We start from the raw sequence: 72089 nt of genomic DNA, 5'->3' as shown, positions 1-72089 counted from the left end.
AGATGAATAGCCGTGCCGTGACAGGGTGCGTGAGCATATTCTTCACTGAGAGGATAAGATGAAGCCATTGACAAGGATGATGCCTCCAGACGATTAGCCGTGCCGTGACAGGGCATTGGATCATTTTCCCGAGAGATGACCGAAAGTAGCCATTGACAGTGGTGATGTATCACATAAAGCCAGCCATGGAAAGGAGTAAGACTGATTGGATAAAGATAGCAGGAAAGCAGAGGTTCAGAGGAACGAAAAGCATCTCCATTCGCTTATCTGAAATTCCTACCAATGATTTACATAAGTATTTCTATCTCTATCTTATTATATTAAATTCAAAAACACCATTATCACTTTATATCTGCCTGACTGAGATTTACAAGGTGACCATAGCTTGCTTCATACCAACAATCTCCGTGGGATTCGACCCTTACTCACGTAAGGTATTACTTGGACGACCCAGTGCACTTGCTGGTTAGTTGTATCGAAGTTGTGACAATTATGAATTAAGATCAGAGCACCAAGCTTTGGAGCCATTACCAGGATTTGTTCGAGCCTGGAGATCACAATTTTGTGCACCAATCATGTTGCCCTATTGATGAGCAGATAATTTATACCCTTTTTGGCATTGTTTTTATATAGTTTTTAGTATGTTTTAGTTACTTTTTATTATATTTTTATTAGTTTTTATTCAAAAATCACATTTCTTTATTTTACTATGAGTTTGTGTGTCTTTCTATAATTTCAGGTATTTTCTAACTAAAATTGAGGGATCTGAGCAAAAATTTGATTCAGAGGTTGAAAAAGGACTGCAGATGCTGTTGGATTCTGATCCTCCTGCACTCGAAATGGATTTTCTCGAGCTACAGAAGTCCAATTGGCGGGATCTCAATTGCGTTGGAAATTAGGCATCCTAGGCTTTCCAGCAATATATAATAGTCCATACTTTGCGTAAGATTTGATGGCCCAAACTAGCATCCAAAGTCAGCCTAAAACTTTCTGGTGTAAAACGCCAGAACTGGCACCTTTTTCGGCGATAAACGCCCATTCTGGCACCTAGGGTGGCATTTAACGCCAACTTTGGGCATATGAACGTGAAAGCTTAAAAGCTCAGCCTAGGCATGCACCAAGTGAGTCCTGGAAGTGGAATTCTGCACTATCTGCACTTAGCTACTCATTTTCTATAAACCTAAGTTACTAGTCTAGTATAAAAACTACTTTTAGAGATTCATTTTGTAACTTATGACATTTTTTACATTTCATATTGTACCTTTGATGGCATGAGTCTCTAAACCCCAGAGGTGGGGTGAGGAGCTCTACTATGTTTCAATGGATTAATGCAATTACTACTTTTTTCTATTCAATCACGCTTGATTCTATTCTAAGATACTCACTCATACTTCAATATGGAGAATATGATGATCCGTGACACTCATCATTATCCTCAACCCTATGAACGTGTGCCTGACAACCAGTCCATTCTATCTGAGCTCAACGTAGTCCTTGGACGATAGCTTGAGTGCGTATCTCTTGGGTTTCTAATCAACGGACCGAGTCCGGAGGTTAGAACCTTCGTGGTATAGGCTAGAATCATTGGCAGTATTCCTGGGATCCAGAAAGTCTAAACCTTGTCTGTGGTATTCCGAGTAGGATCTGGAAGGGGATGACTGTGACGAGCTTCAAACTCGCGAATGTTGGGAGCAGTGACAGTGTGCAAAAGGATAATGGTCCTATTCCGACGCTAGTGAGAATCGACAGATGATTAGCCGTGCGGTGACAGCGCTTGGTATTTTTCATCCGAGAAGATCATACATCCTGCTATGGAAGGAGGCCATGCGTGTTTGGAGAAGAAGACAGTAGAAAAGCAGAGATTCAGATGATAGAGCATCTCCGGAACCTCAGCTTGTTTCTCATTACTGAATCACAAGTACTGTTTATTTTATGTTATTTATTTTTCATAAATATAACCACTCTTATCATTAATCTCTTGACTAAGATTTACAAAATAACCATAGCTTGCTTCAAGCCAACAATCTCCGTGGGATCGACCCTTACTCACGTAAGGTATTACTTGGACGACCCAGTGCACTTGCTGGTTAGTTGTGCGGAGTTGTGAAAAGTGTAATCACAATTTCGTACACCAAGTTTTTGGCGCCGTTGCTGGGGATTGTTCGAGTTTGGACAACTGACGGTTTATTTTGTTGCTTAGATTAGGAAAATTTGCCTTTTTGGTTTATAGTCACTAACATTGAGTCTTCTGTTATAGTTTTGGGTTAAAATTTTAAAATTCTTATTTTATTTTTCTAAACTATTTTAAAAAATTTTAAAAAAAACCAGTAACTCATAATTTAGTCTTCTGTTTGAGTTTAGTTTCATATTTTAAGTTTGGTGTCAATTGCATGATTTTATTTTTCTTTGAATTTTTGAATTATATGTTCTTAGTTCTTTATTGATATTCAAATTGTTCTTGATAATTTTCCTTATTTGATCTTTAAAATTTCTTGTTTGGTGATTGTTGCTGTCTATCTTATACATTTTCGAATTATTAGTGTCCAAAATATAAAAATTTTTTAAGTTTGGTGTCCTTTGTGTTTCTAATTTCTTAAAAATTTTTAAAATTTGTTCTTGGTGTTCATCTTGACATTCAAAGTTTTCTTATTAGTTTTCTTTGTTTTGATCTAAAAATTCTAAGTTTGGTGTCATTTTATTGTTTTTCTTTTTCCTCATTAAATTCAAAAATATCTTTTCTCTTTATTTAATTGAATTTTCGAAAACTTCATTTAAAAAATTCAGATTTTTATTTTCAAATTTTTATTTTATCTCATCTTAGTTTTAAAATTTTAAAATTCAAAATATTTTTCAGAAATCATATCCAAAGTTTTTCAAATTTTTTTACTAATTGATTACTTTATTTTTCGAATTTCTTTTTCTTTTTTTTTAGTTTTCGAAATCTATATTTTATTTTCCAATTATTTTATTTTACCTTACTTTTTTTTATTTATTCGGCTATTTTTAATTAAATAAAATAAAAATAAAAATATATTTTATTTGCAATTCACATCAATTTCCTTTTCTCCATCATGGAGCTAAGTGGAAATGAATAGTCTAGAAGGACTCTGGGGTCATATGCTAACCCCATTACTGCTGCATACGGGAGTAGTATCTGTATACCCCCATCAGAGCAAGCAGTTTTGAGCTAAATTCTCAGCTCATTATCATGGTGCAGCAAAATTGCTAATATTCCGGTCTTCCACAAGAAGAACTACTGAGTTTTTGGCACAGTTCTTACAAATTACTGACACAGTACGTGATAAAAAAGTAGATCAGGATGTCTACAGATTATTACTGTTTTCATTTGCTGTAAAAGATCAAGCTAAGAGGTGGTTAAATAACCATCCCACAGCAAGCATAAGAACATGGAAATAGTTATCAGACAAATTCCTGAATCAATATTACCCTCCAAAAAGGATGACACAGCTAAGGCTGGACATCCAAGGCTTTAAACAAGAGGATGATGAATCCCTTTATAATGCCTGGGAGAGGTACAGAGGGATGCTAAGGAAATGCCCCTTTGAAATGTTTTCAGAGTGGGTGCAGTTAGACATCTTTTACTATGGGCTTACAGAAAAAGCTCAAATATCTCTAGATCACTCAGCTGGTGGATCTATACATATGAGAAAGACAATTGAAGAGGCTCAAGAGCTCATTGATACAGTTGCTAGAAATCAGCATCTGTACTTGAGTAGTGAGTCCTCCTTAAAAGAAGAGGCTAAAGCAGTATCCACTGAACTTAGTCCTCCAGAACAAGTTGCTGAACTCAATCAGCAATTACTTATCATAACAAAACAATTCGCAGAATTCAAAGAGATGCTCCAAGACACTAAAAATGCTAACCAAAGTATGGAAGCACAATTGGATCAGACAAGACAGCAGCAATCTGAACAGATAACAGAAGAATGCCAAGCTATTCAATTAAGGAGTGGAAAAACACTGAATGTATCAATCGAAGGTAGCAGGAAGCAAAGAAAGGAACAACTGACAAAGGATAACCAAACCACTGCCCAAAATCCCTTTGAGGACAGTAAGAGCCCAGAGAGGAATGATTCTAGTGTTCAAACGCCAGAAAAGGGTGAAAAAGTGGCGTTAAACGCCCAAGGGACAGCTAATTCTGGCGTCTAGACCCCAGAAAAGGGTGGCAATCTGGCGTTAAATGCCCATGCAACCCCTAATTCTGGCGTTCAAATGCCACAAAGGGGTCAGACACTTGCAAGTGCTGATAACAACCCCCTTAAGCAGGCTTCTCCAACCACTTCTATAGGAAATAAACCTGCAGCAACCAAGGTTAAAGAATATAAAGCCAAGATGCCTTATCCTCAGAAACTCCGCCAAGCGGAACAGGATAAGCAATTTGCACGCTTTGCAGACTACCTCAGGACTCTTGAAATAAAGATTCCGTTTGCAGAGGCACTTGAGCAAATACCCTCTTATGATAAGTTCATGAAAGAGATCTTAAGCCATAAGAAGGATTGAGAGAAACTGAAAAAGTTTTCCTCACTGAAGAATGCAGTGCAGTCATTCTGAAAAGCTTACCAGAGAAGCTTAAAGATCCTGGAAGTATTATGATACCATGCTCATTAGAGGATGCTTGTACCAAGACAGCTCTGTGTGACCCTGGGGCAAGTATCAACCTAATACCTGTATCCACTATCAAAAAGCTTGGTTTGACTGATGAAGTTAAACAAACCCGGATATGCCTCCAACTTGCTGATGGCTCCATCGAAATCCCATCAGGCATAATTGAGGACATGATTGTCAAGGTTGGGCCATTTGCCTTTCCTACTGACTTTGTAGTGCTGGAAATGGAGGAGCACAAGAGTGCAACTCTCATTCTAGGAAGACCTTTCCTAGCAACTGGACGAACCCTCATTGACATCCAAAGAGGAGAGATAACTCTGAGAGTCAATGAGGATGAGTTTAAGTTGAATGCTGTCAAAGTTATGCAGCATCCAGACACACCAAAAGACTGCCTGAGCACAGATGTTATTGACTCCTTGGTGGAAGAGGTCAATATGACTGAGAGTCTTGAATCAGAGCTAGAGGACATTTTTAAGGATGTTCAGCCTGATCTGGAGGAACCAGAGAGAACAGAAGAACCTCTGAAAACTCCTCAGGAAGAGGATAAGCCTCCTAACTCCGAGCTAAAACCACTACCACCATCCCTAAAATATGCATTTCTGGGAGAAGGTGACACTTTTCCGGTTATCATAAGCTCTGCTTTAAGTCCACAGGAAGAGAAAGCACTCATTCAAGTGCTAAGGACACACAAGACAGCTCTTGGTTGGTCCATAAGTGATCTTAAGGGCATTAGCCCAGCAAGATGCATGCACAAGATACTATTGGAGGATGATGTTAAGCCAGTGGACAGAGGTGGCTAAATGCAGCCATGAAGGAGGTGGTGCAGAAAGAGGTCACTAAGTTACTGGAGGCTGGGATTATTTATCCTATTTCTGATAGCCCTTGGGTGAGCCCTATCTAAGTTGTCTCCAAGAAGGGAGGCATGACAGTGGTTCATAATGAAAAGAATGAACTGGTTCCTACAAGAACAGTTACAGGGTGGCGTATGTGTATTAACTACAGAAGGATCAATACAGCCACCAGGAAGGATCATTTTCCTTTACCATTCATAGACCAGATGCTAGAGAGACTAGTAGGTCATGAATACTACTGCTTTTTGGATGGCTATTCAGGTTATAACCAAATTGTAGTAGACCCTCAAGACCAAGAGAAAATAGCATTCTGATGAGCGGATAATTTATACGCTTTTTGGCATTGTTTTTAGTATGTTTTTAGTAGAATTTAGTTACTTTTAGGGATGTTTTCATTAGTTTTTATGTTAAATTCACATTTCTGGACTTTACAATGAGTTTGTGTGTTTTTCTGTGATTTCAGGTATTTTCTGGCTGAAATTGAGGGACTTGAGCAAAAATCAGATTCAGAGGTTGAAGAAGGACTGCTGATGCTGTTGGATTCTGACCTCCCTGCACTCAAAGTGGATTTTCTGGAGCTACAGAACTTAACATGGCGCGCGTCCACTTGCGTTGGAAAGTAGACATCCAGGGCTTTCCAGCAATATATAATAGTCCATACTTTGGCCGAGTTTAGACGACGTAAAAGGGCGTTGAACGGCAGTTCTATGCTGCTGTCTGGAGTTAAACGCCAGAAACACGTCACAAGCCAGAGTTGAACGCCAGAAATATGTTACAAACTGGCGTTCAACTCCAAGATTGACCTCTACACGTGTAACATTCAAGCTCAGCCCAAGCACACACCAAGTGGGCCCCGGAAGTGGATTTATGCATCAATTACTTACTTCTGTAAACCCTAGTAACTAGTTTATTATAAATAGGACTTTTTACTATTGTATTAGACATCTTTGATCAGTTTTATGCTATCTTAGACATTCATGGAGGCTGGCCATTCGGCCATGCCTGAACCATTATCACTTATGTATTTTCATACGGTAGAGTTTCTGCACTCCATAAATTAAGGTGTGGAGCTCTGCTGTTCCTCAAAGATTAATGCAAAGTACTACTGTTTTTCTATTCAATTCAACTTATTCCGCTTCTAAGATATTCATTCGGACTTCAACCTGAATGTGATGAACGTGACAATCGTCATCATTCCCCCACGAACGCGTGCCTGACAACCACTTCCGTTCCACCTTAGATTGAATGAGTATCTCTTGGATCTCTTAATCAGAAAATTCGTGGTATAAGCTAGATTGATGGCGGCATTCATGAGAGTCCGGAAAGTCTAAACCATGTCTGTGGTATTTCGAGTAGGACTCTGGGATTGAATGACTGTGACGAACTTCAAACTCGCGAGTGCTGGGCGTAGTGACAGACGCAAAAGGAGGGTGAATCCTATTCCAGTATGATCGAGAACCTCAGATGATTAGCCATGCTGTGACAGAGCATTTGGACCATTTTTACAAGAGGATGGGATGCAGCCATTGACAAGGGTGATGCCTCCAGACGATTAGCCATGCAGTGACAGCGCATCGGACCATTTTCCAGAGAGGATAAAAAGTAGCCATTGACAACGGTGATGTCCTTACATAAAGCCAGCCATGGAAAGGAGTAAGACTGATTGGATGAAGACAGCAGGAAAGCAGAGGTTCAGAGGAACGAATGCATCTCTATATGCTTATCTGAAATTCTAACCAATGAATTACATAAGTATTTCTATCCTTATTTTCTATTTATTATTAATATTCGAAAACTCCATAACTATTTGATATCCGCCTGACTGAGATTTACAAGGTGACCATAGCTTGCTTCATACCAACAATCTCCGTGGGATCGACCCTTACTCACGTAAGGTTTATTACTTGGACGACCTAGTGCACTTGCTGGTTAGTTGTATCGAAGTTGTGAATGAAAAATGATTTATTAAGACGTGCGTACAGAGTTTCTAGCGCCGTTGCCTGAGATCACAATTTCGTGCATCAAGTTTTTGGCGCCGTTGCCGGGGATTGTTCGAGTTTGAACAACTGACGGTTCATCTTGTTGCTCAGATTAGGTAATTTCCTTTTTGTTTTATTTTAAAAAATTTTTCAAAAACCTTTCAGAAATTTCTCATCTGTTTTCGAAAAAAAAAATAAATCTTTTCAAAAATATATTTTTCTTCAGAATTTTTAAGAATGAATTCTAGAGTTTCATGAAGCATGTTGAAGCCTGGCTGGCTGTAAAGCCATGTCTAATTCTTTTACATAAGGGCTTCCAACCATCAGCATAGAGGCAAGTTAATTGGAATGTCAGCCGTGGCATGTCTGAGTTACATACTAAAGCTTGGCTGGCTATTAAGCCATGCCTAACCCTCGGATTGGAGCTTTAGACTAAAAATACAAGATTCCTGGAATTCATATTAAAAAAATTTTGAAATCCTTATTTTCTTTTTCCTATATGTTTTTCCGAAAAAAATATACAAAAATCCAAAAAAATAAAAAATCATAAAAATAAAAAATATTTCATGTTTCTTGTTTGAGTCTTGAGTCAAGTTGAAAGTTTGGTGTCAATTGCATATTCATCTTGCATTTTTCGAAAAATTCATGCATTCATAGTGTTCTTCATGATCTTCTAGTTGTTCTTGGTAAGTCTTCTTGTTTGATCTTGATGTTTTCATGTTTTGTGTCTTTTCTTGTTTTTCATATGCATTCTTGCATTCATAGTGTCTATACATGAAAAATTTTTAAGTTTGGTGTCTTGCATGTTTTCTTTGCATTAAAATTTTTCAAAAATAAGTTCTTGATGTTCATCTTGATATTCAAAGTCTTCTTGGTGTTCATCTTGACATTCATAGCATTCTTGCATGCATTCATTGTCTCGATCTAAAAATTTTTTTGCATTGCATCATTTTCATGTTTTTCTCTCTCATCATAAAAATTCAAAAAAATAAAAAAAAAATATCTTCCCCTTTTTCTCTCTTAAAATTTCGAAAATTATATTTGACTTTTTCAAAAATTTTTAAAATCTAGTTGTTTTTATGAGTCAAATGAAATTTTCAATTTAAAAATCTTATCTTTTTCAAAATCTTTTTCAAAAATCAAATCTTTTTCATTTTTCTTATCTATTTTCAAAAATTTCAAAAAAATATTTTTTAAAAATATTTTTCTTAATTTTACAACATATTTTCGAAAATAACATCATCAATTAATGTTTTGATTCAAAAATTTCAAGTTTGTTACTTGCTTGTTAAGAAAGATTCAAACTTTGAGTTCTAGAATCATATCTTGTGATTTCTTGTGAATCAAGTCATTAATTGTGATTTTAAAAATCAAATCTTTTTCAAAACTAATTTCAATCATATCTTTTCAAAAATATCTCTTTATCTTATCTTTTTCAAAATTTGATTTTAAAATATCCTTTCTAACTTCTTATCTTCTTATCTTTTCAAAATTGATTTTCAAATTTGTTTCAACTAACTAACTAACTTTTTGTTTGTTTCTTATCTTTTTCAAAACTACCTAACTAACTCTCTCTCTCTAATTTTCGAAAATATCTTCCCTCTTTTTCAAAATTTCTTTTTAATTAACTAATTATTTTAATTTTTGATTTTAATTCTCGAAAATTACTAACCTTTTTCAAAAACTATTTTCGAAAATCACTAACTCTTTTTCAAAAATTATTTTCGAAAATTCTCTCTCTCTCTCTTATCTCCTTCTATTTATTTATTCATCTACTAACACTTCATCTCACCCAAATTCGAACCCCCTCTTCCATCTGTGTTCGAATTTTTTCTTCTTCTTTTCTTCTACTCACACAGGGACCTCTATACTGTGGTAAAAAGGACCCCTATTATTATTATTTTTCTGTCCCTCTTTTTCATATGAGAAGGAGCAAAGACAAGAACATTCTTGTTGAAGCAGATCCAGAACCTGAAAGGACTCTGAAGAGGAAACTAAGAGAAGCTAAATTACAACAATCCAGCAAGCACCTTTCAGAAATTTTCGAACAGGAAGAGGAGATGGCAGTCGAAAATAATAATAATACAAGGAGGATGCTTGGTGACTTTACTGCACCTAATTCCAATTTACATGGAAGAAGCATCTCCATTCCTGCCATTGGAGCAAACAATTTTGAGCTGATACCTCAATTAGTTTCTCTGATGCAGCAGAACTGCAAGTTTCATGGACTTCCATCTGAAGATACTTTTCAGTTCTTAACTAAATTCTTGCAGATCTGTGATACTGTTAAGACTAATGGAGTAGATCCTGAAGTCTACAGGCTCATGCTTTTCCCTTTTGCTGTGAGAGACAGAGCTAGAATATGGTTGGACTCTCAACCCAAAGATAGCCTAAACTCTTGGGATAAGCTGGTCAAGGCTTTCTTAGCCAAGTTCTTTCCTCCTCAAAAACTGAGTAAGCTTAGAGTGGATGTTCAGACCTTCAGACAGAAAGAAGGTGAATCCCTCTATGAAGCTTGGGAGAGATACAAAGAACTGACCAAAAAGTGTCCTTCTGACATGCTTTCAGAATGGACCATCCTGGATATATTCTATGATGGTCTATTTGAATTTGCTAAAATGTCATTGGATACTTCTGCAGGTGAATCCATTCACCTAAAGAAAACGCCTGCAGAAGCTCAAGAACTCATTGACATGGTTACTAATAACCAGTTCATGTACACTTCTGAGAGGAATCCTGTGAGTAATGGGACGCCTATGAAGAAGGGAGTTCTTGAAATTGATACTCTGAATGCCATATTGGCTCAAAATAAAATATTGACTCAGCAAGTCAAATTGATTTCTCAGAGTCTGAATGGAATGCAAGTTGCATCCAACAGTACTCAAGAGGCATCTTCTAAAGAAGAAGCTTATGATCCTGAAAACCCTGCAATAGCAGAGGTGAATTACATGGGTGAACCTTATGGAAACACCTATAACCCCTCATGGAGAAATCACCCAATTCTCTCATGGAAGGATCAACAAAAGCCTCAACAAGGCTTTAATAATGGTGGAAGAAATAGGTTTAACAATAGTAAACCTTTTCCATCATCCACTCAGCAATAGACAGAGAACTCTGAACAAAATACCTCTAATTTAGCAAACTTAGTCTCTGATCTATCTAAGGCCACTGTAAGTTTCATGAATGAAACAACGTCCTCCATTAGAAATTTAGAGGCACAAGTGGGCCAGCTGAGTAAAAGGATCACTGAAATCCCTCCTAGTACTCTCCCAAGCAATACAGAAGAAAATCCAAAAGGAGAGTGCAAGGCCATTAACATAGTCAACACGGCCGAACCTGGAGAGGAAGGGGAGGACGTAAATCCCAGTGAGGAAGACCTCCTGGGACGTCCAGTGATCAATAAGGAGTTTCCCTTTGAGGAACCAAAGGAATCTGAGACTCATCTAGAGACCATAGAGATTCCATTGAACCTCCTTATGCCTTTCATGAGCTCTGACGAGTATTCATCTTCTGAAGAGAATGAGGATCTTAATGAAGAGCAAGTTACCAAGTACCTTGGTGCAATCATGAAGTTGAATGCCAAATTATTTGGTATTGAGACTTGGGAAGATGAACCTCCCTTGTTCACCAATGAACTAAGTGATCTGGATCAACTGACATTGCCTCAGAAGAAAAGGATCCTGGAAAGTTCGTAATACCTTGTACCATAGGCAACATGATCTTTGAAAAGGCTCTGTGTGACCTTGGTTTAGGGATAAACCTCATGCCCCTCTCTGTAATAGAGAAACTGTGAATCTTTGGGGTGCAAGCTACTAAAATCTCATTAGAGATGGCAGACAATTCAAGAAAACAGGCTTATGGACAAGTAGAGGACGTGTTAGTAAAGGTTGAAGTCCATCATCCTTGGAAGACCTTTCCTAGCCACAGCAAGAGCTGTGATTGATGTTGACAGAGGTAAATTAGTCCTTCAATTGATGAGGACTCCCTTGTGTTTACAACTCAAGGTTACCCTTCTGTAAACATGGAAAAGAGGCACAGTAAGCTTCTCTCAAAACAGAGTCAACCAGAGCCCCCACAGTCAAACTCTAAGTTTGGTGTTGGGAGGCCACAACCAAACTCTAAGTTTGGTGTTGAACTCCCATATCCAAACTCTAAGTTTGGTGTTGGGAAGTCTCAACAATGCTCTAAATATCTGTGAGGCTCCATGAGAGCCCACTGTTAAGCTATTGACATTAAAGAAGCGCTTGTTGGGAGGCAACCCAATTTTTATTTATCTAATTTTATTTTTCTTGTTCTTTCATATTTTATTAGGTTCATGATCATTTGGAATCACAAAATAAATATAAAAATTGAAAACGGAATCAAAAACAGCAGAAGAAAAATCACACCCTGGAGGAAGACCTTACTGGCGTTTAAACGCCAGTAAGAAGCATCTGGCTGGCGTTCAACGCCAGAACAGAGCATGGTTCTGGCGCTGAACGCCCAAAATGGGCAGCATCTGGGCGTTTAAACTCCAGAATTACACCCTGGAGAAGAGCTGGCGCTGAACGCCCAGAACAAGCATGGTTTTGGCGTTCAACGCCAGAAATGGGCAACAAATGGGCGTTCAACGCCCAGAACAAGAACCAATCTGGCGCTGAACGCCCAGAGTTGTGTGCAAGGGTATTTTGCATGCCTAATTTGGTGCAAGGTTGTAAGTCCTTGAACACCTCAGGATCTGTGGACCCCACAGGATCCCCATCTACCTCCACTCACTTCTTCTCACCCCTCTTTCACACAATCCCATAAACACTCTTCCCCAAAACTCCTCACCAATCACCTCAATCTCTCTTCCCTATAACCACTTCACCACTCACATCCATCCACTCTTCCCCATAAACCTACCTCATAAACCCCACCTACCTTTAAAATTCAAAATCAATTTCCCACCCAAAACCCACCCTTATGGCCGAATACACCCCTCCCCCCTCTCCTCCATATTTTCTTCTTCTTCTTCTTCATCTATTCTTTCTTCTCTTGCTCGAGGGCAAGCAATATTCTAAGTTTGGTGTGGTAAAAACATAAGCTTTTTGTTTTTCCATTACCATTGATGGCACCCAAGACCGGAGAATCCTCTAGAAAAGGGAAAAGGAAGACAAAAGCTTCCACCTCCGAGTCATGGGAGATGGAAAGATTCATCTCCAAAGCTCATCAAGACCACTTCTATGACGTTGTGGTCAAGAAGAAGGTGATCCCCGAGGTCCCTTCCAAGCTCAAGAAGAATGAGTATCCGGAGATCCGACATGAAATCCAAAGAAGAGGTTGGGAAGTTCTAACAAACCCCATCCAACAAGTCGGCATCCTAATGGTTCAAGAGTTCTATGCCAATGCATGGATCACTAGGAACCATGATCAAAGTGAGAATGATAAACCACTATTTTATAATTTATATTGTGTTTAATTGTGTGGTTTTGTCATGATCCTTACCCACTTATTCATCAATTTAGCATGCATTTAGATTTCCTTCCTAAATTCAGTACATGTTTGAAAATTGCTTCCTAGAGACTTTAATTATTTAATTTTAATTCTCCTTTATTCCATTCGATGCCGTGATCTGTGTGTCAAGTGTTTCAGGCTTTATAGGGCATGAATGAGATGGAGATTGGAGAGGAAGCTAGCAAAAATGGAAGGAACACAAGAATTTGAGGAGATAACCAGCGAGAAGTGACGCGGTCGCATGGCTCACGCGACCGCACGAAGGAGCACAAATCGCAGTGACGCGGCCACATGGCTTGCGTGGCCGCGCGAATTGGAAAGCGCAAGTGACGCGGTAGCGTAGATGACGCGGACACGTGGAGAGGAAAAAGCGCAAGCGACGCGTCCGCATGGATGACGCGATCGCGTGACATGTGCGATCTGCATAATCTGCAGGATTCGCTGGGGGCAATTTTGGACCTTATTTCGGCCCGGTTCTCGGCCCGGAACAGCAGACTAGAGTCAGAGAATATGCAGAAACAATAGACATTCATTCAGAGACAGTTTTAGATCTAGGTTTCACTCTCTTAGGTTTTTCTCTCTAGGTATTTAGGATTCTAATTTTGAATTGATCTGAGCATTGGAACATTGAGAAGAGTTATTTCCCTCATCAAGGCTTCATCATTCTAGTTTTGTTTTCTTAACTTGGTTTTATTCTTCCATGTTCTTTGTTTTGTTCAATTTTGTCATTCAGGTACTTTTATGATTATTTAATGCAAGGTTTATTTCTTTTTTTATTCAATTTCAATTCCAATAATCATGTCTTCTTTTAATTCCCTTTCATGTGCTATGGATTCTTTATTTACAATGCGTGAGTAGTTTCCTTACTTGATGGGGAGTTGATTAAAAGGAACTCTTGAGTTGGAAGGATTGAAAGAAAATTAGTAATTGGGTTAAATGTTGGATTGCTATCCTGTCACCGACGCCAATCCCTTTGAACTAAGTAGGTTGCAACTTGTGAACAGATCTGGCATTCTAACTTGTTTGACTTTCCCTTACCTAGTAAAGGATAACCAAACAGAATAACCATTAATTATAAATTAATCTTACAATCACACCATCAATGATAGAGATTCTAACCAATCAATTCCCAGTCAAGGCTTTTATTTATATTATTTAAAATTCCTCAATTTAAATTCCAATTTACTTAGCTCAACTTCTTGGAACATCTGATTAATAAAACAGCACACTTTTCTGCAACTCGTTGGGAGACGACCTGGGACTTAAAACTCCCAGTAATTTTAATTTAAACTCTCTGTGACATATTTCTAAATTGATAGGCAGATTTTCGGTGAGTTAAGAACTATACATGCAACGTAACCATTTTAATAAATTTTTAATTCACCAGCTTCTGCTTCCCATCAATTTTTGGCGCCGTTGCCAGGGGGTTGCAATAGAGTGCTAATTTTATTAATTAGAATTTATTTTTTTGCATTTTATTTAATTTTGCTACTATGAGCTGCATGTTTCTTCCGCCAAATGACGCGTTCACTTCCTGATCCGCGCTTGCTAATATTCGATCCTGAAATTGAAAGGACTATTTCACGAATAAGGCGAGAACAGCGTAGGTTAGCCCGCTCTGAGGGCGGATCTGAAGGTGAATCTGAGGAAGAAACCAGTCCCCGTTCTACTAATTCGGTTGTTTTACGTGCAGAAAACATGGCAGCTAGAAGAGTTACCATTCAGGAGGAAGGAGCTCCTGATTTTACAATGCAACCGTTTCAAGCGCATCATCTAGCGGTAGCTACGGATTTTGAAATAAAGACCGCACTGTTAAATTTGATGCCCAAGTTTCATGGCCTACCTGCTCAAGAGCCTATCAAGCACTTGAGAGATTTCCAGGCAGCCTGTTCTACTGTCAGGCGTGATGGCACTGATGAAACTTCAATTCTGCTGAAAGCTTTTCCGTTCTCTCTTGAGGGAAAAGCAAGAGAGTGGTACTACACTCAACCTATAGCAAATGTGTCCAACTAAGATACACTCAGAAAGGAGTTTCTGGAGAAATTCTTCCCATCTGAAGTTACTGATAAACTGAGGAAGGATATATCTACAATTGTTCAGGAAGACAATGAGACTTTCTTTGAATACTGGGAGCGCTTCAATAATCTTCTGGAAGCATGCCCCCACCACATGATTGACAAGATCGTGCTACTCAGCTATATCACACAAGGTATGAGGCCCCAAGATAAGACCACATTGGAAAGTGCCAGCAATGTCTATGAAGAAGTACAAAACCACTAATGAAGCTTGGCAATTGATCAGTGATTTAGATGAATCTACTCGGAACCACAGACAGAAACAAGGCCGTTCAAAAGCCGTTGCAGAAGTATCTTCTGGCAGAGAGACTGCTGCTCTAACTCAAAGCATCTGTGAGATGACCAACCTGCTGAAGCAAATGCAGTTGAATCAACAAGCTCAGCAAACTCAACCGCAGCAAAACCAACAACTACTCCCACAAAGAATTTGCGGAATTTGTGCTGATTACAGCCATTACACTGATGAATGCCCGCAGCTCCAACAAGAAGACAACATGGTGGCATCCACTCATAACTTTTATGACCGCCCCAACCAAGGGTACAATCAAAGTGGAAATAATAACCATGGATGGCAGGACAATTCAAACCAGAATTGGAGGGACAACAATAACAGGAGAGGCAGAGATAATCAGGGAAGTCAGAGGTGGAATAATAACAACAACAGACAACAAAATCAACCTTACCGAGCACCTCACCTGAGGTAAAACCAAGGACCACCGAACAATCAGCAGCAAACCTCTCAATTTACTCATTCTTCGGTATCTTCTAATGAAGATTTATTACAAGCTTTTGAGAAAAGACAACTGGGCATGGAAAGTACCATCGTGAACACTATTAACACCAGTCTGAATGGTCTCACCTCTACTCTGCAAGCTTTTATGACACAGCTTGGTTCAACACAAAATTCCAGCAACCAACCTTCAAGCACCACTGGAATCCCCTCTCAACCATTACCCAATCCAAAGGGAGACATTAATGCCATCACCCTGAGGTCCGGAACCACACTGCAGGAGAGGAATCAAGAGGAACCAAGCTCACCAGAATACACCTCAGCTAAAGAGGTGGTAGAAGTCGAAGATGTTGAAAAGGAAGAGGATATACAGGACATAGCTGAAGAAGAGATAGCTCAACCACAGGAAGAAGCACCAAAAGGTGCAGGCACCACGGAACCCACTGTTCCCATTCCATTTCCACAGCTTGCAAGGAAGCCCAGGAAGCAGCTAGAACCTGATCCTAAAATGGTAGAAATATTCAAAAAGGTTGAGGTAACTGTTCCCCTTTTTGATGTTATTCAGCAGGTACCTAAATATGAAAAGTTTCTAAAAGACTTATGTATCCATAAAGACAAGATTAATGAATTAGAAACTATTCCTTTAGGTAGTTCTATATCTGCTTTAATAGGAGGATTACCTGAAAAATGTAGTGATCCAGGTCCTTGCATAGTTAGTTGTACTATTGGTGGCATAGTAATTTATGATTGCATGTGTGATTTAGGAGCATGTGTCAGTATAATGCCTTTGTCCATATATGATGTTTTGAGGCTCCCTCCCTTAAAAAGGTCGGCAGCTCGTTTTGTGTTAGTAGATAAAAGCATTATTACAGTGGCTGGAGTTGCTGAAGATGTTTTGGTGAATATTAAAGGGCTCACATTTCCCACAGATTTTTATATCTTGGAGATGCCCCATAATGATTCAGATAAGCCATCATCAATCCTACTTTGAAGACGATTCCTGAAGACATCAAAATTCAAATTGGATGCTTTTTCAGGAACATACTCCTTTGAAATAGATGGCCGCATAGTGATCTTCAATCTGAATGGAGTTATTAACAACCCCCCAGAAGATCGTTCTATCTTCCAGTGTGATGTCATAGACGAAAGTGTGGCTGAAGTTCAAAAAGAAGAGTTTTAAGAGAGGCACACTGGACAAGGTCCGAGTGTGGGGACCCTCTTAACTAACAGTGAGGGCACTTCGCCATTTTCACGAGCTCCAGATAATCCAGAGTCTACCCATGATCAAAAGTTAGAATTGAAACCTCTTCCTCCACACCTCAAATATGCTTATCTCGAGGACGAGCAGAAGCTTCCGGTTATTATTGTAAGAGAACTAACTTCTCAACAAGAAGAGCAGCTACTTGATGTGCTAAGGAAGCATAAGAAGGAAATTGGGTGGAGTTTGGCAGACATAGTGGGAATCAACCCTCAAGTATGCGAGCACAGAATATTTTTAGAAGAGGGAGCAAGACCTGTCCGTCAACCCCAGAGAAGATTAAATCCCACCATCTTGGAAGTTGTCAAGAAGGAGGTGACCAGACTATTGGAGGCCGGTATCATATATCCCATTTCAGACAGTGAATGGGTAAGCCCAGTACAAGTGGTGCCCAAGAAGTCCGGAGTCACTACCATGAAGAATGAGCATGGAGAGCTCATAGTAACTAGAGTTCAGAATGCTTGGAGAGTCTGCATTGATTACAGGCGTCTCAACCAAGCTACCCGTAAGGATCACTACCCACTTCCATTCATTGATCAAATGCTGGATCGCCTATCAGGTAAATCACATTACTGCTTTCTAGATGGTTACACAAGTTATTTCCAGATTCATATAGCTCATGGGGATCAGGAAAAGACTACTTTTACATGTCCTTTTGGGACCTATGCTTATAAGAGAATGCCCTTTGGCTTGTGCAATGCACCAGCTACTTTTCAAAGGTGCATGATGAGTCTTTTCTCTGATCTTATTGAGGACTGTATGGAAGTTTTTATGGACGATTTTAGCATTTATGGTGATTCTTTTAGCCTTTGCTTAGATGGGTTATCTAGAGTATTAGATAGATGTGTTAATACAAACCTTGTATTGAATTTCGAAAAATGCCACTTTATGGTAAAACAAGGGATTGTATTAGGACATGTGGTATCTAATAATGGCATTTCTGTAGACCTAGCAAAGGTGAATGTTATTTCTAGTTTACCTTACCCCTCTTCTGTGAGGGAAGTCCGTTCATTTCTTGGCCATGCAAGTTTCTACAGGAGATTTATTAAGGACTTTAGTAAGGTGGCACTTCCCTTATCCAGATTACTACAGAAGGATATTGAGTTCGAGTTCAGTGAGGATTGCAAACAAGCATTTGATAAGCAGAAGACTGCTCTAACGCAAGCCCCAATTGTGAGAGGACTAGACTGGAACCAACCATTTGAAATCATGTGCGATGCTTCCAACCATGCAGTAGGAGCAGCGCTGGCTCACCGTGAAGGTAAGGACCCTTTTGTTATTGCCTATGCGTCCAAGACTTTAGACACTACCCAGTCCAATTATACTACTACTGAAAAAGAGCTACTTACTATTGTTTTTACTCTGGATAAATTCCGGGCTTATTTACTTGGTACTAGAGTAGTAGTGTATTCGGACCATGCAGCTCTAAAGTATCTATTAGCTAAAAAGGAATCCAAACCAAGACTTATACGTTGGATACTGCTGTTACAAGAATTTAATTTAGAAATAAAGGATAGGAGTGGTAATCAAAATTTAGTAGCAGACCACTTGAGTCGCCTTGAACATATTAAGGATGATTCTACTCCTATAGATGATAATTTTCCTTTTGATAACCTACAAGCAGTATCTGAGGTAGTCCCATGGTATGCACCTGTTGCTAATTATTTAGTTAGCCGTACATTTCCTCCACATTTTTCTAAACATCAAAGAGACAAGCTGAAAAGTGAGTCTAAATATTATATATGGGATGACCCATATTTATGGAGATGTGGCGCTGACCAGATAATTAGATGTTGTGTGCCTCAATCAGAATTCCAGTCCATTTTAGAGGCATGTCACTCATCTGAGAGTGGAGGACATTTTGGCCCTCAACGAACAGCTAGAAAGATCTTATACTGTGGATTCTGGTGGCCTACTCTTTTTAGAGACGCTGCTGAGTTTTGTAAATCTTGTCACCCATGCTAGAAATTTGGTAACATATCTAAGAGGGATGAGATGCCTCAACAATATATGCTTTTCTGTGAAATTTTTGATGTTTGTGGCATTGACTTCATGGGTCCATTTCCAAATTCTAGTGGATATTTTTATATATTGTTAGCTGTGGATTATGTTTCCAAATGGGTGGAAGCAATCCCTACCCGCACTGATGATGTTAATACTGTTGTTTCCTTTGTGAAAAACCATATTATATGCCGCTTTGGATCACCACGAGCGATCGTGAGCGATCAAGGCACCCATTTTTGTAACAGGAGACTAACAGGATTGATGAAGAAGCATGGGATAATCCATAAAGTTGCAACAGCTTACCATCCCCAAACTAATGGGCAAGCCGAGGTGTCGAACAAAGAAATTAAGCGTATCTTGCAAAAGATAGTGAAGCCTCATAGAAAAGACTGGAGCACCAGGCTACAAGTTGCACTGTGGGCATATAGAACAGCATACAAGACACCCATTGGAATGAGTCCCTTCCGCTTGGTTTATGGAAAAGCTTGTCATCTCCCAGTTGAAATAGAACACAGAGCCTTCTGGGCAGTTAAGGAGTGCAACATGGGAATTGAGAATGCTGGAGTTGAAAGAAAGTTGCAACTGTAGGAACTGGAGAACCTTCGCCTGGAAGCTTATGAGAACTCCAGAATATACAAGGAAAAGATGAAAGCTGTGCATGATGAAAACATCAAGAAGAGAGAGTTCCAACCTGGAGATTTTGTCCTCCTTTACAAATCTCGACTAAGGCTCATGCCCGGTAAGTTGAGATCAAAATGGGAAGGTCCATACAGAGTAGAGAAGGCTGAACCGTACGGAGTCTATCACCTAAGCCATCCTTCAAGCTCTGAACTTATTAAGGTTAATGGACAACGCCTGAAGCTATACCATGGTGAGAAGGTGCAGAAAAATAAGGAGCTTGAGATCTTCCACTTGGAAGACCCCCACATCGCAGCAGATTGAGCTATTGGAGCGTCCAACTTACGAACGTAAAAGCAAAGTGCTTGGTGGGAGACAACCCATCGCGGTATGATCGTTATTTTCTTCACTTTTAGTTTTTCTTCTTTAATAACTCTTCTCTTTATTAGTGCTTTCGTGCTCTTTCAATTACATGTCTTTATCTTTCGTTAAAAAAAAATAAAAATAAAAATTTTTGCCGCGCGACGCGATCGCACCAGCGACGCGTCCGCGTGGCAGGGGGAATACATCCATTCATAAGAAGGCTCTCATATATTCACAATTTTAGGAGTAGATGTAGTTTTTAGAGAGAGAGGTTCTCTCCTCTCTCTTAGATTAGGATTTAGGATTTCTCTTAGTTATAGGAGTGACTCTCAATCCCAGGTTCTTTATTTTTATTTATTTTCTCACTTTTGTTTATGACTCTCTATGTTTAGATTGATTTTCTATTTAATATATTTTGAGGTATTTCAGACTTATGATTGCTCCTTTTTATTATATAAATAATTTGGATTTTTCTCTTTTGGCTTTGGTTGAGTCATTGGTAACTCTTGAGTTATCAAACTCATTGTTGGTTGAAAATTGGAATTCTTCAAGAATTACTTCTAGATCCAATAACTCTAACTTTCCCCAAGGAAAGACTGGGACTTGAGGATTCGAATTAATTTGTCCACTCAACTTACCTTCATAGTTAGAGGTTAATAAGGTGGGGAAAGAATCCAATTCTCATTACAATTGATAAGGATAACTGGGATAGGACCTCCAGTTCTTCATACTTTGCCAAGAGTTTATTTTATTATTATTATTTTATTTTATTTGTCATATAACATATTCCCACCTTACTTCCTAAACCCCAATTTACAAACTCATAACCAATAATAAGAACATACCTCCCTGCAATTCCTTGAGAAGACGACCCGAGGTTTAAATACTCGGTTATCAATTTTAAAGGGGTTTGTTACTTGTGACAACCAAAACGTTTGTACGAAGGGATTTTTGTCGGTTTAGAGACTATATCTACAACGCGACTGTTTTTATGACATTCTTTACTGGCAAAAAAATCCCAACATCAAAATGGCGCAAATTACCACTATATCTTCATATAATGTTTTTTTTTTCTTTTTCTTTTCAAATTTTTATTTTTCTTCTTCTTCTTTTCTTTTCTTTACATGGTGTTAGAAACCTTTTGAACACCAATAATAACTTTAGAAAAATAAAATATGCAATGAATGAAAGTATGCAAATAAATTAAATAAAATAAAATGAAAGTGAAAAACCACGCGAACGCGTGCCTTCCGCGGCCGCGTCGCATGCGCCTCACAGCTCAACCTCAGTTGCCAAATTATCTTATCTTTCTTTCCTCCAAATCCTAATTTTTCTTTTCCCTCCTTATTTCTTCTTTCCCCCTTCCCCTTTCTATCTCACCTTTCACTCTCTATCTCTCTCATCATCATTAACAAGGTTTTACCTTCTTCTTCCTTCTTCTCTTTTCTATCATTCTTATTATATTATGTATATATATTATTATTTTCTTTTTCTTTTCTTTTTCTTTTCAAATTTTTATTTTTCTTCTTCTTCTTTTCTTTTCTTTACATGGTGTTAGAAACCTTTTGAGTCATCATCCCTCATTATATGCTTGTGGATTATTGCAAATTATTTGACAATTATTTTCTCCCATTTAAGGGATTGCTTGCATGTTCATCTTCATATTTTCTATACCCTATTCACCATGCATGCTATGTGTTTGTGAAAAAGCCCATGTGGCATTATGCACTTCCCTATGTTACTATACTATTCAATGCTTGCTTTTCACAACTTTCCCTTATTATTTTATTAATTGAATTCAATTGTCAATACAAACGTGATGGTTTGTTACAAAGTAATGCTTGGTCTATACTACTCATGCCCTTTGCCAGCATGCCAATAAACACCTTGCATTCACTTGTCTTTTTATGCACTAGCTATTTCCCATTGATGGCTTTTCATATGTACTCGAGAGCATGTGTTAATGTCATCTACATTTTACTGTGCATCATTCACCCTCTTTTCTGTTTCCTTCCGTGCTGTATCTCTTTTTAAATTTAATTTTCTTTCTCTTCCCTTCTTTCAGGATGGCCACCAAGAAAGGAAAGGAGAAAGCAACTTCCAGACCACTAGCAAGAAGAGGAACTAAAAGAGCATTAGTGGCAAAGCCTTCTTCAACCGCAGTCAAGCCCTCAACAAAACGAGTCAAGAGGATAATAAAGGTTGACGAAAAGGAGAAAGCCTTTCCAGCAAAGGACGCTGCGCGATTTTCCAATCGCTATTGTGAGCAGATATTCCCTATCCTGGCAGAAAGGAACTATAACAATGAATACCTTCTTATCCTCCCGTCCAATATTGCCACCTTTGTTGAGCCGCAAATTGAGCGAAGACAATGGGGTTTCCTACGAAAACAGCCAAGGCAGGTCAATCTTTCTTGGGTAGTTGAGTTCTACTCCAACTTCTACATGCCGACCCTGCAGTCTGTTTATGTCCAGCAGAAGCAAGTCCCCATCACAGAAGAGGCCATTCAGCAAGCTCTGAGTCTTCCCCCTATTCCAGCTGGAATAGACGCTTTTCAAGAAGCCGTCCTTCAGTGCCGGAGATACCAATTCGACTGGGACTCTGTTCTCGGAGTCATCGCATTACCTGGCAGCCGTTGGATCTACGGATACCACCGTACCCGCCCTAAGGGAATCTTGGCTTCAGCACTTACCTTGGAGGCTCGCGTATAGGTACAGATCATGTCCCATTACATCTTTCCGAGCACTCATGAGTCCTCTTTCACTGCAGACATGGCTGTTCTACTATGGTGCATCCTTACAGACCAACCTCTGAATCTCTCAAGACATATCCGGAATGCTATGGAACACGTACAAATTGCGGGCAACTTACCTTTCCCCGCCTTGGTCTCAGATCTTGTCTCAGCAGCCGGAGTCTCCTACAGAGCTGGGGACACCAAAGCCATGCTTCCACGGGATGATCAATATGTCCCTAACGGGAAATACCTCAGACTCTCAGCAGCCACTACAAGCCTTCCTACTGCTTCAGTTGAAGATAATCTTTCTTCAACACCACTAGCATCTACAACTGAGAAATTACTCCAGCAGATAATCGAATGGTTGGATCGGCAAGAACAGAAAGCAAAGATGAGAGAGCGCCGTAACGAGCGCCGATTCAAGCACCTCAAGGAGCTACTCAAGGGACACTTCAGAGACTCAGACACCCCGGACTCCACTTCCTTTACTAGCACAGGGAGCCATGACGGTCCCGATGATGGAGATACTGCTATCAGCCCACCCCTGTTTCTGACAGATGGCACCGAGGACGGTGCAAAGCCTTAAGTGTGGGGAGGTCGGTCAGTACCTGACTTCCGGAGGTAAATTCTCTTCTCTGGCACCAATAATTAGGATATTTTAGTTAGATTTTCTTTCTTTTATAGAATAGAATAAATTGCATAGGTTAGAATAGTTGCATGCATGTTCTACTTGATTGAAAAGGCAATAAGTTTCTTTTAAAAATCTATCTTTGGAATAAAATTTCACTAATTTTTCAAAACTTTTATGATAAATCTGCTTGAGTTGTATTTGGAACATGATGTTTGAGCTAAAGAACACACAACCTGTGAAAGATTTGAGCCTTTATGTATGGTTACATTATTTAACCATAATTATTTTATTCTTATGTGTTTACTTCTCTATGATTGTAATCTATATTTTGTTTTATCTTATATGTCCAATATTTATTATATTTACATGCTTGCACATGATTGAGGCCATTATTTGTTTAAACTCACTTATCCAAATCAAGCCTACCCTTTTCAATTACCCTTGTTAACCACTTTGAGCCTTTAAAACCCCATTTGTTCTATATTTTACCACATTACTAACCTTATGCAAAAAAACAATTGCATATCCCAAATTGAATCTTTGGTTAGCTTAAGATAGAATTGTGTGTGCTAGTTAAGTATGGGAAATTGTGGGAACAAAAGTTGTTAAGGGGATGTGTCATGAAAATTTAAAGGAAATTTGGATACCTATTCATGTGAAACTATAAGAATCAAAAAAATCTATGTGCATTGATAAGCTTTATTTATTTTAATTAAAAAAAAAGATAATAAACAAATAAATAAGGGGACAAAATTACCCCAATGTTAAATTCAGAATTCAAAGATCAATGCACATATGATAGAATTAAAATACAAAGTTGAAACATGAGTATGGGTTGAAAAAGGGAATTACAGGTAGCTAGGCATGAATTTAAAAGTATATAGAATATATGTATATTAGGAGAGAGCTTAGGTTAATTAAAGATTCAATTTATAAAGCTCACTTAGCCATATGTATACCCTTACCTGCACCTTGGCCCCATTACAACCCCGAAAAGACCTCATGATGTTTGCATTGGTATATTAACTGTTGTTGATTGGTTAGGAGAAAAACAAAAGTTAGAAAACATGACTAGAGAAGAATAGAGTGATTACTTCATACACTAGAGATTAGAGCGTACATACATTATCAGTGAGGGTTCAATGCTTGAATTTTCATGTTTCCTACTTTCATAAGCTATCTTCTTGCACTTTTATCGGTTTTATTGTATAATGATAGAATTAGTGGAATTTGATTTGTAATTGTTTTGAAGGGCTTATTTACTTTTGATCAAGTGGACAATAATCATATAGTTGCATTTATTTATATATGTTGGATTGCATTGCATTTCATGAGTTTCTGCATGTTCATACTTATTTCCTTGTCTCCTTCAATTTAGCATGAGGACATGCTAATGTTTAAGTGTGGGGAGGTTGATAAACCACTATTTTATAGTTTATATTTTGTTTAATTGTGTGGTTTTGTCATGATCCTTACCCATTTATTCATCAATTTAGCATGCATTTAGATTTCCTTCCTAAATTCAGCACATGTTTAAAAATTGCTTCCTAGAGACTTTAATTATTTAATTTTAATTCTCCTTTATTCCATTCGATGCCGTGATCTGTGTGTCAAGTGTTTCAGGCTTTATAGGGCATGAATGAGATGGAGATTGGAGAGGAAGCTAGCAAAAATGGAAGGAACACAAGAATTTGAGGAGATAACCAGCGAGAAGTGACGCGGTCGCATGGCTTACGCGACCGCGCGAAGGAGCGCAAATCACAGTGACGCGGCCGGATGGCTTGCGCGGCCGCGCGAATTGGAAAGCGCAAGTGACGCGGTAGCGTGGATGACGCGAACGCGTGGAGAGGAAAAAGCACAAGCGACGCGTCCGCATGGATGACGCGATCGCGTGACATGTGCGATCTGCATAATCTGCAGGATTTGCTGGGGGCGATTTTGGACCTTATTTCGGCCCAGTTCTCGGCCCGGAACAGCAGACTAGAGTCAGAAAATATGCAGAAACAACAGACATTCATTCAGAGACAGTTTTAGATCTAGTTTTCACTCTCTTAGGTTTTTCTCTCTAGGTTTTTAGGATTCTAATTTTGAATTGATCTGAGCATTGGAACATTGAGAAGAGTTATTTCCCTCATCAAGACTTCATCATTCTAGTTTTGTTTTCTTAACTTGGTTTTATTCTTCCATGTTCTTTGTTTTGTTCAATTTTGTCATTCAGGTACTTTTATGATTATTTAATGCAAGGATTATTTCTTTTTTTATTCAATTTCAATTCCAATAATCATGTCTTCTTTTAATTCCCTTTCATGTGCTATGGATTCTTTATTTATAATGTGTGAGTAGTTTTCTTACTTGATGGGGAGTTGATTAAAAGGAACTCTTGAGTTGGAAGGATTGAAAGAAAATTTGTAATTGGGTTAAATGTTGGATTGCTATCCTGTCACCGACGCCAATCCCTTTGAACTAAGTGGGTTGCAACTTGTGAACAGATCTGGCATTCCAACTTGTTTGACTTTCCTTTACCTAGTAAAGGATAACCAAACAGAATAACCATTAATTATAAATTAATCTTACAATCACACCATCAATGATAGAGATTCTAACCAATCAATTCCTAGTCAAGGCTTTTATTTATATTATTTAAAATTCCTCAATTTAAATTCCAATTTACTTAGCTCAACTTCTTGGAACATCTGATTAATAAAACAGCACACTTTTCTGCAACTCGTTGGGAGACGACCTGGGACTTAAAACTCCCAGTAATTTTAATTTAAACTCTCTGTGACATATTTCTAAATTGATAGGCAGATTTTCGGTGAGTTAAGAACTATACTTGCAACGTAACCATTTTAATAAATTTTTAATTCACCAGCTTCTGCTTCCCATCAAAGAACCCAAACCCAAAGAATTATATTACAATGGTTCGGGGAAAATACTTAGATTTTAGTCCGGAAAATGTGAGGTTGGCATTTAACTTGCCTATGATGCAAGGAGATGCACGCCCCTACACTAGAAGGGTCAACTTTAATCAAAGGTTGGACCAAGTCCTCATGGACATATGTGTGGAAGGAGCTCAATGGAAGATTGACTCCAAAGGCAAGCCGGTTCAATTAAGAAGACTGGACCTCAAGCCTGTGGCTAGAGGATGGTTGGAGTTCATCCAATGCTCCATCATTCCCACTAGCAACCGATCTGAAGTTACTGTGGATCGGGCCATCATGATTCATAGCATCATGATTGGAGAGGAAGTAGAAGTTCATGAAGTCATCTCCCTTGAATTCTACAAAATAGCCGAAAAGCCCTCTCCTGGGGCAAGGCTAGCTTTTCCTCATCTTATTTGCCATCTATGTTACTCAGCTGGAGTTTTCATAGAAGGAGACATTCCCATTGAGAAAGAGAAGCCCATCACTAAGAAAAGGATGGAGCAAGCAAGAGAGCCCATTCATGGATCTCAAGAGACGCATGAAGCTCATCACCATGAGATCCCGGAGATGCCTCAAATGCATTTTCCTCCACAAAACTATTGGGAGCAAATCAATACCTCCCTAGGAGAATTAAGTTCCAACATGGGACAATTAAGGGTGGAACATCAAGAGCACTCCATCATCCTTCATGAAATAAGAGAAGATCAAAAAGCAATGAGGGAGGAGCAACAAAGACAAGGAAGAGATATAGAAGAGCTCAAGGACATCATTGGTTCCTCAAGAAGGAAATGCCACCATCACTAAGGTGGACTCATTCCTTGTTCTTATTTTCTGTTTTTCGTTTTCTTAATGATAAGTGCTTATCCATGTTTGTGTCTTATTACATGATCATTAGTAGTTAGTAACTATGTCTTAAAGTTATGAATGTCCTATGAACCCATCACCTCTCTTAAATGAAAACTGTTTTAATTCAAAAGAACAAGAAGTACATGAGTTTCGAATTTATCCTTGAACTTAGTTTAATTATATTGATGTGGTGACAATACTTTTTGTTTTCTGAATGAATGCTTGAACAGTGCATATGTCTTTTGAAGCTGTTGTTTAAGAATGTTAAATATGTTGGCTCTTGAAAGAATGATGATAAGGAGACATGTTATTTGACAATCTGAAAAATCATAAAAATGATTCTTGAAGCAAGAAAAAGCAGCAAAGAACAAAGCTTGCAGAAAAAAAATAGCAAAAAAATAGAAAAAAAAAAGAAAAAGCAAGCAGAAAAAGACAAAAGCTCTTAAAACCAAGAGGCAAGAGCAAAAAGTCAATAACCCATAAAACCAAATGGCAAGGGTAAATAAAAAGGATCCCAAGGCTTTGAGCATCAGTGGATAGGAGGGCCTAAAGGAATAAAATCCTGGCCTAAGCGGCTAAACCAAGCTGTCCCTTACCATGTGCTTGTGTGCATGAAGGTGTCAAGTGAAAACTTGAGACTGAGCGGTTAAAGTCAAGGTCCAAAGCAAAAGAAGAGTGTGCTTAAGAACCATGGACACCTCTAATTGGGGACTTTAGCAAAGCTGAGTCACAATCTGAAAAGGTTCACCCAATTATGTGTCTGTGGCATTTATGTATACGGTGGTAATACTGGAAAACAAAGTGCTTAGGGCCACGGCCAAGACTCATAAAATAGTTGTGTTCAAGAATCATCATACTAAACTAGGAGAATCAATAACACTATCTGAACTCTGAGTTCCTATAGATGCCAATCATTCTGAACTTCAATGGATAAAGTGAGATGCCAAAACTATTCAAGAGGCAAAAAGCTACAAGTCCCGCTCATTTAATTGGAGCTATGTTTCATTGATAGTTTGGAATTTATAGTATATTCTCTTCTTTTTATCCTATTTGATTTTCAGTTGCTTGGGGACAAGCAACAATTTAAGTTTGGTGTTGTGATGAGCGGATAATTTATACGCTTTTTGGCATTGTTTTTAGTATGTTTTTAGTACAATTTAGTTAATTTTAGGGATGTTTTCATTAGTTTTTATGTTAAATTCACATTTTTGGACTTTACTATGAGTTTGTGTGTTTTTCTGTGATTTTAGGTATTTTCTGGCTGAAACTGAGGGACTTGAGCAAAAATCAGATTCAGAGGTTGAAGAAGGACTGCTGATGTTGTTGGATTCTGACCTCCCTGCACTCAAAGTGGATTTTCTGGAGCTACAGAACTCAAAATGGCGCGCTTCTAATTGCGTTGGAAAGTACACATTCAGAGATTTCCAGCAATATATAATAGTCCATACTTTGGCCGAGTTTAGACGACGTAAAAGGGCGTTGAACGCCAGTTCTACGCTGCTATCTGGAGTTAAACGCCAGAAACACGTCAAAAGCCAGAGTTGAACGCTAGAAATATGTTACAAACTGGCGTTCAACTCCAAGATTGACCTCTACACGTGTAACATTCAAGCTCAGCCCAAGCACAAACCAAGTGGGCCCCGGAAGTGGATTTATGCATCAATTACTTACTTCTGTAAACCCTAGTAACTAGTTTATTATAAATAGGACTTTTTACCATTGTATTAGACATCTTTGATCAGTTTTATGCTATCCTAGACTTTCATGGGGGCTGGCCATTCGGCCATGCCTGAACCATTATCACTTATGTATTTTCATACGGTAGAGTTTCTGCACTCCATAGATTAAGGTGTGGAGCTCTGCTGTTCCTCAAAGATTAATGCAAAGTACTACTGTTTTTCTATTCAATTCAACTTATTCCGCTTCTAAGATATTCATTCGCACTTCAACCTGAATGTGATGAACGTGACAATCATCATCATTCCCCTACGAACGCGTGCCTGACAACCACTTCCGTTCCACCTTAGATTGAATGAGTATCTCTTGGATCTCTTAATCAGAATCTTCGTGGTATAAGCTAGATTGATGGCGGCATTCATGAGAGTCCGGAAAGTCTAAACCTTGTCTGTGGTATTCCGAGTAGGACTCTGGGATTGAATGACTGTGACGAAATTCAAACTTGCGAGTGCTAGGCGTAGTGACAGACGCAAAAGGAGGGTGAATCCTATTCCAGTATGATTGAGAACCTCAGATGATTAGCCGTGCTGTGACAGAGCATTTGGACCATTTTCACAAGAGGATGGGATGCAGCCTTTGACAAGGGTGATGCCTCCAGACGATTAGCCATGCAGTGACAGCGCATCGGACCATTTTCCAGAGAGGATAAAAAGTAGCCATTGACAACGGTGATGTCCTTACATAAAGCCAGCCATGGAAAGGAGTAAGACTGATTGGATGAAGACAACAGGAAAGCAAAGGTTCAGAGGAACGAATGCATCTCTATACGCTTATCTGAAATTCTAACTAATGAATTACATAAGTATTTCTATCCTTATTTTCTATTTATTATTAATATTCGAAAACTCCATAACTATTTGATATCCGCCTGACTGAGATTTACAAGGTGACCATAGCTTGCTTCATGCCAACAATCTCCGTGGGATCGACCCTTACTCACGCAAGGTTTATTACTTGGACGACCCAGTGCACTTACTGGTTAGTTGTATCAAAGTTGTGAATGAAAAATGATTTATTAAGACGTGCGTACAGAGTTTCTGGCGCCGTTGCCTGAGATCACAATTTCGTGCACCACATTCACATGTTCATCTAGGGTATTTGCCTACAGAAGAATGCCATTTGGTTTGTGCAATGAACCTACAACCTTTCAGAGGTGCATGCTCTCTATATTCTCTGATATGGTATAGAAGTATCTAGAAGTCTTCATGGATGACTTCTTAGTATTTGGAGACTCATTCACCTCCTCCCTTGACCATCTAGCACTTGTTCTAAAAAGGTACCAAGAGACTAACCTGGTTTTAAACTGGGAAAAATGTCACTTTATGGTGACTGAAGGAATTGTCCTTGGGCACAAAATTTCGAACAAGGGAATAGAGGTGGATCAAGCTAAGGTAGAGGTAATTGAAAAATTACCACCACCTGCCAATATTAAGGGAATCAGAAGCTTTCTGGGACATGCAGGATTCTATAGGAGGTTTATAAAGGATTTTCAAAAATTGCAAAACCTCTTAGCAATCTGCTAGCTGCTGACATGCCATTTGTCTTTGACACAGAGTGTCTGCAGCCGTTTGAAACTCTGAAAGCTAAGCTGGTCACAGCACCAGTTATTTCTGCACCAGACTGGACATTACCATTCGAACTAATGTGTGATGCCAGTGACCATGTCATTGGTGCAGTATTGAGACAGAGGCACAAAAAGCTTCTGCACGTCATTTACTATGCTAGCCGTGTCTTGAATGACGCACAGAAGAATTACATAACCATATAAAAAGAGTTACTTACAGTGGTTTATGCCATTAACAAGTTCAGATCTTATTTAGTAGGATCAAAAGTGATTGTGTACATTGACCATGCTGCTCTAAAATATCTCCTCACAAAGCAGGATTCAACACCCAGACTCATAAGATGGGTGTTGCTTCTGCAAGAGTTTGATATAGAAATAAGAGACAGAAAAGGGACAGAGAACCAAGTAGTAGATCACCTGTCCTGAATAGAACCAGTAGCAGGAGCGTTCCTCCCTCCTACTGAGATCTCTGAAACCTTCCTGGATGAGCAACTCCTTGCCATTCAGGAAGTACATGTTGGAAGAAACATGGTTCAAGAATTCTATGCAAATCTGTGGATGACAGAGAAGCAAAGATTAGAAGGAACCAGAGTGATGATCTAGAGGGAAGATTATTTACTTCCACCTTGATAAAGTGAGAGAAGTTCTTAAACTTCCTCAACTGCAGGACGATCCAGAGTCTTTTAATAGGAGAATGGCCAAGGATAAAAAGCTGGATCAGGTTCTAGAGGACATATGCCTCCCTGGAACCAAATGGATTACCAATTCAAAAAGTGTCCCAAACCAGTTAAAGAGAGGAGATCTTAAACCAGTTGTCAAAGGTTGGCTGGATTTCATTAGGCGCTCTATACTCCCAACCAGCAACCGATCTGAAGTCACTGTCAAGAGGGCAGTGATGATTCACTGTATTATGCTAGGGAAGGAGGTAGAGATTCATTAGTTGATCCCCATTGAATTTTACACAATTGCAAATAAGGATTCCACTGAGGCCAAATTGGCCTACCCAAGCTTGATTAGTCTGCTATGCAAAGATGCGGGGAGTACAGATGGGTGTGGATGAATTTATCCCAGTTGAACGCCCAATCACCAAAAAAGGGATGGATGGACCTCAAATTCAAGATAACCCCACCAAGTGGGGGGCGCATGAACTCCTTCCAGAAATTCCTCAATTTGACTATTGTGCTCGCTTAGAAGCATCTGTCACCATGCTGCAAGAAACTGTGAATCAACTCAAAGAAGAGCAGCAGAATCAAAATAGCATGCTTTGCAAATTGCTCATAGAACAAGAGAAATAAGGGAGTTTATATAGTAGAAAAAGCGGAGCCATACGGAGTTTATCATTTGCGCCATCCTCCAAGCTCCCACATTTTCAAGGTTAATGGGCATTGTCTAAAGCTGTATCTTGGTGAAAAGATGAAAAGTAACAAGGAGATGGAGGTGTTCCTCTTGGAAGATGCACCTAATGGCAAAGATAATTGAGCTAGTGACCGTCCAACTTAAGGACATTAAACAAAAGTGCTAGGTAGGAGACACCCCACCATGGTGAGATCTATCATTTTCCTCCTTTTGTATATACTCTTGAACTCTTGCTTGATTTGGTGATTGCACAGCTTTTAAGTTTGCTTCGATAGACTTTCTTGTGCTAGTTGTGACACTCATGAAGATTTGCATGTTTGAGTATTATATGGAGTTTTAGGGTGTTTTTGTACCCCTTTGGCTTGCTTGCCTACTGAATTCTTGCTCAAAATGTGTTCCTTCATATGTATGAAAAAAAAAAGAAGGGGGAGGGGGGCGTGTGCGTGCTAGACGCGTACGCGTCGATGGTCTTCGCAGCCCCTGGTCTAAAATTCCAGAGAGTTATTCGAGCATTGGGCAAGCACTCAGCTCCACGCCTAACCCCACTCACGCGTGCGTGCACCTGGCGTGGACGCATTCATAATTCTGAATGCGGAAACCACGCGTCCGCGTTGACTGCACCACCTGCACCCCTAGCACATTTTCCAGGGACTTAGGCAAACTCTGGGCTGACACTATGCCCTGTGCCAAATCTAGTTCACGCGTGCGCGCACCTGGCGTGGACGCGTCCTTCGGCTGGTTTGCAAATCGACGCGTATGCATGCCCATTGCGTCCGCGTCGATCGCACAATTTGCACTCCTGGTAGACTTTTCCCGAGAGTTGCACAAACATTGCGCCCACACTGTGCTAGGAGCACAACCACCCCTCACGCGCAAGCGTACAAGACACCTGCGCGTCCATCGACCACATGCAAACTTTACGCGTGGGCGCACTATGCACGTGTGAGTCGACCAGAGAGTTGTGCGAGTTTCAGGCCCACATTGTGACACTAGCACAACTACCTCTCACGCGTGCGCGCACCTGCCGCACACGCGTCCAATCTTCTTCTGCTGCCCACGCATACGCGTGGACGACGCCTCCGCGTCCCTACTGCCTTCATGCCCATTCACGCGTACGCATTGAGGGCGCGCGCGTCGATCTCGCGACGCAACTTACTTACAGCGCGCCTCTTTTCAAATCCATCTACCCGTCTTCTCTTATTTCCATCTTCTTCTTCTAGTCCCACTTTCCCTACCCCTTCAACCACCACTACCAACCTCTCTCCGCCCCTTTCACCGGCGGCACAAATCACCGGTGACCACCACTTCTGGCGGGTCCCTCCCTCTCTTCCCCCAATTCTCTTTCTCTCTTTTTTCACTTACATTCTCTATTACCTTTTCCTCCTTCACAAGGTACTCTCATCTTGTCTTTTTCTTTATTTTTCCTCCTCTTTCTTCTTTCTTTAGCTGTATTTCTTTATTCTTCTATTTAGTTAGCTTCATTCATGTTTACTTGCTTGTTTGCTTTCACCTCTTTTATTTTTCCATTTCTCATGGGTGTTGGGAATGGAGATTTCTATGGAATTGGTGGATCCCTTTGTTTTATTTTATCTCTTTGCAATATCTGGTGCCCTATGATGATAGGTATTGCCTTGTGCGATGCTACATTGTCTCATTTCTTCCAATCTATTGGTTGTTTAAGGGTTGCATACCAAGTGTTTGTTTAAAGACACATATGAGTTTTGTTGCAACTTTGACTTAATGCTTTCCACTTAGTGTCCTTTCTCACTCACTTGCTCACTCCTATGTGTATTGAGCCTATTATTCTTCATGCTTCTTATTTCACATGCTCACCCCTTATGACTTGCTTCTTGTTATTGATGCTTGGGTACATGCCTCTCATGCTCTTCCTTGCATGTTAATACCACTCTTGCATCACATGCTAAGTGACATGCCATTACATCCTATTGTTGTCTTGCTTACAGCTGTCATGTCTCCAAGACACCTATCCTTTTGTGGCTCTTTATCACTTGCATGACATTTTTCATGTGTGTTTTTTTGAGTTTAATGTATGCTCTTTCCTTCTTTTTAGGATGGTTATCACAAAAAATAAAGGAAAAGCACCAAAGAAGCCGCCTACCAAGAAGGCGCCTCAAAGATCCACCATAAAGGCGCACCAAGCACCCACGGCTAAGCCCCTCCTTAAAAAGGCGAGGAGCATCATTAAGATTGATGAACAAGAGAAGGACAACCCTGCGAGGGACTCTATTAAGTTCCCCAACCGGTATTGTGAGCTCATGTTTGTCCTTATGGCCGAAAGGATCTATCACCCGGAACCACTTCTCAACCCTCCGGCCCACATTATTGAGTTTGTCATACACCGCATTGAGCAACGGCAGTGGAGGTTCCTCTTGAGAAGACCGTAGGAGGCAAATCTCTCATGGGTGGTGGAGTTTTACTCCAACTTCTACTCACCTTCTCTCACATCCATATTTGTGCGCCGAAAGCACGTTTCTGTCACGGAGGAAGCTATTCAAGGAGTGCTTCAGACTGGACCATTGGCAGATAGGATAGATGATAATGAAAATTATTGTCGGTCTAGATTTTCTTCCTAAAGAAAGGAATTACTTCGTTGTAAGCATAGCTCCAAACTAACAAGCAACTCTCCCATCAAATTAAAATATGATTTTGTCACAAGTACAATCCCCAATGAAAATTAACCGGAGTATTTAGACTCTAGGTCGTCTCACAAGGAATTGCAATGAAGTGTATGATTATTGGCTATGAAGGATGTAAGGGGGGTTTTGATTGATAAGATGGCAAGGAACTAAATGTCAAGAAAAATTAAATGACAAGAAAGTAAAATGATAAGAACTAATAAAATAAATGGGAAAGAACTCCTGGCTAGACATAGGTAATTGAGATCACCATCCTTGTCTACAAACTATATATTGACAATTATGAGGAACCAAGCTCATTAAGTCTACTTCCAAAAGTCTTAAGTACGTAATATCTACTCCTAGACTTGAAGTACGTCAAATGGCTTTGATCACATCAACCCATAAGTTCCAACCTATCTACTAATTAGATTAGTAGTGGGTTGGTGTCAATGAGTATCAAATTGATCACCAAGGGTTCTCAAATCACCAATTCATTGAGACCCAATGACTCAAGGTCACTCAATTCCCTTAGCCTAGGCCAAGAGTCAAGAAAGCTACTCAAAAACTAGAGGAAACATTTTATCAAACACTTAGTGTACAAGAAAAGTAAACGTCATAAAATGCAAGAATTAAAGGAAACTCATGACTACCACAAGCAAGAAATCAATAATAGCAAGCAAGATCAACATAAAGGAAGCATAGAAACATGAAATTTCATTAAAAGAAAATTAGATCCAACAATGTTCATCAACATAAAAGAGAACAAAACATGAAATTAACAAGAGAAACTAAGAAGATTAAGGCAATAGAACACTAAAATGTAAAGAGAATTGAAATCAAAACAAGAATTGAAAGATGAATTTGAGAGTGATTAACCTAACTTTACCCTAATTACAATCCTAAATCTAGAGAGATGAGAGAGCCTCTCTCTCTAGAATTCTACTCTAAAATATGATGAAAACTAAACTATGAGTACTTGGTTCATTCTCCCTCCAATACTTGGGTTCAATAGCATCAGAAATGAGTTGAATTGGGCCCAAAATGCTTCAGAAATCGCTAGGGGCGATTTCACTTTAGTGGGCCACGAGCAGCATCGGCGCGCACGCTTACATTGCGCGTACGGGCCCCTATACGCGAAGCAACATTTGAAAAATTTTATATCATTTCGAAGCCCCAAATGTTAGCTTTCCGACGCAACTGAAACCACCTCATTTGGACCTCTGTAGCTCAAGTTATGGTCGATTGAGTGCGACGAGGTCAGGCTTGACAGCTTTACGGTTCCTTCATTTCTTCATGAGTTCTCCCACTTTGCATACTTTTCTCCTCACTTCTTCCATCCAATACTTGCCTTATGAACCTGAAATCACTCAACAAACATATCAAGACATCGAATGGAATTAAAGTGAGTTAAATTTAGCTATTTTAAGGCCTAAAAATCATGTTTTCACATTTAAGCACAAATAAGGGAGGATTGTAAAAACATGCTATTTCATTGAATAAATGTGAGAAAAGTTAATAAAACCACCCAAATTAAGCACAAGATAAACCACAAAATTGGGGTTTATCAAATCTCCCCACACTTAAACCAAGCATGTCCTCATGCAAAGAATAAAGAAGGACAAGAAAAGGGGTATGAACATTTATTCAATGCAAATAAACTATATGTACCTATCTATATGAATACAACTAATTGCAAAATGATTCTACCTACTTGGTTAAAAGTAAATTAATCTCCAAGAACATATATGAACAAGTAGGGCTAAGATCATATGATGATTCATGAATCCTACCAATTCAAATATCAAAATGAAGCACAAATAGACTTGCAAGAATAAAAGCTCATGAAAGCCGAGAACAAGGAATTGAGCGTCGAACCCTCACCGGAAGTGTATCCGCTCTAGTCGCTCTAGTGTATAAGTTTGATCACTCAATTCTCTTCTAATCATGCCTTCCATGATTTGTTTTTCATCTAACAATCAATAATTAATCAACGCATGCATACACTCATCATGAGGTCTTATTCATAGGTTGTAATGGGGCTAGGGTAAAGGTAGGGATGCATATGGTCAAGTGAGCTTGAAATTTGTATCTTTGATTAGCCTAAGCTCTCATCTAACACATGTAACAACCTATACAATTCTAATACACAACCTAGCTACCCATGATTCCCACTTTTTTCACATACTCATGCATTCTCTTTAATTAACATTCCATATGCATTGATTTTTATTGAACTTTACTTTGGGGCATTTTTGTCCCCTTTTTATTGTATTCTTTTTCTATATATTTTTCTTTTTCTTTTTCTATATTTTTTTCTTTTTATATATATCTTTTTTCTATATTTTTTTTTTGAAAAATATATACAAACATATCAATGCATATAGTTTTACATATGGTGCATGAATATGTACCCAATTCCTAATATTTTTAACAAAAATAAAAATTACCTCAACCAATGTCCAAGTTTCCCATACCTAAATGATAAACACTCTCACTAGCCTAAGCTAATCATAGATCCAAATTAAGGACATTTATTGTTTTTCACTTAGGGATAGTGATGTGCTAACATTAAGAACAAAAGGGATTAAAAAGGCTCAAAGTTGGCTAACAATGGTTGATGAAGGGTAGGCTATTTGGGTAAGTGAGCTAAATGAAATGATGGCTTTAATCATATAAATGCATGTATACATGAAATAATTGACATAAAGAATCATACAAATAAAAGATTACAATCATAGAAAGAGAACAATGCACACAAGAATGAAAATAAGTGGTTATATGATGTAACCACACAATTAGGCTCAAAACTCACATGCTTGTGTTCTTAGCTCAAAAACCATGTTCGAAAATAAATTGTTCAAGCAAGTACAACAAATTTTTTTTTTCAAATTGGTAGGGTGCCCTAAAAACAGTTTCCTGGAAAAGAAATCATCACCCTAACCAAGTAGTCCTAACATAAAAAGGAAATGGTAAAAATATGTACAAATTTCTAACAAACATGCAATCTACATGCAATGCAACAACTAATCTAATCAAAGACAAAAATTAAAAAATTGGTGTTGAAAAAGGAAGTTGTTACCCATGGAGGTCGGTCAGAAGACCTCCCCACACTTAGAAATTTGCACCGTCCTCGGTGCATGCTAAGAAGAGCAAGGTGGACGGGTTGCTACAATTGATGAGCTCCTTCAAAAGGTTGTGCGGATGAACTTGTTCGTTGCCCCATTTAGAAGCCTTTCCATTCCTTTCCTTCTTGGTGGCCAACCTAAAAAGAAAGAAAAAGAAAGAAAAATAAGCCCACAACAAATATATCAAAGCAAATAGAACATAGGCTGGGGCTAATGCCAAATAAAAGTAAAATTCTCACTGCATGTTAGCTATGCATGCAAGTGAGAAAACAATATAGGCACAGGGCGTATTAACTAATACTTGATGCAAGAACAAGTTAAAGCATGAAGAGCACTTAAAAGCATCAAGTTCAGCTAGAAATAGTGGGTCATGAAGGACATGCAAGTTCATATCAATGCACAAAGAATATAAGAGTCATACAAGATTAAGCATTGATTTAAAAGTTTCATCACCCAACAATATCGAACAAGTCACGAAGCACCAAGATTAACCAAGAAATTCTCAACAATTGAATACAAGAATCCAACACCATTATTAAAATAAGAAACTTAGAAAATAGAAGGGAAAACAAGTTACAAAAATAAAATTAAAATGCAATGAATGAAAACAAGCAAATGCAATAAAAGAGGATGGAAGAAAAGAAATTTTTTTATTTTATTTTTTATTAATTTTTTTATATTTTTTTTTAAAAAAGAAAAAAAAGAATTTTTCAAGAGAGGAAGAAGAAGAAAAAGAAAAAAGAGTAGAAAGAAAGAAGAAGAAAAGAAGAAAGAAGGAGAAAAACAGGGTGCAAATCCGTGCATATGCGCCATGCGTGCTTATGCACGGATGCAGAAGGAACAATCCGCGCGCGCGCCAAGCGTGCTTGGGCACCGATGCAGCAAAAACATTCCGCGCCCATGCGCCATGTGTGCTTATGCGCGGATGCGACAAGGACAATCGGCGCGCACGTGCCATGCGTGCTTACGCACGGATCGCCTGGCACAAAGTAGGCATAAAGTGGGCACTACTCTCGGGTTTTAGAACTAAGAGTTGTGAAACCACAACGGCGCGCGCGCGCACAGCGTGCTTGGGCGTTGATGCTCTTTTTTTTTTTTTTAGAAACATAGAAACAGAATTTAACACTCTCCTAACCTACAAGCATTCTAAAACAATCAAAAATCAAATTTAACAAAAATCTTTAAGATTTTGAAAAATTTTCAAACATACTAAAAACAAAACTTATACTACAAGCAAAATGCAATTCAACAACAACTAAACTAATCAAAACAAACTAAGAAACAACCAATCAATCAAAGCAAAATGTGTAAGAGTATAGGAAATAACAAAAACAACCTACAATGGCAACTCCAATCACTTATTAACCAAATCTAAAAGAGAGTGGAAAGAGTTTACCATGGTGGGGTGTCTCCCACCTACCATTTTTAGTTTAAGTCTTTAAGTTGGACATTTGGAAGGCACCTTGTTATGGTGGCTTATGCTTGAACTCATCTTGAAACTTCTACTAATGCTAGGACTTTAAGTAAGCTCCAAAATTCAAGATCAATGGCACCAAGCTTTGATGAAGTTCCACACAAGCTAAGGGCTTCCAAAATTGGTCTTCATATATTCCCAGATCCCAAATCTTGTTTCTACACCCATCTTCAAGTTGATCATCACAATTTCAATTGGGTGAGAAGTGATCTAAATTCTCAAGTAAACACCAAAGCACCTTCCTAGACCCATTTAGTTGAGAACTATACCAACCATTGCACTTAGACTTTAAGCTTCTAACCATAAGGAACCTTGATTGGCATTTCCACCCACTACTCAATTTCCTTTTGGTGTTAACCCCACAAAGAGCTCTAAGTTGCTCATCATTTTCAATCAAACCATATTCAAGTGGGAAAGTAAAGATTAGAGATAAGAATTTTACCCACTTGAATGTTGTGTTGGATGGTGACTTAGGAAGGGACGTCTCCAATGGTCTTGTAAGTTCCATTTCCTTGTGCTCTTCTTTGAATACCTCCACCTGTTGGCAAGCTTCTTCCACCTTCACCTCTTGACAAGGCTCTTCATGTCCAATTACTTCCTCACCAACCTCTTCTAGCTCTTCTCCATTCTTCATATCATAACTTGGAGGGAATGTGGAACTTGTCTCAACATCCACCTCAATTTCAAGAGGAGAAGATTCTTCAAATACCAATGGATCATGTGTTGGTGTGGGCTCATCTCCAAGAGGAAGATTTGTTATTTGCTCACTGATAAACCCATATTTCATGAGTTCTTTTGTGCTTAATTTGAGTGATTTATACAATCCTTCACCTGCTTATTCACATTAATTGCATGGTTTTACTCTCCCTTCCTTATTATGTCATATTGTGAAAAACATGTTTCCTAAGCTTTAAAAATTAATTATTTTAATTACCTTTATTTCCATTCGATGTCGTGATCGGTGTGTTGAGTAGTTTCAGATTTTCTAAGGCAGAATGACTTAAATGATGGAAAAGGAAACATACTAAAATGGAAGGAGAAAGCAAAACGGAGCTTTAAGGAAACTAATATCCACGCGATCGCATGGATAACGCGATCGCGTGCCAAGCACGAATCAGCAGCGACGCGGTCGCATGACTGACGCGACCGCGTGGCGAGGAAAAGCTCCAAATGACGCGACCGCGTGACCCACATGGACGCGTGACAGGGGCCACGTATCAGAATTTACAAAATGCGCCCCCAGCGAATTCTGAAGCCCTTTTTGGCCCAGATCCAAGTACAGACAGCATAGACCAGAGGTTATAAAGTGTTTGAATGCACCCATTCAAAGAGAGCTCGCATATTTTACCTTTCAATGATTTAGATTTAGTTGAGAGGGAGATCTTCTCTCTCTCTCTTTTAGGATTTAGGATTTCTTCTTGTTTTAAGAGTAACTCTGGATCCCAGGTTTAATGTTCTTTTAGTTTGACTTCTATTTATTTATTCCAACATTTGAATTGATTATTATAATTTGATTTATGAATTCTTCCATGTTACAGACTGTTATTTGAATTAATGATAATTGAGGTATTTTCAGTTTATGATTGTTTTCTTTGATTTAAGTTACCATTGCTTCCCATCTAAGGACATTTTTATTATTCCAGCAATTTTACTTTTTCCCCTTTTGGTTCTGGTTAAGAATTTAGTAACTCAACAGTTATTAAACTCAACATAATTGATAATTGTTATCTTGCTAATTAAGCTGAACTTAAGTAATCCCAACCTTTTCTTAGGAAATAAATAGGATTCAAAGGTCAATTCAATTAGTCCCTTGACTTTCCTTGCCCTGATACAGGTTGATCAAGTGGAGTTTAGATTCAACTTTCATTATAGTTGAGAGAGATAACTACGTTGGACCTCCAATTTCTCTTACCTTGCCAAAAGTTTGCTTTACAATATTTAATCATTTTTAATTGCCATTTACTTTACCTGTCATTCAAATTACTTGCTTCTCATCTTCTAAACCCCGATTACAACCTCTATAGCCAATAATAAGAACATACTTCCTCGCAGTTCCTTGAGAAGACGACCCGAGTTTCGAATACTCGGTTAACAATTTCTAAAGGGGTTTGTTACTTCTGACACCCAAAACGTTTGAATGAAGGGATTTTTGTCGGTTTAAAGACTATATCTACAACGCAACTGTTTCTTTGAATCTCTTTACTGGTAAAAATTCTCTCGTCAAAATGGCGCCGTTGCCGGGGAACTGCTAACGTGTGCCTTATTATTGGTTATTGTAAATATTTTTTTTTCTTTTGCTTGTTTATTTATTTTTGTTTTTCCTTTTTATCTTTATTTGCTGCTATGAACTCTCACCCCTCTCGCTTTGAGTTTGGTTCTAATGTTGTTAAGGGAAATAGAAGTTATAGCAGGAATGTGCATCAAGGTTAGACCAATCAAGGATGGATAGAATCAAGAGGATCTAATCAACCCTTTTGGCAACAACACCCTCCGAGATATCCTGGACAAAGACCATTCCACAATGCATACCCAGCTGAAAGACATGGTGGACAACTTTGTAACTACCAACAAGCCCCACCCCGTACATATAAACCACCCTTTCAACATAACCTTGAACCACCACACTCACAAGCTTCTCTTCACCATTCACCACCATATGATCCATCCTTACCCCAATACCAATCCAATCGCTCCCAACCACCACCACTTTCCTTTGTAGCATGTCCAAGTCCAGCAACCCAAGAAGCAGAGGATCGCCTAAGAGAAACAGTAATTAAATTTCAAACAACCATTAAACAACTGGAGCAAGCGATGATTCAATGGGCTTCTAGGCGCTCAAATATACAAGGATCAACCACAGCTCCATGTGGACAGCCCAATGAAGAGCAGAGCATGAAGGAAGTGCCAGAAACTCCAGTGAACAAGACAGAGCATGAATTTGTACTGGAACAATTAGAAGAAGCTCTCTTTGTTCAAGAAGAAGAGTTGGTTGAAGATCTAGGAGATGCTGAACCTCCATGGGAATCCAGAATTGAGGAAAACTCCGTCCAGGATGCTACAATTGATGCTAAGGAGGATATTTCTCCAAGGCAAATCGTTTATGAAGAATCAGACGGAATAATCCAAGAAACAAATTCCCTTGATGATGATAGTCACAAGTCTAGCTCTCTTAGTGATGAACTTGCATCCGCAAGTGAATTCTCTGAGATCGAAGAATCTTCCCCAAGTGAATATGAAGATGATGCAGAGGTAGATTTCTCTCAACCTCCAATCTATGACTCAAGTGATGAGGAAGACACAGAAGACTTTGACTAGGACACAGATACAATTGAAGATCTTTGCAAAGAAGTGGAGGAATTCACAGAAGAGCACAAGGAAATGGAACTTGCAAAACCACCAAAAACACCTATCCCAAGGCCATTACCACCTAATACAAGCTTCAAGTAGGTACAATCCTTAACTTATAACTTTACTTATTCACTTGAATATGCTTTGCTTGAAACAGATGGCCAGCTTAGAGCTCTCTGCGGCTTTAAGAGTAAGAGGAAAATGGCTCGTACTCAGAGCTGGTGCACAAGGTTCAATAAGGTACCACGCTTCACTTCGAAGTACACGGATTGGTATCATGCTCAATCACATGGATCACGGAAAACGTTTTGTCACCAAGGTGAGATTCTACTTTTTAACCTGCCCGAATGGAGACATGTAGATCAAGACGTAGGTGGATTTAAAAGCAAGGCTTGGAATCCTGGAGTTTATTCTGACATTTGTCATCCCGGAAGCCTAACAATATATTTAAAGTTGTTCGGAAGCTTTGCGTGCTTAGTTTGGGACCCCGGAGGCTATTGGCATTCCAAGCACTGGTGAAGATTTTTGGACGAATTTAAACATAAGCCACCATAACAGGATAACCCTCCAATGTCCAACTTAAGGACTTTAACTAAAAGTGCTAGGTGGGAGACAACCCACCATGGTATGGTCGCTTCTTTTTCAATTTATTTCTTGTTAATTGCTTTCATTTTTCCTTTTTCATTTTAATTTATTAAACCTGGAATCATGCATAACATTCATGTTAATCATTGCATTCTGCATTTTTCATGCATAAAAAAACAAAAAATAAAAAATAAAAAAATAGGGGATGCACGACGCGACCGCATGCCCCATGCGATCGCGCCATATCGCGGAAAACACCACCCGTGCGACCGCATGACCCACGCGGCCGCGTGATATATATATATCGGCGTAAGGATCCAACGAACAGAAAGTTAGGCTGGAATCGTGCGGCCCCTGTGCCTTTCGCACAAATTGGCCCACGCGATCGCATGCCCCATGCGACCGCGTCACTTGCACAATACCAATCCCACGCGACCGAGTGAGCGACGCGATCGCGTCGCATGGATTGCACATCACCCTAAAAGGAGACAGAGAGTTGCGCTAAAACGGCGCTGGAGTCGTGCATTTAGCACAAATTCCAGCGACGGGATCGCGTGACCCACGCGATCGCGTCACCCTTCTTTTCCCCCCTCTCATGCGATCGCGCACCCCACGCGATCGCGTCACTCCCAATTTCGTCCCAACAACGCGGCCGCGTGGATTCGAAAATATAACCCCCAGACCGCGAACCTTATCAGTCGCGAGCCCCCCCACCCCCAACCCTCTTCTCCCTCTCTGCTCCCTCTCCCTCCAACCACCACCCAGCACCACCCAGCCGCCACCGCCGGCCACCCAGATGCCGCCGCCACCCCGGACGCTGCTGCCGCAACCCCCTCCCCTCCCTTCTTCTCCCTCCTTCCTCTCTCCTCCCCTCCCCACCACTGCCTCCGCGACCACCGTCCCCCCACCGCCGGCCACCCAGCCGCGCCCCCCCTCTCTCTCCGCCACCCACCCGCACCCCCCTTCTTCTATCACTAACCCAAAACCCTCGACGCCACCGTGACACCGTGCCCCGCCACCGCGCCGGACACCGCCGCAGCCACTTTCTTCCCCGTTCCACCCCTTCCGCCTACCCGGTTCCACAAAACGCAACCCCCTTTTATCTGTTCGTCATTTTTTTTGTACTTTTTTCCGTTTCTGTTCATCATTAGGATAGATAGATATGCATTCTGTAGTGGATTTTTAGGTTGTTAGGTAGCTTAGGCTGTGGTTAGTGGATGTAGGTCTGTTTACTTGCACTGTTCCTGTTTATGTTTTATCATAACTGCAATTTTGCTGTTCCTGTGACCTCGTTCATATATTGTGATTTCTTGCAATTTCTACTTGTTACTCTAAAATTTTCCTGTTTCTATACATTACTGGTAACTGCAGCTTGTTTTCTAATTCATATAAACTGCTATGATTGCTGTTTATTTTCCGGGATAATCCAATTTTAGCCGAAATGCTGCCCAAATTTTTTTTAACTTTTTTTTCATTCATGTTTTGGTTTGGCATTTCTGAACTCTGTTTTACTCTGCTTTACCCACACCATTTCATGAATGCTATGGCAGACATTCTTATCTTCTTTGATTTCCTGGTTCATAAACCGCATTTGTGATTCACTGATTCCAATTTTTGCTTTCTCTATTTCTATTCGAATTAGCATCACCCTGTTTTCCTTGTTCGATTATGAGTACTTCTATTCTTACCTGTGAATCCGTGTTATATGGAATTTTTCTATGCCACTTACTTTAACCCGCACTTTACTAACTCACTAATTTTAATTTACTAATTTCTTTTTCAAATTCTAACCATACTACCCCTTTTAATCTCTTCTCTAATTATTTTCACTTTCCTCTAACTTTCTGACCATGGCATATTGATTATTTTTCCGTTTAACACAAATTCAATCACATTTCAATTACTTATTTTCCTTATTCTATTTCTCCCTTGCTGCTTTGAGTTTCCTTTGTTTAATTGCCTATTTGCTTTCCCATTTTATCCATATCCTGGTTTTCTGTTTTTCAGGATGTCTACCTCACAGAGGAAAGGCAAAGGCATAGCTACTGGCAAGCGCAAAAGAGGAGATTCCTCCCAGTCCATCATTGCTCTAATGCATGATTCTTCATGGCGGGAGAAGAACTTCACACAGCAGGAAAAAGCTGACCAGCTGCTCCCTGCAACTGATCCTATAAAATTTGCAAACCGGTACCGTGAGTTGAAGTACCCGGCTTTTGCAAAATCCAGAAATCTATACCTGGAATGAACTCTGAAGATTCCAGAAGCCCTCCAGCAGTACACCACTGTGCAAATTAAGCAAAGGGGCTGGTTCTTTCTGGAGAGAACACTGACGGAGGTCAATTCATCTTGGGTCCGGAAATTCTACTGCAACTACTACCTCACCACCCTAGATGTAGTGAACCTGAGAGGAAAACAAATTCTGGTCACTGAGGAGGCCTTAGAGGACATTCTCCGGCTCCCAGTCAAGTCCGATCAGCCTGATGGTTATTCAAAGGCTGAGGAGGACATGCGCCAGATAAAGTTTGATTGGGATGCCGTGAAGGCACGGATAGCTCTCGACCCGACAGTTCCTTGGGAGATGGGTCAGGACACTACCATGCCTAGAGGGATCAAGAGAGCATACTTGAACGATGAAGCTCGGTTATGGCATCAGATCTTGAGTAATTATGTGATGCCGAGTACTCACGAGACGGAGATCCCAGCTGCTATGATCACCTTCCTTTGGTGTGTGCTGGAGGGTAAGGACCTTTATCTGCCACGTTTCATTCGGCATTATATGGCCAGGGTCCACGTCCGAGGCACCCTCCCCTTTCCATATCTAGTTACACAGCTTGGCCGTCGAGCTGACGTGGCATGGGAGGATGCCGATGAAAGACCACCAGCGGCGAATTGCAGGAAGATCATTCCGCATAGCCGGAATTTCTTAGCCCTGGGCCACAGACCAGCACCATTCACTGCTACTGATGAGTCAGTCCCACAGTCTGCTGGACCCTCTTCCTCCACTGCTGCACCACCTACCCCTGCTACCGCCACTGCACCTCCACCTGCCACAGAGCCCGTCTATCATCTGGTGCACCGCTTGTTCCGACGACTTGACCAGATGGAGCGTCACAACAAGCGGTGCTATGAGCACCTAAAGCTGATGATACAATCCGGCGACATCCCCTCCGAGCCCGACACACCATCCGAGGTGTCTGAGGAGGAGGCAGATGCGCCCGAGGCAGAGACCCATCCCCAGGAGGCAGCACCAGCCGAACCACAGGCAGTGGTCCCACATCAGATTGAGGCTGCGGATCTTGAGATCACAATCCAGTCAGCACCTCCTCCACAGCAGCCAGACCCTCAGCCCACCACCACCACTGAGACCCCTGCTACCATCCCTCCCAGTGATGACACTCCTTCACACCCGGCTTGATTGAGCATCGAGGACGATGCTTCCTTTTAAGTGTGGGGAGGTCGCCATCTCTGGCGTTTATTTTGGTGAACCACTACATACTTTTTCTTTTATTTTGGATATTTTTCTGTATTTTTTCCTTTTACTGTTATTTTCTGAGTACTTATACATTGCTTTTATGTAGTTTTACTCTATTTTCTGTATTTTGCATCTTTAGTTCATACTTTAGCCATTTAGTTTATTTTAGTTATTTATTTTAGTTTGCAATTCTGATTTATTAGTGGATTTATTAGTATAGTTTACCCTTTTTAGCATAAGATAGTATAGTTTAAATTGAAAAATATAAAAAGGAAGTAAGCTAGGAAATTGAACATATCATAATTAAATCCACAAAACTTGTATATAGCATTACATGATGTAGTTAAACTGACAACATTTCATCAAGGAGGAACATTAAAACTTTAAAAGCCACCTAAATAATTTTTTTATGAGAATAATGGGAATTTTTAACTAAACCTGCATACAATATATAATTGATATATGATGCTTGAGTTAGAGAACACACAGCCTGTGAGTCTTGAGCTTAAATTGTATGGTTGCATTCAAACCATAATTTCATTTCTGTGTGTTACATTTCTTTTTATTCTGATGTTCTTTCCTTTGCTTTAATCTAAATGTCCAATTATAGAATATAGAATAGATACATACCAAGAGAATGATTGAGGCCATCATTTGATTTTAGCTCACTCACCCCAAATTAGCCTACCTTTTACATCACCCTTGTTAACCTCCTTGAGCCTTTTAAAACCCCTTTATTCTATTTAGCCAAATTACTAGCCTTAAGCAGAAAAATAAAAGAAAATCCCAAGTGAATCCTTTGTTAGCTTAAGATAGAAAATCATGAATAGAGTTAAATGTGGGAAACCTTTTGGGAACATGGATGATAGAAACAAAAAGGTAAGAGAAGTTAAAAGAAATAAAATAAATTTGGGAAGCATGTTCATGAAAAAAATCTAAAGTAATTCAATTACCATGTGCAACAAAAAAAAAAGAGAAAGTTATTTTTTTCAGCATTTGAATAAAAGGGGGTACAAAAGAAATTTCCCAATGCAAAATAAAAACAATACACATGGGATAAAAATAAAAACACTACAAGAAAACACGTCTATTGCCACGCTTTTAAAGCGTGGCGAAAAGCTGAAAAAAGCGTGGCGATAGCTTTTCGTCACGTTTTTTAAGCTACCACCACGCTTTTGAAAGGGTGACCTATCAAAGGGTGGCGGTTGCTCTATCGCCACGCTTTTTGCAGCCTATTGCCACGCTTTTTGTTTGCCACGCTTTTTTACAAACCGCCACTTGTAAAAGCGTGGCTGTAGGTGGGAAATACGGCCACGCTTTTAAAGCGTGGCGATAGGTAGATATATGGCCACGCTTCAAAAGCGTGGCGATAGGTAGAGATATGGCCACGCCTTTGAAGCGTGGCGATAGGGAGAGATACGGCCACGCCTTTGAAGCGTGGCGATAGGGAGATATACGGCCACGCTTTAAAAGCGTGGCGAAAGGCTTGTTAAATTAAAAAAAAAAATTCTTTTTCTTACTTGATCTTAATTACTACACAATATAAATTTTCAATCCTTTTTTATTACCAAACCTATAAATATAGTATGCAATTTTTGTTGCAAGACAATTTTTATTAGTGACATAATTTTTGCTTTAATTATTTTATACATTAATAAACTAATATTCAAATACAAAATAAATTTCGAGTTCAAATTCCAAAACTAAAAACGGTAGAAAAATAAACAATACAACTTAAACACTAAGTCCTTTGTTGTTCTTTCTTCCTCTAGCCCTCTCAAACTTCCTTCCCTTAGATCGTACATAAGGCTTGGTATGGCTGTGAGGAACACTAGGACCAGCAGTTGAAGTGGTGGGCAATTATGATCATCAAATGGAAAGCTCTCCACCTGAAGAGGGAATTTGATATTGCAGATGAAAGCAGCAGTTGGTTTGTAAAACAAATCTAAGTGCTGAAAAAACCTAAAACCCAAGTGAAACAGAAAGCTGACACATGTAGTCTAGGTGTTGGAAATTAATCAAGACATCTGCATGAACACTCTATTTCCTCAGAACATTTATGATCACATTAAAAGAGATAATGTTGTTAAGTAGAGTAATATTATATGGTCTAGTAATCAATAATTATTCCACGATTTCCCAGGCTGAGAAACCATGTTAACAATATGGGCTATGATATGTAACACCTAAAAAAATAATAATTAAAATTCTAACAACATGCATGGATTGGCTTCTCTAAAATGATACTCACACCTTCAATCTAAAGGTGCTTCAAAGGGGATAAGCAACAGTTTGCCCAACAGTTCCAGGTGCAGCACCACATGACACGCGAGTTGTCACACTCAACTCAGAATCTTGCACTAGACCAAATGGATTGGATTTAACTAACCAATCTTTCAAAGACTCATAAACAGCAAAGTTTAGACCTACAATGGAACCTGGAAAACAGGAAAAACAATTAAAAATAAGAAAGCATTAATTCTAATAACAGCACTACAGCCACTACAGCAGGAGAGGAGGGGGTGGAGAACTTTAGGGAGTTAATTATATCAGTTGCATGAATTGCCCAAGCACAATATTAAGATTTGTCATATTTGCCATTATGATCATGACTGTAATCATCAACTTTGTAAAGAAGTAATCATCAACAAAAAGCATACTATAAATATTAAGAGCAGTAGAGCACAAAGAACACGAAGAAAACCAATGTTATATCTTCTCTCTATGTGATTTGTAAACCAAGCAATTGGTAAACAGAAAAATGAAGGTAAAGATGTACCTGTACAGTTATCCTGCCTCGAACCATATCCATTGGATAAGTTGCGGACATGGCAATTATTCCAGCACATGCTCCAGCTCCAAGATGTAAAACAGGAGTCAGCTGAGATCCTCTGCCAAAATCCTAAGAAAAACAGTTAGACAAACAGGGTTTTAGAACTGAACCCACCCCCAGCCCCTTTCGTTTCTTTGATTGAGAAAAGTGCTACTTATTAATTTTTATCGTTAAGTTTTTATAGGTACATCTGTAAAAATATCAGTTAATGAGAAAGCAGTAACTGGAGACCAAAACCTGCAATCCCTCTTGCCCAACACCAAAAAACCAGATGGGGAAAGAAAAAAATAAATACGGACATACCATTTCCAGTTTTTTGCTGATACAGCTGCAGTATAGATCTGAGAGAAAACAATAGTCAGTGAAACAGGACAGGGACACTTAAAAATATGTCAGATGCAATGAACAAAAAACTGAAACTTGTTAAATGAAACTGCTCCCTATATTCTGTAGTTCAAATCAGACACTACAAGAAACTTGGTGTATTACTAATTACTTACAGTCTTTATTTGGATATACGTGAATAACCCCATCTTGCATTTCAAAGTAGTGCTGCATTACAAAACAAATTAACATTCATTTAATCACAGAAGATAAAATTGGGATATCTACCTCTTCGATGATGGAAAAGTATAAAATAAATTCATAAAAACTCACATCAGCACCGAAATAATGGAAAGTGAAGGTGATGCAGAATAGCTATGGTGGTTAATCCAATCAGCACCGAGAGCGGCATCAGTAATTCCAGCAACAGTGACCATGCTTACAGCAAAATAGAGAATTTAAACTCAATGGAATCGAAAACAGAAATGAATTCGATGGAATTGGAAACAAAGACAACTTACGATAAAAGAACGAAACAGCAGCAATAGGAGAGGCAGCCCCCTTCTCTCCAGTCCGTGATTCCGGCGACCAGAGGCACGGCGGTTGTTCCCCAGTGACAATCGATGGCGGCGGCTGAAGCTTCTTCGACGGTGACTAAAACCAACACGCAGGGACAATAAGGTTTTTGGAATCTTAAACGAAGGTAAACCAAACTCAAAAACCCTTACCGATGGTGAATCTCAGTGGCGGCAGCGGAGCTTCTCAGCGGCAGAGGCGCGGCGGTGGCTGAGCACGGGTCTCCCCTTTCTCTCCTCGGCTCCCGAGCTCTCTCTCTCTCTCTCTCTCTCTCTCTCTCTCTCTCTCTCTCTCTCTTTCACTCTTCATGAACGGCAACGGCGCGGGCTGGAGGTGACAGCGCGAACGGCGGCAACGGGACTGGAAGCTTCTGCGACGCAACGGCGGCGAGCCCAGTGACGGTGTCATCCCTTCCTTTTCTCCCCGTCGCTCCCCTTCTCCTCCTCTTGTGCGTGACGACGACACGGCTGCGATGGCAAGGACGACACTGAGCGCGGCGCGGTAGCAAGCGGGACACGATCCTGAGCAGCGCGGCGACGGCTCCTCTCCGGCGCTCTCTTCCTCCCTGATTTTCCCCTTCCCCGTTTCCCTTTTTCTTGCCTTCGTTTCTTTCTTTCTTTCTGTCTTTCTCTTTTTTTTCTGAAGGATGGAACTGAGTTTGGGTTAGGGAGTGGGGGTGGTTAGGTTAGATGAGTGGCGGTGGTTAGGTTAGATTAGGAGGGGGTTATAGTTTAATTTGATTAAAATTAGGGTTTTATTTGGGAATTTAGAGTTAAGATAAAATTTATATAAGTAATATAATAATTCTATAAAATTAAGAGTAATAAGATAATTGAAAATTTGTTTTAATCTAACACTAATATTTATTAAAAATAATATTTAATTATCAATTTACATATTATTCTCAAATAAATAATTTTAATTCGATAACTATAGATAATATAATTAATTTTCTTTATTCATGAAAATTAAAGTATTAATTTTTAGAATCACAATTATTTAAATCAAATTATATAAATTCTTATTATTTTACGATTCCTAAACTTTATAATTTAAATATGCAAATTACCCAATAGTTGTAAAATTAGATAAAATTTCTAATTTAATTATCAAAAATTGATTTAATTAGCTTTAATAAAATAATTTCTGAAATTAAAATCTTTAATACATAAATAAATTGAAATTAGTTCACAAAAAAATTTTATGAAAATTCTGAGTCTTACAGTTTCGAGTGACGAAGGCGATGGGCACAAGAAAGAGCTCTACGGCCACGCTTTTGAAGCGTGGCAGAAAAGAACCTTTTGGCCACGCTTTTAAAGCGTGCCAAAAGAGTACTAGGATATGGCCACGCTTTGTAAGCGTGGCCGTAATGAAACCCTATCGCCACGCTTTCAAAACGTCCTTGTTTCTCTCTATGGCCACGCTTTTGAAGCGTGGCAAAAAAAAAGAGTGGCCGTTTCTCTAATCAATTGCCACCCTTACAAAAGCGTGGCCGTTGATACTTTTCGCCACGCTTTTGAAGCGTGGCAATAAAAAAAGTGGCCAAATCTCTAATCTATCGCCACCCTCATAAAAGCGTGGCCATTGACCACTTTTGGCCACGCTTTTGAAGCGTGGCAAGAAAAAAGCGTGGCCATAGACCTTTTTTCTTGTAGTGAGAGTGAAACATGAGCATGCAACAATAAGTGGGATAATATGGGAGAATACCTAAAGAAGTTTTATCTTGCTAAAAATGTATGTTAAGGTGAGATCTTAGTCTAATTAAGGATTCGCTTATTAGCTCACTTAACCCTATACATAAATCCTTACCTTTACCTTAGCCCCATTACAACCTTAATTAAGACCTCATAACTCTTTGGTATGACTATATTCTATAATTGTTGATTCGTTAGATGAAGAACAAAGCCATAGAAATTAAGAATAAAAAGAAAAATGGAGTGAATAAAACCCAATAAACACTGAGTGACTAGAGAGTAAACACAAAATCCAGTGAGAGTTCAATAACTCATCAACATATATCTGTACTTAATTTACTAATTGTTTTGCAAGTTTGTACAATGTTTTCTTTCCCATCTCATTTGCTAAAATGCTTTATTATTTAAGGGTTGGCTATATATATATATACATAACTCCTTGAGAATGTGAATTAACTTGACTACATGTAAGCTTTATATATGAGTGAATAAATTAGAGTCGCATGATGCATCATTCATTTAGGTAGTTGCATTTAAATTAGGTTGCATTGCATGACATTCCATCACTTTAACCTTAATTATTTACCTTGGATTTAGCATGAGGACATGCTAGTGTTTAAGTGTGGGGAGGTTGATAAACCCATATTTTGTGAGTTCTTTTGTGCTTAATTTGAGTGATTTATACAATCCTTCACCTGCTTATTCACATTAATTGCATGGTTTTACTCTCCCTTCCTTATTATGTCATATTGTGAAAAATATGTTTCCTAAGCTTTAAAAATTAATTATTTTAATTACCTTTATTTCCATTCGATGTCGTGATCGGTGTGTTAAGTAGTTTCAGATTTTCTAAGGCAGAATGACTTAAAGGATGGAAAAGGAAACATACTAAATGGAAGGAGAAAGCAAAACGGAGCTTTAAGGAAACTGATATCCACGCGATCAGCAGCGACGCCGCCACATGACTGACGCAACCGCACGCCTTAAGCAGAACGCATATGACGCGGTCGCATGACTGACGCGACCGCGTGGCGAGGAAAAGCTCCAAATGACGCGACCGCGTGACCCACGCGGACGCGTGACAGGGGCCACGTATTAGAATTTATAGAATACGCCCCCAGCGAATTCTGAAGCCCTTTTGGCCCAAATCCAAGTACAGACAGCACAGACCAGAGGTTATAAAGTGTGGGAATGCACCCATTCAAAGAGAGCTCGCATATTTTACCTTTCAATGATTTAGATTTAGTTGAGAGGGAGATCTTCTCTCTCTCTCTTTTAGGATTTAGGATTTCTTCTTGTTTTAAGAGTAACTCTGGATCCCAGGTTTAATGTTCTTTTAGTTTTACTTCTATTTATTTATTCCAACATTTGAATTGATTATTATAATTTGATTTATGAATTCTTCCATGTTACAGACTGTTATTTGAATTAATGATAATTGAGGTATTTTCAGTTTATGATTTTTTTCTTTGATTTAAGTTACCATTGCTTCCCATCTAAGGACATTTTTATTATTCCAGCAATTTTACTTTTTCCCCTTTTGGTTCTGGTTAAGAATTTAGTAACTCAACAGTTATTAAACTCAACATAATTGATAATCGTTATCTTGCAAATTGAGCTAAACTTAAGTAATCCCAACCTTTTCTTAGGAAATAAATAGGATTCAAAGGTCAATTCAATTAGTCCCTTGACTTTCCTTGCCCTGGTACAGGTTGATCAAGTGGAGTTTAGATTCATCTTTCATTATAGTTGAGAGAGATAACTACGTTGGACCTCCAATTTCTCTTACCTTGCCAAAAGTTTGCTTTACAGTATTTATTTATTTTTAATTGCCATTTATTTTACCTGTCATTCAAATTACTTGCTTCTCATCTTCTAAACCCCGATTACAACCTCTATAGCCAATAATAAGAACATACTTCCTCGCAGTTCCTTGAGAAGAGGACCCGAGGTTCGAATACTCGGTTTACAATTTCTAAAGGGGTTTGTTACTTGTGACACCCAAAACGTTTGTACGAAGGGATTTTTGTCGGTTTAGAGACTATATCTACAACGCAACTGTTTCTATGAATCTCTTTACTGGTAAAAATCCTCTCGTCACTCACCTTCTTCCAATACTTCATCATTCATTATATGCTTAGGAGATTGCGCATTATCCTCCTCAACACCAAATTCAAGCTCATTGGAAGAAGGTTCAACAACTTTCACAAAATCATCAACAATGTCATTTGGTGTGGAAGTGCTCTCAAGTTTGAAATCCACCTCTTCTTCAACTTCCTCTAACTCTTCAACCACTTCTTCTTCTTCAACAATCTCTTCCTCCTCCACTTGTTGCAAGACATACCTTATCTCCTTGTCCTCATGTTGAGATTCTAAAATCTCCTTCATGCTCCTTTCATCGGTTGAATTCTCACATTCATCCGTGTAGAAGCTTTGCTTGTTGCATGAGTCTCATTAGTCCAAGTTGGCTTTAATTTTTGCAAGGTTAGCCTTGATAGCTTCATAATTCTTTTGGGCTTCCTCTTGCTCCTTTTGACGGATTATTGCTTGAAGACGATTCATTGTTTCCTTGAGATGATCCATTGGCTCTTGGATGGATGGATATGGATGTTTTTCCTTGGAGGGTTGTGGTGGAAAGAGAAATTTATTATGTGGTTGAAAGTTATCATACATGGGAGGTGATTTATCTTGGTGATAATATGGAGGTGGTGGTTCTTGAGGGTATTGGTGGTGGAAATGGGGTGGTTCTTCATATGGTTCATATGGTTCACAAGGTGATTGGTATGGTGGATATGGGTTTGGGTCATATGGAGGTGTTTGGTGAAAAGGGGCTTGTGAGTAAGGTGGTGAAAAATTATGTTGAGGAGGTGGTTCATAGGCATATGGTGGTGGTTGTTGACAATCACAATAAGGTTCACCATATTCATTAGATTGATATGCATTAGGATGAGAGTTATACCCATAAGAATCTGGAGGTTGTTGTTGCCAAGAAGGTTGATCAATCCCTTGAGGCTCCTCCCATCTTTGATTGTTCTATCCTTGATGCATATTGTCATTATAGTTCACATTCCCTACAACATAATTTGTGCCAAACTCATAGCCAAAGGGGTGAGAATTCATAGTAACAAATAAAAGCAAAAGCTAACAAAAATAAGCAACAAAGTCCTAAAGCTAACAAAAACTAACAAATAAGCAAAAGGCAAACATATTCACAATATTCACCATAGCCAATAACATAACACCAGTGCAACTCCCCAGCAACGGCGCCATTAATTTGATAATGAAAATTGTTGTCGGTCTAGATTTTCTTCCTAAAAAAAGGAATTACTTCGTTGTAAGCATAGCTCCAAACCAACAAACAACTCTCCCATCAAATTAAAATATGGTTTTGTCACAAGTACAATCCCCAATGAAAATTAACCGGAGTATTTAGACTCCGGGTCATCTCACAAGGAATTGTAATGAAGTGTATGATTATTGGCTATGAAGGATGTAAGGGGGGTTTTGATTGATAAGATGGCAAGGAACTAAATGGCAAGAAAAATTAAATGACAAGAAAGTAAAATGATAAGAACTAATAAAATAAATGGGAAAGAACTCTTGGCTAGACATAGGTAATTGAGATCACTATCCTTGTCTACAAACCATATATTGACAATTTTGAGGAACCAAGCTCATTAAGTCTACTTCCAAAAGTCTTAAGTACGTAATATCTACTCCTAGACTTGAAGTACGTCAAATGGCTTTGATCACATCAACCCATAAGTTCCAACCTATCTACTAATTAGATTAGTAGTGGGTTGGTGTCATTGAGTATCAAATTGATCACTAAGGGTTCTCAAATCACCAATTCATTGAGACCCAATGACTTAAGGTCACTCAATTCCCTTAGCCTAGGCCAAGAGTCAAGAAAGCTAATCAAAAACTAGAGGAAACATTTTATCAAACACTTAGTGTGAAAGAAAAGTAAACGTCATAAAATGCAAGAATTAAAGGAAACACATGACTACCACAAGCAAGAAATCAACAATAGCAAGCAAGATCAACATAATGGAAGCATAGAAACATGAAATTTCATTACAAGAAAATTAGATCCAACAATGTTCATCAACATAAAAGAGAACAAAACATGAAATTAACAAGGGAAACTAAGAAGATTAAGGCAATAGAACACTAAAATGTAAAGAGAATTGAAATCAAAACGAGAATTGAAAGATGAATTCGAGAGTGATTAACCTAACTTTACCCTAATTGCTATCCTAAATCTAGAGAGATGAGAGAGCCTCTCTCTCTAGAATTCTAATCTAAAATATGATGAAAAATACACTATGACTACTTGGTTCATTCCCCCTCCGATCCTTGGGTTCAATAGCATCATAAATGAGTGGGATTGGGCCCAAAATGCTTCATAAATCGCTGGGGGCGATTTCACTTTAGTGGGCCACGAGCAGCATCGGCACGCACGCGTATATGGCACGTGCGCTCCCCTATACGCTTATCAACATATGAAAAATTTTATATCATTTTGAAGTCCCAAATGTTAGCTTTTCAACGCAACTGGAACCACCTCATTTGGACCTCTGTAGCTTAAGTTATGGTCGATTGAGTGCGAGGAGGTCAGGCTTGACAGCTTTACGGTTCCTTCATTTCTTCATGAGTTCTCCCACTTTGCATGCTTTTCTCCTTACTTCTTCCATCCAATACTTGCCTTATGAACCTGAAATCACTCAAAAAACATATCAAGACATCGAATGGAATTAGAGTGAGTTAAATTTAGCTATTTTAAGGCCTAAAAATCATGTTTTCACATTTAAGCACAAATCAAGGGAGGATTGCAAAACCATGCTATTTCATTGAATAAATGTGAGAAAAGTTGATAAAACCACCCAAATTAAGCACAAGATAAACCACAAAATCGGGGTTTATCAATAGACGCCTACCAAGAGGCCTTGAGGCAGCGTTGCGAATTTGGCTTCAACTTCGATTGGGATGCCGTTCTCTGGGAAATTGCCCACCCGGAAGCTTTTTGGATTTAAGGGAGAATGAGATCCCGGCCCAAGGGTATTGACGCACGTTACAACACTGTAGAAGCTCAAATGTGGGCCCAAATTTTATCCCATTATGTGCTACCAAGCACCCATGGGTCATCTATCACTGCGAAGATCGCCTTATTGGTTTGGTGTATACTTACCGAGAAACCGGTCAATGTCCCCCTTCTAATCCGACAAGCCATGGAACGTGTTCATGCTGGGGGAAATCTACCCTTCCCCACCTTGATAACTGAGTTAATTGCTGCGGCCGGTGTTCCTTGGGAGGCAAACATCGGAAAGCACTTATTCCGATGGACGGCGATGTCGTCCCATCCGGAAAATATCTCAAGCCTCCGACAAACACCGAGAATCTTTACATAGCCAATCCCATGAGCATTTCCAACACGTCGACTGCACCACCTAGAGCACCCCACCAATGCCTTGAGGATCTCCATAAGAAGGTGGACAGATATGAACGGCGGAACCAACGCCGGTTTGCTTACATAAAGAGGCTTTTGAGTTGTATGACTCCACCTATGGAGGAACCGGAGATTTCCACTTCCACCTCAAACATGAGTGGAGATAGCTTGGATGGAGTGGACAACGGAAGCTACAAGGCCGATCGCCCCTTGCGCTTCACCAATAGCACCGAGGACGGTGCAAACTCTTAAGTGTGGGGAGGTTGTTCGACCGGTCTCCATAGGTAACACCCAATAAACTTTAATTCTTTTTAGGTAATTAGGATAGATTGCATGGTTAGGTTTTAGTTTTTGAATACCTTTTGCATCTTAGTTATCTTTTGTTAGGTCTACTTGGTTAATGTAATGATTTCCTTCTCAAGAAACTATCATTTTTGGGCAATTCTTGGACAACCCTACCAATTTGAAAAATTTATGATTTTTGTTGCTAAACTTGTATGGGTAATGTATTTTGGAACATGGTTTTAGAGTTGAGAACACAAGCAAGTGAGGCTTATCTTCCTTCTTGTGTGCATTGTTCTCCCTCTATGAGCGTAATCCTCGATTTGCTTGACTCTTTATGTCCATTATTGTGTGTATGAATGCATGTATGTGATTGAGACCATCATTTCACTTAACCACTTACCCAAATAGCCTTACCCCACAACAACCTTTGTTAGCCAAATTGAGCCTACGCTTAACCCACTTGTTCTCAATTTTAGCACATTACAAGCCAAAAGCAGAAAACCATAAATGTCCTTATTTGAATCCTTGGTTAGCTTAGGCTAGAGTGTGTGTGTCATTCAAGTGTGGGAAACAGGGGACATTGGTTGAGGTAAGAGCATGTTTTCGGAAAATATTGGGTAACGAAAATATACTCATATGTCTATTGAATGTGTAAGCCATATGCATTGGTATTTTTGTATATAAAAATGTCAAGAGAAGAGAAAAGAAAGAGAAAAACAAAACAAAAAGAAAAATAAACAATGAAAAAAAGAAAAAAATATATAGAAGGAAAAACAAAGAAAAAAAAAAGAAAGAAAGAAATAAAGGGGACAAAAATTCCCCAAAGCAAGATTCAATAACCATCAATGCATATGTGTAGTGACCAAAGGTGAACACGTGAGTATATAGAAAAGTGAGGAATGGGTAGTTAGGTTAATACTCAAATGTATAGATTGTATATAAGTTAGGTGGGATGCTAGGGTTAATCAAGGATTCAAATTATAGCCCACTTATCCGTATATATATATACCCCTACCTTGACTCTAGCCCCATTACAACCCAAGAAAAGACTTCATGATATGTGTATGCATGCATAGATAAATTGTTGATTTTTAGAGGAAGAACAAATTTTGGAAAGCATGAAATAGAGGAGAATTGAGTGATTAACCCTACACACCGAGCGAATAAAGTGCAAACATTTCCGGTGAGGGTTCCAAGCTCATTCCTTGTTCCCAGCTTTCACGAGCGTTCTTCATGCAAGATTAGGAACCTTATTTTTATGCTTAAAATTGGTAGAGTTCATATATCACCTTATCATGTTGCCCTATGTACTCATATATATTCTTGGAAGATTGATTTGCTTTAACCAAGTAGATACTAGCATTCATTTTAAGTTGCATTCATATAGGTAGATTGCATCTCAGGAATCTTATCCTTTTCTGGAGCTTTGATCTTTGATTCTCCTTCAAGCATGAGAACATGCTTGGTCTAAGTGTGGGGAGGTTGATAAACTCCATTATTAGGGTTATCTTGTATGGATTTTGAGGGCTTTATCAGTGATCTTCCACACTTATTCATACAAAATCGCATGATTTTGTGTTCCTTTCCCAACTTTGCTTCATGAATGAAAACATGCCTCTTTTGCATTAAATTAGATATATTTGAATCTTCCTCTATTACCATTCGATGCGGTGATCCGTCAGTTGAGTGATTTCAGAAGTTATAAGGTAAGGATGGCTTAGAAGGGAGAAAGGAAGGATGCATAAATGAATGGAACATAAAAGATGAAACTTTGGAGTTTTGAGCAGCGACGTGTACACGTGCCTTGCGCGTACGTGTGGATACGCGCCACCAAGGTCGGCGCGAGGAAGCCAAAGCCAAAGCTGGCACGTTTTCTTGGCTAGGCCAGATCCCCAGGGACGCGCACGCATGCCAGACGCGTGCGCGTGGATTGTACATGCTCCAGGGATGCGTCGATGCCGCATGTGACTTTTAAAGAGAAAATGTGACCAGTGATTTCAGGGCAGTTACAGACCCTGTTTGGAGCAGAATTCTGGCAGGAAAAGGCATAAGAAGACCAAGGATTGAAGGGATCCACATTTATTGACTCATTTTTAGATATTTTTAGTTAGAAGTTATATTTTTAGAGAGAGAAACTCAAACTTCTCTCTAGCTTCTCTCTAGGGTTTAGCTTCTCAAATTTGGAATTCTCTTGTTGAATTTGGTGAGATCTATTTTCAATTCTCTTCTACTTTGCTTCCAATTGTAGATCTAGATTCTCATACTCTCAAATTAGTTCTTGTTGTTCAAGTTACTTGTGGATCTTAGCTTTTGGATGTTGTTACTTCTATTTCCATTGATACATTGAGGTAATTCAAGTTCTTAGCCTTCAATTGTTTGATTGTTATTAATCTCTTCTAGTGGACACATTTTAATTAAATTTCGTTCTTAATTTTACAATGCCTCTCATCATTGCTCTGCAAATATTTGAGAAAATGCCAACTTTAACTATGGAGTAGACTTTTCTTACTTGGCTTAGAAGTTGAGATATTGGAGACACTTGAATTGTTAATATCTTTTGTTGATTATCAATTGGAAATTGCTAATTGGTTTGCATGTCACTAAAGCTAGACTTCTTTAGGGTTAGGCTAGGACTTGTGAATCCAAATTAATTACTTTCAATTGATTTTCCTTCAAACTATAGGTTAACTAAGTGAAGCAATAACTAATTGTGAATAAAATTGATAGAAATAATGATGATAGGGAGTCCAATCCTCACTTCTAGCCAAGGCTTTTATATCATTTGATTTTCATTCACATTACTAGCTTGTTCCTTTCTTATATGAAACTCCAAACACCATTACACTCTCTAACCAATAATGTGCATCTTGGAGCACTCCTAGGGAGAACGACTCGGGACTTATACTCTCGGTTATTGATTTTAGATTGTTTAATGTGGAATTGCATGTCGGTTTAGACTATACTACGATTGGATTTCATGATAAATTCTATACCGGTATAAAATAACTCATCAAAATGGCGCCGTTGCCGGGGAGTTGCATATGACTGCCATGTTGTTGGTTAGTGTAGATATGTGAATATGTACATACTTGCACATTGCTTGATTGTTTCTGATAGTTAGGATTACTCTTTGTCTAGTACACTTAATTGTCATGAGCTCTTTGTCCCTTTCCTTGAATGACGTGTTCTTTACCCGATCCGAGCTTAGCTAGATTTGATCCGAAAATAGAAAGAACTTTACTTCAACTTAGACAAGCTCGAAGACGGTTAGCCTTTAGAGGGGGTGAAAAGGTTCCTACCAATTCACCTATCATATCTGAAATTGATTCCGAATCGTCATTCGAAGAAGGCACTGTTTACTCCTCCATAGACAATACTAATAACTCTTCTATTGATCTCGGTATGGATACCATGGCCGCCCAAGGCGAGTCACTCTCAAGGAAGCTGGTGCTCTGGATTTTGTTCTTCAACCTACTCACATTCGTCATCTGGAATTGAATGCCAATTTTGAGCTTAAAATGGCTTTAATTAATCTTCTTCACAAGTATCAAGGACTTCCTGCACAAGACCCTATTAGACACCTTAAGGACTTCCAAGGTGTATGTTCTACTACTAGGCGGGAAGGCTCTAGTAAAGTTGCGTTTTGATTGTATGCTTTTCCTTTCTCTCTTGAAGGGAGAGCTAAGGAGTGGTTCTACTCTTTGCCAAGTGAGATTGTTGGTGATTGGGACTTGCTTAGAAGAGAGTTCTTAGACAAGTTCTTTCTTGCGCGGTGACTGATAAGTTGCGGAAAAAAATCTCATGCATTGTCCAAGGTGAATTGGAAACTTTATATGAATATTTGGAGCGGTTTCGAAAGCTTCTTGACTCACGCTCCAACCATATGATTGACACTCTTGTGTTAATATGCTATTTTTGTCATGGGAAGAAACCACAAGACAATATCCTCCTAGATGCTTCAAGCAATGGTTCTTTGGCAAAATATAGAACAGCAGATGAGGCTTGGCAATTGATCTCCGACTTGGCCGAGTCCACCTTGCATGCTAGACAAATAAGCAATCACCCTAGAGCCGTTAATGAAGTCTCTTTTAATGGTGAGACCGCCACCCTTACCAAAACCTTGTGTGAGATGACAAGTCTTCTAAAGCAACTCCAAGTGAATCAACAACAACCTCCATTCCATCAACAACCTCCACCACCTACTCAACAACAACAAAGCCAACAATTGGTCCCCCAAAGAGTATGCGGCATTTGCTCATGCTACTCCCACTACACGGATGAATGCCCAACCCTCCAAGAAGATAACACGTTGGCGGCTACCCATAACTTCTATGAACGCCCCTTCTATGATCGCCCTAATCAAGGATACTATTCACAAGGGGGCAACTCTAATTAAGGATACCCTCAACAAGGAGGCAATTACAACCAAGGGAGTAATAACTTTAATCAAGGTTGGAGAGATAATTCCAACCAAGGTTGGCGGGACAATTATCAACAAGGAGGTAGGGACAATGGAGGAAACCAAAGATGGAGCAACAATAAATCACAAAACCGATATTCACAAAACCAACCATATCAACAACCAAACCAAGGAAGAAACTACCAACCCTACCTACCACCTCATAGGCAACCATCTCAACTCAACCAATCACAAGCACCTCAAATCACCTATCCTTCCCCTCCCACCAATCAAGACGAGACACTCCTATCCATACTCCAAAGGCAAAAAGAAATCCAAAACACACTTACCTCAAGCCTTACCAAACTTACTTTTACCCTCCAAGCCCTCATTGCTTGAATGGAGCCACCGTCTACCTCCACTCCTCAAGCCCCAAATTCTAGTACCATACCCTCTCAACCTCTACCCAACCCCAAGGGTGGCATCAATGCCATCATCTTGAGGTTCGGAACTCAATTGAAAGAGAGAAGTCCAATGGCACTTAGCCCAATGATAGTTGCTCAAGAGGAGGATATGGTGGAGATAGAAGAAATTGAAGAGGAGGATGAAACACATGAGGTAGTTGAAGATGAAGTCCCCCAACCAAGGAATGAAACCTCTAGAGATGAGCAAGTCTTGGAGGAAGTTACTCAACCAATTCCATTTCCTACATTGGCAAGAAAGACTAAGAAGCGTGTAGAACTTGACCCCAAAATGGTGGAAATGTTCAAGAAAGTTGAGGTAACAATCCCTCTCTTTGATGCTATCCATCAAGTACCTAAATATGTAAATTTTCTTAAGGACTTGTGCATAAACAAAGATAGAATCCATGAGCTAGAAACTATTCCATTGGGGAGTTCTATTTCGGCTTTGATGGGAGCAATACCGGAAACGTGTGGTGATCCGGGGCCTTGCTTTGTCTCTTGTACCATAGATAGAGTTCAATTCATTGATTGTATGTGCATCCTTGGTGCATGTGTTAGCATTATGCCTCTTTCCGTTTATCATATATTGAAGCTCCCACCGTTGAAGCGGTCGGCGGCTAGGTTTATTTTGGCGGACAAGAGCATAATAACTATGACGGGTATTGTAGAAGATGTGTTGGTAAACATAAAGGGTTTGGTATTTCCAATTGATTTTCATATCCTTGAGATGCCACCTAGTGAATCCGAAAGGACATCATTCATCCTACTTGGGAGGCCATTCTTGAGGATCTCTAGGTTCAAATTGGATGTCTATTCGGGAACTTATTCTTTTGAAATCGACGGAGAAGTTGTTAGCTTTAGCCTTGAAGAGGCCATGAGACACCCACCAGAAAATCATTCCATATTCTGGTGTCACTTAATTGACAATGTTGTGGCCGAAGTGCATTGTGCAAATATTGATGAGAAGAATGAAGAATCAGGTGTGGGAAGCCCCCGTGAATGTGAAGAGAACATCACACCCCATCCGAATCAACCGGAAGTTCAAATGCCAAGTCATGAACCACATGTAGAGTTGAAACCACTACCGCCCCATCTAAAATATGCCTATCTTGATGAAGCTCAAAAATTCCCAGTAATTGTTGCAAGGGAACTCACTCGTTAACAAGAAGAGAAGTTACTTGATGTTTTGAGGAGGAACAAAAGAGCAATAGGATGGAGCTTGGCGAATCTAGTGAGCATAAGCCCCCAAGTGTGTGAGCACCAAATCTTCTTAGAAGAAGGAGCTAGACCCGTTCGACAACCTCAAAGGCGATTGAATCCTACCATTCTAGAAGTTGTCAGGAAGGAGGTAACCCGGTTACTAGAGGCGGACATCATTTACCCCATCTCGGATAGTGAATGGGTAAGCCCCATCCAAGTCGTGCCAAAGAAGTTCGGGATGACCACAATAAAGAATGAGAGTGGGGAGCTTATAGCTACGAGGGTGCAAAACTCTTGGAGGGTATGCATCGACTACCGGCGTTTGAACACGGCCACTAGAAAGGATCACTTTCCGCTACCGTTTATCGATCAAATGCTAGATCGATTATCTGGTAAACCTTATTATTGCTTTCTAGATGGCTATTCGGGGTATTTTTAAACCCACATTGCTTTAGAGGATCAAGAAAAAACAACATTCACGTGCCCCTTTAGAACTTATGCCTACAAGCGTATGCCATTTGGCCTATGCAATGTACCGGCAATCTTCCAAAGGTGCATGATGAGCATATTTGCAGATTTTCTAGAGCAATGTATGGAGGTATTCATGGATGACTTCATGGTTTAAGGGGACTCTTTTGATCAATGCTTGGATAAACTTGCAAAAGTGTTGGAAAGATGTACTAAATCGAACCATGTCCTAAACTTTGAGAAATGTCATTTTATGGTTAAGCAAGGTATCTTTTTAGGACATATTGTTTCCAAAGACAGTATTTCTGTGGATCTAGCAAACATCAATGTTATATCTAGCTTGCCTTACCCCTCCACCGAGAGGGAAGTCCGTTCATTCCTTGGACATGCAGGTTTTTACCAAAGATTTATAAAGGACTTTAGTAAGGTGGCTTTGCCTCTATCTCGATTGTTGCAAAAAGATATTGAATTTGATCTAAGCAAGGAATGCATGGAGGCTTTTGAAAAGCTCAAAGTGGTATTGACCCATGCCCTCATCGTGCAAGGGCCGGATTGGAGTCGGCCATTCGAAATAATGTGTGATGCTTCAAACTTTGCCGTGGGAGCCATGCTAGCACAGCGCAAGGGTAAGAATCCGTATGTCATAGCCTATGCATTAAAAAAATTGGATGGAGCCCAATCCAACTACACTACCACCGAGAAAGAACTATTGGCAATTGTCTTCACCTTGGATAAATTCCGAGCATATCTACTTGGTTCCAAGGTAGTAGTGTACTCGGATCATGCGGCGTTAAAGTATTTGTTGGCTAAAAAGGAATCCAAACCGAGATTAATTAGATGGGTTTTATTAGTGCAAGAATTTGACTTGGAAATCAAAGATAGGAGTTGTTTGCAAAACCTAGTGGCGGATCATTTAAGTCGCCTTAAACACACCAAGGGCGATACCACTCCTATTAATGATTCTTTCCCCCTTGAGGGCTTACAAGCAATCTCAGAAGCCATTCCTTGGTATGCACCAATAGCCAATTATTTGGTATCCCGCACCTTTCCTCCCAATCTCTCCAAACATCAAAAGGATAAGCTAAAAAGTGAATCCAAATACTATGTATGGGATGACCCATACCTTTGGAGATATGGAGCAGATCAAGTAATTCGGAGGTGCATTCCACAAACCGAATTCCACTCAATCTTGGAAGCTTGCCACTCCTCCGAGGGAGGAGGCCACTATGGGCCTCAAAGAACAGCAAGAAAAATCCTAGATTGTGGATTTTGGTGGCCAACCCTCTTCAAGGACTCTTCTCTATTTTGTAAATCTTGCTCTCAATGTCATAGATTTGGTAATATCTCCAAGAAGGATGAAATACCCCCAACAAACCATGCTATTTTGTGAGATTTTTTATGTATGGGGTATCGACTTCATGGGGCCATTCCCAAATTTTAATGGTCTTTTCTACATTCTACTAGCCATTGATTATGTGTCCAAATGGGTGGAAGCGATATCCACCCAGACGGACGATGCCAATGTGGTCCTTTCCTTTGTGAGAAACAACATAATTTGTAGATTTGGATCGCCACGAGCAATCGTGAGCGACCAAGGCTCACATTTTTGCAATAAGAGAATGGAAAGACTCATGAAGAAATATGGCATCATACATAAAGTAGCTAGCTATGGCCTATCACCCCCAAACGAATGGTCAAGCTGAGGTTTCCAATCGGGAGATTAAATGCATATTAGAAAGAATTGTGAAGCCTCATCGAAAAGACTAGAGTGCTAAGCTCACCAATGCAATATGGGCCTACCGAACGGCGTACAAGACGCCAATTGGCATGAGCCCCTTTCAGTTGGTCTATGGCAAAGCTTGCCACTTACAGTTGGAAATAGAGCACAAGGCATATTGGGCCGTCAAGGAGTGCAATTCAAGTTTAGGAGGGGCCGCAATTGAGAGGAAGCTACAACTAGTGGAATTGAATGTTTGAGACTTGAAGCTTATGAGAACTCTAGACTTTACAAGGAAAGGATGAAAGCCGTGCATGATAAGACCATAAGAGGAAAAGAATTTAGAGCCGGTGACCAAGTCTTCCTCTACAATTCAAGATTGAGATTGATACCTGGGAGGCTAAGGTAAAGATGGAAAGGACCTTATATAGTAGAAAAAGTGGAGCCATACGGAGTTTATCATTTGCGCCATCCTCCAAGCTCCGACATTTTTAAGGTTAATGGGCATCGTCTAAAGCTGTATCTTGGTGAAAAGATGAAAAGCAACAAGGAGATGGAGGTGTTCCTCTTGGAAGATGCACCTAATGGCAAAGAGAATTGAGCTAGTGACCGTCCAACTTAAGGACAATAAACAAAAGTGCTAGGTGGGAGACACCCCACCATGGTGAGATCTATCCTTTTCCTCCTTTTGTATATACTCTTGAACTTTTGCTTGATTTGGTGATTGCTCAGCTTTTAAATTTGCTTTGATAGACTTTCTTGTGCTAGTTGTGGCAATCATGAAGATTTGCATGTTTGAGTATTATATGGAGTTTTAGGGTGTTTTTATACCCCCTTTGGCTTGCTTGCCTACTGAATTCTTGCTCAAAATGCGTTCCTTCATGTCTATGAAAAAAAAAAGAGAAGGGGGGGCGCGTGCGCGTGCTAGACGCGTACGCGTCGATGGTCTTCGTAGCCCCTGGTCTAAAATTCCAGAGAGTTATGCGAGTACTGGGCCAGCACTGAGCCCCACGCCTAACCCCACTCACGCGTGCGCGCACCTAGCGCATACGCGTCCATGATTCTGAATGCGTAAACCACGCGACGCGCCCGCGTCGACTGCGCCACCTGCACCCCTAGCACATTTTCCAGAGAAATAGGCAAACTCTGGGCTGACACTATGCCCTGCGCCTAATCTAGTTCACGCGTGCGTGCACCTGGCGCAGACGCGTCCTTCGGCTGGTTTGCAAATCGACGCATATGCATGCCCATCGCGTCCGCGTCGATCGCCCAATTCGCACTCCTGGTAGACTTTTCCCAAGTGTTACGCAAACATGGCGCCCACACTGTGCTGGGAGCACAACCACCCCTCACGCGCAAGCGTACATGACGCCTGCACGTCCATTGGCCACATACAAAATTCACGCGTGCGCATCGACCCTATTGCAGCCAACACCTGGTGCACATTGTGTGAGGTTCGGGCCCACATTGTGTGAGGTTCGGGCCCACATTGTGCCACTAGCACAACTACCTCTCACGCGTGCGCACACCTGGTGCACACGCGTCCAATCTTCTTTTGCTGCCTAGCGTACGCGTGGGCGATGCCTCTGCGTCCCTACTGCCTTCATGCCCATCCACGCGTATGCGTGGAGGGCGCACGTGCGTCGATCTCGCGACGCAACATACCTGTAGCGCGCCTCTTTTCAAATCTATCTACCCCTCTTCTCTTATTTCCATTTTCTTCTTCTAGTCCCACTTTCCCTACCCCTTCAACGACCACTACCAACCTCTCTCCGCCCCTTTCACCGGCGGCACGAATCACCGGCGACCACCACTTCTGGCGCGGTCCCTCCCTCTCTTCCCCGAATTCTCTTCCTCTCTTTTTTCACTTATATTCTCCATTACCTTCTCCTCCCTCACAAGGTACTTTCATATTGTCTTTTTCTTTGTTTTGCCTCCTCCTTCTTCTTCCTTTAGCTGTAATTCTTTATTCTTCTATTTAGTTAGCTTCATTCATGTTTACTTGCTTGTTTGCTTTCTCCTCTTTTATTTTTCCATTTCTCATGGGTGTTGGGAGTGGAGATTTCTATGGCATTGGTGGATCCCTTTGTTTTATTTGATTTCCTTGCAATATGTGGTGCCCTATGATGATGTGTATTGCCTCGTACGATGTTACATTGTCTCATTTTTTCCAATCTATTTGTTGTTTAAGGGTTGCACACCAAGTGTTTGTTGAAAGGCACATATGAGTTTTGTTGCAACTTTGACTTAATGCTTTCCACTTAGTGTCCTTTCTCACTCACTTGGTCACTCCTATGTGCATTGAGCCTATTATTCTTCATGCTTCTTATTTCACATACTCACCCCCTATGACTTGCTTCTTGTTATTGATGCTTGGGTACATGCCTCTCATGCTCTTCCTTACATGCTAATACCACTCTTGCATCACATGCTAAGTGACATGCCATTACTTCCTATTGTTGTCTTGCTTACATGTTGCAGCTGTCATGTCTCCAAGACACCTATCTTTTTGTGGCTCTTTATCAGTTGCATGACATTTTCCATGTGTGTTTCTTTAAGTTTAATGTATGCTCTTTCCTTCTTTTTAGGATGGTTATCACAAAAGATAAAGGAAAAGCACCAAAGAAGCCGCCTACCAAGAAGGCACCTCAAAGATCCACCACAAAGGCGCACCAAGCACCCACGGCCAAGCCCCTCCTTAAAAAGGCGAGGAGCATCATTAAGATTGATGAACAAGAGAAGGACAACCCTGCGAGGGACTCTATTAAGTTCCCCCTCATGGCCGAAAGGAACTATCACCCGGAACCTCTTCTCAACCGTCTGGCCCACATTATTGAATTTGTCATATCCCGCATTGAGCGGCGGCAGTGGGGGTTCCTCTTGAGAAGACCGCAGGAGGCTAATCTCTCATGGGTGGTGGAGTTTTACTCTAACTTCCACTCACCTTCTCTCACATCAATATTTATGTGCCGAAAGCAAGTTTCCGTCACGAAGGAAGCTATTCAAGGAGTGCTTCAGACTGGACCATTGGCGGATGGGATAGACGCCTACCAAGAGACCTTGAGGCAGCGTTGCGAATTTGGCTTCAACTTCAATTGGGATGCCGTTCTCTGGGTAATTGCCCACCCGGAAGCTTTTTGGATTCAAGGGAGAATAAGATCCCGGCCCAAGGGTATTGACGCACGTTACCTCACTGTGGAAGCTCAAGCGTGGGCCCAAATTTTATCCCATTATGTGCTACCAAGCACCATGGGTCATCTATCACCGCGGAGCTCGCCTTGTTGGTTTGGTGTATACTTACCGAGAAACCGGTCAATGTCCCACTTCTCATCCGACAAGCCATGGGATGTGTCCATGCTAGGGGAAATCTATCCTTCCCCGCCTTGGTAACCGAGTTAATTGCTGCGGCCAGTGTTCCTCGGGAGGCAAAGGATCGGAAAGCACTTATTCCGATGGACGGCGATGTCCTCCCATCCGAAAAATATCTCAAGCCTCCGATATACACTGAGAACCTTGACATAGCCAATCCCATGAGCATTCCCAACACGTCGACTGCACCACCTAGAGCACCCCACCAACGCCTTGAGGATCTCCATAAGAAGGTGGACTGATATGAACGGCAAAACTAACGCCGGTTTGCTTACATAAAGAGGCTTTTGAGTTGTATGACCCCACCTATGGAGGAACCGGAGATTTCCACTTCCACCTCGAACATGAGTAGAGATAGCTTGGATGGAGTGGACAACAGAAGCTACAAGGCCGATCGCCCCTTGCGCCTCACCAATAGCACTGAGGACGGTGCAAACTCTTAAGTGTGGGGAGGTCGTTCGACCAGTCTCCATAGGTAACACCCAATAAACTTTAATTCTTTTTAGGTAAGTAGGATAGATTGCATGGTTAGATTTTACTTTTTGAATACCTTTTGCATCTTAGTTATCTTTTGTTAGGTCTACTTGATAAATGTAATGATTTCCTTCTCAAGAAACTATCATTTTTGGGCAATTCTTGGACAACCCTACCAATTTGAAAAATTTGTGATTTTTGTTGCTAAACTTGTATAGGGAATGTATTTTGGAACATGGTTTTACAGTTGAGAACACAAGCAAGTGAGGCTTGAGCCCATTGCGTGGTTACATTTTATAACCACTTATCTTCCTTCTTGTGCATTATTCTCCCTCTACGAGTGTAATCCTCGATTTGCTTGACTCTATATGTCCATTATTGTGTGTATGAATGCATGTATGTGATTGAGGCCATCACTTTACTTAACCACTTACCCAAATAGCCTTACCCCGAATTGAGCCTATGCTTAATCCACTTGTTCTCAATTTTAGCGCATTACAAGCCAAAAGCAGAAAACCATAAATGTCCTTATTTGAATCCTTGATTAGCTTAGGCTAGAGTGTGTGTGTCATTCAAGTGTGGGAAATGGGAGACATTGGTTGAGGTAAGAGCATGTTTTTGGAAAATATTGGGCATCGGATATATACTCATATGTCTATTGAATGTGTAAGCCATATGCGTTGGTATTTTTGTATATAAATACATCAAGAGAAGAGAAAAGAAAGGGAAAAATAAAACGAAAAGAAAAATGAACAATGAAAAAAATATAGAAGGAAGAACAAAGAAAAAAAAAGAAAGAAAGAAAAAAAAGGGACAAAAATTCCCCAAAGCAAGATTCAATAACCATCAATGCATATGTGTAGACCAAAGGTGAACACGTGAGTATATGGAAAAGTGAGGAATGGGTAGTTAGGTTAATACTCGAATGTATAGGTTGTATATAAGTTAGGTGGGACACTTGGGTTAATCAAAGATTCAAATTCTAGCCCACTTATCCGTATATATATATATATATATATATATATATATATATATATACCCCTACCTTGACCCTAGCCCCATTACAACCCAAGAAAAGACCTCATGATATGTGTATGCATGCATAGAATAATTGTTGATTGTTAAAGGAAGAACAAATTTTGGAAAGCATGAAATAGAGGAGAATTGAGTGATTAACCCTACACACCGAGCGAATAGAGTGCAAACATTTCCGGTGAGGGTTCGAAGCTCATTCCTTGTTCTCAGCTTTCACGAGCGTTCTTCATGCAAGATTAGGCACCTTATTTTGATGCTTGAATTGGTAGAGTTCATATATCACCTTATCGTGTTGCCCTATGTACTCATATATGTTCTTGGAAGATTGATTTGCTTTGACCAAGTAGATACTAGCATTCATTTTAAGTTGCATTTATATAGGTAGATTGCATCTCATGAATCTTATCCTTTTGTGGAGCTTTGATCTTTGATTCTCCTTCAAGCATGAGGACATGCTTGGTCTAAGTGTGGGGATATTGATAAACCCCATTTTTAGGGTTTATCTTGTATGGATTTTGAAGGCTTTATCAGTGATCTTCCACACTTATTCATACAAAATCATATGACTTTGTGTTCCTTTCCCAACATTGCTTCATGAAAGAAAACATGCCTCTTTTGCATTAAATTATATATATTTAAATCCTCATCTCTTACCATTCGATGTCATGATCCGTCTGTTGAGTGATTTCAGAAGTTATAGGGCAAAGATGGCTTAGAAGGGAGAAAAGAAGCATGCATAAATGAAAGGAACATAAAAGATGGAGCTTTGGAGTATTGGGTAGCGACGCATACGTGTGCCTTGCGCGTACGCGTGGATGCGCGCCACCAAGGTCGGTACGAGGAAGCCAAAGCCAAAGCTGGCACGTTTTCATGGCTAGGCCAGATCCCCAGGGACGCGCACGCATGCCAGATGCGTGCGCGTGGATTGTACAAGCTCCAGGGACGCGTACGCGTGCTGTGCGCATACGCGTCGATGCCGCACGTGACTTTTAAAGAGAAAACGTGACCAGCGATTTCAGGGCAGTTACAGACGCTGTTTGGAGCAGAATTCTGGCGGGAAAAGGCATAAGAAGACCAAAGATTGAAGGGATCCACATCTATTGACTCATTTTTAGATATTTTTAGTTGGAAGTTACATTTTTAGAGAGAGAAACTCCAACTTCTCTCTAGCTTCTCTCTAGGATTTAGCTTCTATAATTTGGAATTCTCTTGTTGAATTTGGTGAGATCTATTGTCAATTCTCTTCTACTTTGCTTCCAATTGTAGATATAGATTCTCATACTCTCAAATTAGTTCTTGTTGTTCAAGTTACTTGTGGATCTTAGCTTTTGGATGTTGCTACTTCTATTTCCATTGATACATTGAGGTAATTCAAGTTCTTAGCCTTC

General features: G+C 39.8%; 1 protein-coding gene and 2 non-coding genes across 3 annotated transcripts; all 3 read right to left on the bottom strand.

Moving 5' to 3' along the window:
* Positions 1-9912: 9912 nt before the first annotated feature.
* LOC112768657 (small nucleolar RNA R71) lies at positions 9913-10020 on the bottom strand. Its single transcript, XR_003186060.1, has one exon. It is a non-coding gene; the product is annotated as a small nucleolar RNA R71 (small nucleolar RNA).
* Positions 10021-14998: 4978 nt separating this feature from the next.
* LOC112767569 (small nucleolar RNA R71) lies at positions 14999-15106 on the bottom strand. The gene has a single exon (XR_003185010.1). It is a non-coding gene; the product is annotated as a small nucleolar RNA R71 (small nucleolar RNA).
* A 33636-nt stretch (positions 15107-48742) lies between these two features.
* On the bottom strand, positions 48743-57074 carry LOC112765542 (mitochondrial adenine nucleotide transporter ADNT1-like). The gene is made up of 5 exons (XM_072221912.1): positions 57033-57074; positions 50093-50225; positions 49551-49588; positions 49194-49316; positions 48743-48852 (listed from the first exon to the last, which is right to left on the bottom strand). Exons 1-5 carry the CDS (start codon positions 57072-57074, stop codon positions 48841-48843), a joined length of 348 nt encoding a protein of 115 aa, XP_072078013.1. The 3' UTR covers positions 48743-48840.
* Positions 57075-72089: the final 15015 nt, after the last annotated feature.

Source organism: Arachis hypogaea, chromosome 17 (assembly GCF_003086295.3).
Source record: "Arachis hypogaea cultivar Tifrunner chromosome 17, arahy.Tifrunner.gnm2.J5K5, whole genome shotgun sequence".
Classification (NCBI taxonomy): domain Eukaryota; kingdom Viridiplantae; phylum Streptophyta; class Magnoliopsida; order Fabales; family Fabaceae; genus Arachis; species Arachis hypogaea.
The sequence above is the reverse complement of the archived record's forward strand: the minus strand, read 5'-3'. Positions and strand labels throughout refer to the sequence as shown.

Excerpts from the sequence above, each read along its gene's own strand:
- LOC112765542 (XM_072221912.1), bottom strand. The coding sequence starts at position 57,074 with ATGGCTTGTCGGATTAGAAGGGGGACATTGACCGGTTTCTCG. Across the intron at positions 49,589-50,092 it reads TGCTGTTTCGTTCTTTTATC|ATCTATACTGCAGCTGTATC; the intron begins GTAAGTTGTCTT and ends GTTTTCTCTCAG. Across the intron at positions 49,317-49,550 it reads TCAGCAAAAAACTGGAAATG|GATTTTGGCAGAGGATCTCA; the intron begins GTATGTCCGTAT and ends TGTTTTTCTTAG.